We start from the raw sequence: 53,833 nt of genomic DNA, 5'->3' as shown, positions 1-53,833 counted from the left end.
GCTGGTGTTTACACTGAAGAGGCTCCTGACGTAGTCTTCAGTGCGTTGGACTGGATCCTCTGAAGCTACCCGTCTGTACGGTAGCTCCCCGCCGTCCTGTTGTGCGGCTGCTTCTAGGACTTCCGCTTGGGCTATGGCGGCGGCGGCTTCCTTCTCTTGATTAAGTGCCTCTAGATCCGCGTCCAATTCGGCCTTTCTGCGCGCAGCGGCGGCATTGGCAGCGGCGGCGGTAGCGGCGGCATTTGCAGCGGCGGCGGTAGCAGCGGCGGCGGCATTTGCAGCGGCGGCGGTAGCAGCGGCAGCAGCATTGGCAGCAGCGGCATTCTGCTCCTCCTCTTCTATGCGCGCTTTTTCTGCCCTTACGGCTGCCTCTCTGCGACTATATTCGGCCCTGGCACGTGCGGCCTCTGCGGTGGCTCGCGCCTTTGTGGCGTTTGTGCTCGCGCTAGACGTGTTGGATTGTGCTGATCGTGCTGATCTTGCTGACCTTGATGAGTGCCTTGATGTGCTGGAGCGCTGCGACGCGGTCTCCAGGAGGAGCTCTTTTCTCACGCTTTGCGCGTCTGTGATAGCGGTCCGCACGCGGCTGTCACGTGTAAGGTCAATGTCATTTTGTAAGTCTCTTTCTTGCAGGCTTTCGCTGGTGTTGGCCCTGGTCAGGTAAGTAATGTATGCTTCTGACAGTTCTTGATAACGCGAGTAATCGGTCCTTAATTGCGTTATTGCCTGCTCGAGCTGTTGCGCATAGTTGCCAACGCTACTAACGTTGCGTATTCCCAGTGTGGTTGTGCTCCAGGCCAACTCTAATTTAGCGCGGTGCGCTTCAATGTCAGTCTCATATTTTTCGCGCCCCTTTTGTGTCAGTGTGACTGTCCGTTTGGGCCTTGCGCCTGCCTGCGCCTGTTGCAGCTGCGCGGCGGTCTCTGTGTCTGAGAGATCGCTTTCCTGCGTGATGTCTGGTGAGGCTCTGAGTTCTGCCATGCTGTAGGTGTGTGTAGGCCTTTGCCAGTGCGTGTGGCGTGCGGTCTTTTACCTTGTCAGCGATGGGCGTCTGTCTCAGATGATGCCGAGCGGTGTCCTGCAGCGTGCAGCGTTGGGGTAGCTGTACTTACAGGTGTCCGTTGGCTCCTCACTGTGGGGCTGAGCAGCGGGTGGACTCAGACAGAGAAAAAGGCAATTAGGTTTGTGTGTACAGTCTGTTTGCAAAGCTGCTGCCTTGTGTGCAGGGTTGCTCGTGCAGTGTAAGCTGCTTGCTTCTCTGTAAGGTTGCAGGCTGTGTGCAGTTTGCTGTATAAAGCTTGCTGCCCTGTCTGGCAGAGTGAAGCTGTTGCTTGTCCTGGGGTGCAGAGACTATTCTGTTTAGCATAAAGTCTTTGAGTAGTAGCTCCTGTGTGATTCCCTAACACAGGTCTTTGTTTTACTGTTCTGTTTAAGCTGCTGCTTGTTTTTGCAGAAAGCTGTAGCAGTTTGCTGTATAGCTGTGTAGAGCTGCACTTTTGTAGCATGAAGGCTGTGAGTGATAGCTTCTGCGTAGACCTCTAATACACGGTCTCTCTCTTACTTTCCTGGAACCAGGGTCACGAATGATGTATGATTAGTTCCAGTAAGCTCAACTCATGTCTTCCCTCTTCCAAAGCATGACAAGTCCTTAATGTCTTTCTTAATTTTATTGCTGGATTAGAAAACACAGGAACTTGTGGGTGTAGTGTAGGCAGAGAGTGCTTCTCTATGTGGGATGCTTCTATGAGGTTGGACTATGGTAAGAGAGAAAGGCCTTACCAGGGGTGGATGCAGACAGGTCTGTACTCGCTGTAATCTAGGGTGGAAAAGAAAGTGAGGGGCAGGGGTCACACTAAAGGTTGAGTGGGACTGCACTAACTGTCAGCAAAAGACAGGGGAGAACATGGGAAAGTCCATTAACTGGGAGGACTGGAGAAGCTGCAGTAGCAGTTCACTGATTATGTGCTCAGAGGCAAAAAATGCAACATTGTTGCATGTTACACAGGCACAGTGTGTGTATGTGGAGCCAATGCCTGCAGCTGAACTTAAGGAGCTGACAAGCAGAAGGGGGGTCGGGCAGGAATGTGATTCTTGTTCCATGACAACGCTCACACACATTTTTAACTCCTCCCTCTGCTCTGGAACCTTTCCATCCTCCTTCAAACATGCAACAGTCATACCATTACTCAAAAACAGCAAGCTTGACCCTACCTGTCTTTCTAACTATCGACCTGTCTCCCTCCTGCCTTTTGCCTCTAAACTCCTTGAACGTCTTGTATTCTCTCGCTTGCTCCATTTTCTCAACACCTATTCTCTCCTAGACCCTCTACAATCTGGCTTCCGCACTGCTCACTCCACGGAAACAGCCCTCACTAAAATAACTGACGACCTCCATGCTGCCAAAGACAGAGGTCATTACACTCTGCTCATATTACTCGACCTCTCTGCAGCATTTGATACTGTGGATCACCCTCTTCTCCTTCACATTCTCCATACTCTTGGTATTCGGAACAAAGCTCTATCCTGGATCTCATCCTACCTCTCCCATCGTACTTTCAGTGTCTCTTCTGCTAACACCTCCTCCTCCTCTATTGATCTCTCTGTGGGGGTACCCTAGGGCCTACTACCTCCTTCCACATTACTGTTGGAACTACGATCATTCACCCAGTAGCCCAAGCACGCTGCCTAGGGGTCACACTCGACTCCTCTCTCACATTCGCCCCTCACATTCAAAACATTTCTAAATCTTGTCGCTTTTTCCTCCGCAATATTACAAAGATACGCCCTTTCCTCTGTTGCTCGACTGCTAAAACTCTGACTCAGGCCCTCATTCTCTCCCGTCTTGATTACTGTAACCTCCTGCTGTCCGGCCTTCCTGCCTCTCACATGTCTCCCCTACAATCTAACCTAAATGCTGCTGCCAGAATCACTCTACTCTTTCCTAGATCTGTCTCAGCATCTCCCCTGCTGAAATCCCTTTCCTGGCTTCCGATCAAATCCCGCATCTCACACTCCATTCTTCTCCTCACTTTTAAAGCTTTACACTCTTCTGCCCCTCCTTAAATCTCAGCCCTAATTTCTCGCTATGCACCATCCCGACTCTTGCGTTCTGCTCAAGGATGTCTTCTTTCTACCCCCTTTGTATCTAAAGCCCTCTCCCGCCTTAAACCTTTCTCACTTTCTGCCCCACACCTCTGGAATGCCCTTCCCCTCAGTACCTGACTAGCACCCTCTCTATCCACCTTTAAGACCCACCTTAAGACACACTTGCTTAAAGAAGCATATGAATAGCACTGTGGATATTCTGAACACATGATACATAAAGCTTGGCCCCCTGCAGACGCACTTACCAGAACTCCCTCCTACTGTCTCTGTACGTTCTCCCTACCTACCAATTAGATTGTAAGCTCCTCGGGACAGGGATTCCTCTTCCTTAATGTTACTTTTATGTCTAAATCACTTATTCCCATGATCTGTTATTTATATTATCTGTTATTTATTCGATTACCACGTGTATTACTACTGTGAAGCGCTATGTACATTAATGGCGCTATATAAATAAAGACATACATACAATACAAAACCCTGCCTTCTACACAGCAGAAAGACTGCAGCACAGCAGCTTTACACAGCTACACAGATAGGTACTGTGTCCTGGAACTAGATTCCATATTCCTCTGTCTCCCTTTACAGTTTATGGGATTCATTTCTCCCTAGTTCAGTTGCCTGTTATTTCCCCTGTTCCAGCAGCTTGCTGCATGTGAAAGAGCAACATTTTGCTACACTTGTTGTTTACTTAGACATATTCAGTGAGTTGCTACAGCAACCTCAGCCTTTCTATCAGAATGGGCTAGTCTGCTCTCTCCCCCTCTGCCTTGATCACAGATGGTCTGTCCCCAGACTATCTTGTTACCCAGAACACACTGGCACTTCCTTTCACCTTCAACAACTGGCTGAGTGAGTACCTTCTGTAATTTTCTCTACTGGCAAGGCCTCATCCTTTTCACCTGCCCTTACTACAAAGCACCCACAGAGAAACATGATTCCATCACAAACATCTCATCCACAAGTACCTGTCTTTATTGCTGCTTTTCTTAATAAAGTGAAGAAAATATACACGACTTGTTGTGGTTTGGAAAGAGGGCTGAGTTGAACCTATCTGGGCTATTCATACCAAACATGACTCTGGCCTCAGAATATACTGCCATCAGACCTACCCCTGCGTTACATCCCCACAGCTAGGGCTACTAAGGGCCACTCTCCGGACATCCACCAGGACACGGGTAACAGCCACAGACATCTGTAACTACCGCTACGCTGACTGCTGCAGGACACCGACCGGCACTATCAGAGGCAGTCGTCCATCGCTGGAGCAGGTAACAGACCGCATGCCACACACACTGGCTAAGGCAGCACCTGCAGCATGGCAGAACTCAAATCCTCACCAGACACCACGCATGAGTGACAACTCAGACATTAGACCGCTACACAACCTCAACAGAGGCAGGAGGGTGTAAGGCCTAAGCGGACACTCACACTTACACAGAAGGCCCGCGAAAAGTATGAGGCTGACATTGACGCACACCACGACAAGTTAGGGAAGGCCTGGGAAGAGACTGGAATTGATATGCGTAATATTACAAACACTAGCGATCAAGAAAAACAGATTAAGCAAGCTATAACTCATCTGAAGTCAAGCCACAGGCGCTATCTAATGCTGTCTCAGACATATCTCACCTACCTGACAAGGACCAACACAGAAGAAAGCCTGCGAGAACGTGGACTGCAAAGGGCAGCCGATCTGGAACGTGACGGCTTCATGCAGACCGCTATCCCAGAGGCCGAAGGCCAGAGAAAGGACTTCTTGCTCGAAACTGCTTCACAACGCCCCAGCGCACCCAGGCATTCTACAAGGTCAGCAAGTTCAGTGCAATCCAATGTATCTAACGCAAGTGCTACCAAGACGCAAGCTTCCGCAGCGGTAACTCGTGCAAGGGCCGCATACAGCCGGAAAGAGGCAGCCATGAGGTTAGAGAGGGCCCGAATTGAAAAGGAGGAGCAGAGGGGCGCTGCTGTCGCTTCCGCCAACCCTGCTACCGCAACCGCTGCACGTAAGATGACCGAGGTGGACGTGAACTTAGAAACCTTATGTGAGGAAAAGGAAGCCGCCACCGCTGTCCAAGCCGAGATCATAGGCTGAGCTTAATGTCAGCATGATTGTGTTAGCACGGGCGACGAGCACAAATTGCATAATGCCTATGAGGCCGCCCATAGTGCGCGTGCAACCGTATTTTGAAGAGACAACATTTTTTGTATTTTCCAGTGCGGCCTCGTGACGTCCGTGTCACGTGAGTGGTTCAGCCAATAAGGGCGTACCAGCTTCGTGATGTGTCCGCCACACTTCCGCCACGCCTCCCCAAATCGCCTGCAGCTCAGTTCACACGTCGGTGCGGCTGCAGGCGGTGCGCGAGTATATACGGCCATCGCGCGCAGGTAGTATAATCTTAGCCTTAGAAGCAGCCGCAAGACAGGACAGCGGGGAGCCATAGTACAGTCGGATAGCTTCAGAGGATCCAGCCCAGCGCACTAGAAAATACGTGATGAGCAACGACAGTGTGAACGCTAGTTCACCATTTCTACCTGATTTACCCGGTTTACAAGGGAAGAATCAATTTCAATAATAGTGCCGCTGGAGGAAGCCACAACCTCTATATTAACAAACAATTGGTTAACTGTGGAAGAAGTTCGTAGGTGGCTTGATAAAATTAAAGTAAATAAGGCACCTGGCCCCGATGGCATACATCCAAGAGTTCTTAAGGAGTTAGGTTCAGTAATAGCCAAATCATTATATTTAATATTCAAGGACTCCATCTTCACAGGCCCAGTACCACAAGATTGGTGTAAAGCAGATGTGGTGCCTATATTTAAAAAGGGAGCTAGATCACAACCGGGGAATTACAGACCTGTAAACCCGACTTCAATAATGGGGAAGTTACTTGAAGGTTTAATACGGGATAATATTCAGGAATACCTAATGAAAAACAAAATTATTAGTAATAGTCAGCATGGATTTATGAAGGATAGATTATGCCAAACTAACCTTATTTGTTTCTTTGAGGAGGTAAGTAGGAATTTAGACCAGGGTAATGCAGTTGATGTGGTCTACATAGATTTTGCAAAGGCTTTTTTTATACGTTCCACACAAGAGGTTGGTGTACAAAATAAAGCAAATTGGACTCAGTAATAATATATGCACCTGGATTGAAAACTCGCTGAAGGATAGACAACAGAGGGTTGTCATAAATATAACTTTTTCAGGTTGGGCTAAGGTCGTGAGTGGAGTACCTCATGGATCGGTACTGGGACCCCTGCTTTTTAACTTGTTTATTAATTACCTTGAGGTTGGCTTCAAGAGCAAAGTCTCTGATGATACTAAATTGTGTAAGGTAATAGAATCAGAGCAGGGTGTAATTTCTCTTCAGAAGGACCTGGAGAGACTGGAAACTTGGGCAGGTAAATGGCAAATGAGGTTTAATACAAATAAATGTAAGGTTATGCATTAGGGAAGCAAGAATAAACAGGTGACTTTCAAATTATTAAATGGGGATAAATTGGGGGAATCCTTGATGGAGAAGGATTTAGGAGTGCTTGTAGAAAGCAAGCTTAGCAATAGTGCCCAATGTCCCGCAATAGCTGCAAACGCATTAAACGGCAATGGATGGAAGGGAAGTAAAAATATGAGAGAATTGAGAAAAATGGACATTAAAAGCGGGTCTGACGCAAACAGCACTGAGGTCTAAGCAGCCATGTTGTTTGACTATTATTAGGGTGACCAGCTGTCCCGGTTTAGCCAGGACAGTCCCGGTTTTTTAATGGCTGGCCGGGCTGCCCCGCATTCTTTAAAATGTCCCGGGTTTTTGTCGCTGTTTCGGTTTTGGCCATCAGAGCAGGGGGGGGCAGCAGAGAGCACAGAATGCAGGCAGAGAGGAGAGCGGAGGCCGGTCTTACTGCAGAGGGTGGGGCGGGGTTAGCTGCAGAGGGTGGGGGCGGGGTTAGCTGCAGAGGGTGGGGGCGGGGTTAGTGACAGCGGAGCCTCAGCAGTGAGAGCCGGAAGTGAGGTGCCTGCTGCCAGTCAAGATGGCTTCCCTCACCAGCCACCCCCCCACCCCCATGCTCCACAATGAAAGGTAGGACACAGAGTGAGTCTGTCTGTCTCTGGTTCTGTGTGTGTGTGTCTGTGTCTATGCGGCTCTGGCTCTGTGTGCGTGTCACTGGTTTTGTGTGTGTGTGTCACTGGTTCTGTGTGTGTGTGTCACTGGTTCTGTGTGTGTATCACTGGTTCTGTGTGTGTGTGTGTGTGTGTGTGTGTCACTGGTTCTGTGTGTGTGTGTGTGTGTGTGTGTCACTGGTTCTGTGTGTGTGTGTCACTGGTTCTGTGTGTGTGTGTATGTGTCACTGGTTCTGTGTGTGTGTGTCACTGGTTCTGTGTGTGTGTGTCACTGGTTCTGTGTGTGTGATTCACTGGTTCTGTGTGTGTGTGCGTGTCACTGGTTCTGTGTGTGTGTGTGTATGTGTGTGTGCGTGTCACTGGTTCTGTGTGTGTGGTTCTGTGTGTGTGTGTGTGTGTGTGTGTCACTGGCTCTCTGTGTGTGTTTGTGTCACTGGCTCTGTGTGTGTGTGTGTCACTGGCTCTCTGTGTGTGTGTGTGTGTCACTGTCTCTCTCTCTCTTTCTCTCTGTGTGTGTGTGTCACTTGCTCTCTGTGTGTGTGTGTGTGTGTGTGTGTGTGTGTGTGTCACTTGTTCTCTCTGTGTGTGTCACTGTTTCTGTGTGTGTGTGTCACTGGTTCTGTGTGTGTGTGTGGGGTGCCCGCGACGCGGCGCTCCGCGCGCCTGGTGACGCAGCCTGGGCGCGCGCACCCTCAGCTTACAGAGGGCGCGCGCACACGCTCCTCTTCTAAGCCCGGTCACTCTCCTGACTCCTCCTCCCATTCCCTGCAGGCCATCTCGCTCTCTGATCCTTCTGTCTCCTCCCCTTCTCTCTCTGACCTATCCTTGTTGTCTCCCACTTCTCTCTCTGCTCCTCCCCTCTCTCCTATTGGTGTGTCTCCCTTTATAATCCCTGTCTGCCCTCTCTATCATCGCTCTGCATAGTTCCTGTTTCCCTGTGTGTGCTGACCTATGCTGTGCTCCCTCTGTGTCCCTGCTTGTATCCTGCTCCTGTGTTACTTTGGATTTCCCTGGCTTTGACTCCTGCTTGTCTTGGACTACCCTGCTCTCTGTACCCCTTGAACCTTGCTACGAACTCTACTTTGCTGACCTCTGGAATCCTTGGACCTGGCTTTGAATTTCGACTACCCTGCTCTCTGGACCTCTGGACATTGGCCCACGGACACGACCATTCTTACGTTTAACCCTACAAGACGTTGCAAGTATCTTAACCACTTTTCCAACAGGCCCAGCAACGCTATACCACACTCCGGGCTTGCTCCCACTGCTGTGGGTGTGTGGTGTAATACCTTTCCCACCTCAGTATTGGGGTCTTGCCAGGTCTGCGGGCATACAGGCGTGACAATATGAAATTCGAGGGGGGGGGGGGTGCTCGGTCAGTATTGGCCCCTGGTGGTGAGGGGGTCAGACCTCATAAGTGGACATTTGGAGAAGGTGGTACCATTCCTGACTCGGGGGCCAGAATTGTGGTGACCTTCCATATGGTGTGTTTGGTGCCATGTAGCCTTGAGCAGTGAGTGGTGATGTGGGCGCGAGCTGAGGGTATCCCTCGAGCTTTTAGTTAATGATAATGGAGCAAGCTGGTGGGGTCTCTAGTTGAGGTACACTCTTATATTTACCATGTTATATTAAAGAGGCAATCCAAGGGGCGGATATTTTTTGCGAATGTAATTTCTTTTATAGGGTTGAAGCAGGGGGTCTCCAAAGCTGACCCTGTTAATTTCAGCTTCATCGACCCCCTGCTTCTGGAGATACTTACCTTCAAACTAGGTGCCGGTAGCTGCTCTCCTCAGCTACCAGGGTTCACAATATGTCTGCAGATATTTCCCGGGCTGGCGGATCAATAGGAAGCCGGGATGTCATTAGTGCGACTTCCCAGGGCCACCAACAGGGGGGGACAAAGGGCACTGGCATCCCGGGCCCCGTGAGTCAGGGGGGCCCGGCCATGCCCGTTAAAATAAAATAAAAAATTTAAAAAAAGTATTTTTTTTTTTTTTTTTAAATAAATGGCGGTGATTCTTCTGCGCAGGGCATGCGCCCTGCTGCCTGTGGGCCCGCCCGCTCATCCCCCCCCTGCTCCCACCCTTCGGCCCCCAACGTGGGACGGAGGAGATATGCCATGGGATTCCCCTGCGCGCGCGCCAACCTAAGGCCGAGTCCCCAGTTTTCACTGTGGCACGCGCGCCCGGCGGGGGGGGGGTACACCGCGATAGGCGGTCTGAGGGAAGGTTTGCGACGGGAAGGGGCGTGGCTGTGGGTTTGCGGGGGCGTGGCCATGACGTCCCACGGCTGGTTCGCCCTTAGGCCTCATTCAGGGTGCCGGAGGCAGGAGTTGGAGGGCGGGCGGCAATCTGCTGGGCGATGTGTGTTCATCCTCCCCAGCAGACTTTTTCAGGAGTTTAGGAGGCGGGGCTACTGTAGAAGTGACTGGGGCCGCCCCCTAACTTCCCCCGCACCGCGCTAACCTAACTGGGCAGTTGCCCGGGGGCCCCACAGCATAGGGGTGCCCCACGCGTGCCCACCATAGGGTTGCCAGGTGTCCGGCGAGCGTTAAGTGCTGAGAGGGCGGAGGCAGTGAAAGAGCGGGCCGGGACGGTGGCTGGGCAGAGCAAGGAGGACTGGTGTTGTGTCCCTGATTGGAGGAGAGGACAGCCAACCAGAGGACAGCAGGGGCGGAGCCCACACCCCAGTGGGCCAGATACATGTTCCGGTGCTGACTGTGTCCTGCAGGAGATAGGGTAAGGACAATGTGGGGGGAGGTGGGGGTATATTTTTTATATATGGGGGAAGTGGGGGTATATTTTATATATATATATATATATATATATATATATATATATATATATATATATATATATATATATATATATATATATATATATATATATATATATATATGGGAGGTGGGGGTATATTTTAATATGTATTGGGGTGGTAGGATTATATTTAATATATATATATATGGGGGTGGTAGGAGTATATTTAATATATATGGGGGTGGTAGGGGTATATTTAATATATATGGGGGTGGTGGGGGTATATTTAATATGTATGGGGGAGGTGGGGCTATATTTTATATGTACTGCTGCGGCCAAGTTTATTCGAGCATTTGCCCGTTCTTGGCCGCAGCAGTATCCTGGCGCGCGCCGGAGGGTGACGGGCGCGTGCCGAAGCAGCGGAAGAGCGCCCTCCGATCGGGGCGCTCTCCCTACCGCTGCCGGGTCCGCCGGGTCCCCCGGAACCCCCTGCCGCCGTCCCGCGATCGCGGGACACCAGGGCTCCCTCGGGGAGCCCTGGACGTGCGTGCAGGGGGCGCAGGCTCCCGATGACGCGTGACCGCGCGTCGGTGACGCGCGGCACGCCGAGGGGCAGCCACTAGCAAGCCGGGAAATCTCCCGGCTTGCGGTACCGGCCACACTTTAATAAAGTGTGTCGGTAGTGTATGGGGGTGGTAGGAGTATATTTAATATATATGGGGGTGGTAGGAGTATATTTAATATGTATGGGGTGGTGGGGGTATATTTTATATGTATTGGGGTGGTAGGAGTATTTTATATGTATTGGGGTGGTGGGGGTATATTTGATATATATATTGGGGTGGTGGGGGTATATTTTATATGAATTGGGGTGGTGGGGGTATATTTGATATATATATATATTGGGGTGGTGGGGGTATATTTTATATGTATTGGGGTGGTGGGGGTATATTTGATATATATATATATATATTGGGGTGGTGGGGGTATATTTTATATGTATTGGGGTGGTGGGGGTATATTTGATATATATATATTGGGGTGGTGGGGGTATATTTTTATATGTATGGGGGTGGTGGGGGGTATATTTTATATGTATTGTGGAGGTGGGGATATATATAATATATATGGGGGTGGTAGGGGTATATTTAATATGGGGGTGGTAGGGGTATATTTTCTATGAATTGGGCAGGTGGTGGGATATTTAATATATATGGGGATGGTGGGGGATAAGTCACCCACCGTCACCCACAGTCACTGTCTGTCACCCACAGTCACTGTCTTTCACCCACAGTCACTGTCTGTCACCCACAGTCACTGACTGTCACCCACAGTCACCGTCTGTCACCCGCAGTCACTGTCACCCGCAGTCACTGTCTGTCACCCACAGTCACTGTCACGCAGTCACAGTCACTCACTGTCACCCAGTCACTGTCATCCACCCACTGTAACCCATCCACCCATCGTCATTCGCCCACCCATCCACCCACCCACTGTTATTCGCCCACCCACCCACTGTCATTCGCCCACCCACCCAACCAACCACCCACTGTCATTCGCCCACCCACCCAACCAACCACCCACTGTCATTCTCCCACCCACCCACTGTCATTCTCCCACCCACTGTCATTCTCCCACCCACTGTCATTCACCCACCCACCCACTGTCATTCACCCACCGTCAAATATTCCACTCACACTTTCCTCCTTTTCATTAAAGCAGTACAGAGATACTCCTCTCTCTGAATGAGCAATGGATCAGGAACTCCACATGTGTAAACCCCTTTGTTAATCTTTTCTTTCCATCCGTGGTTGGTATACCCAGGATATAATGAAAAAATACTAATTGCGTAGTATATCTCAAATTGTATTAAAATGACAATAAAAGCATATAGATGTGCACTCACATTCAGTACATATTGGCAGTTCGTGGTACAAAATCCCGACTGTTGTTCAACCTACTGTATTCCTGAAGAAGTCGTACCGATGAAACGCGTTGAATCAGTGTTCATCCATTGCAAATTCGTGACGCGGAGTCCTGGCAGCCGGAGATCTTTCTACACAGCCTTTCCGCCCTCAACCTCACTCAGCCGGAAGTGACGTAGATGAGAGCTGAGACGCGGAAGTGAGCATTATAGTGTGTGTACTGGTGAATAGGTTGAACAACAGTCGGGATTTCGTACCACGAACTGCCAATATGTACTGAATGTGAGTGCACATCTATATGCTTTTATTGTCATTTTAATACAATTTGAGATATACTACGCAATTAGTATTTTTTCATTATTTCCTGTGTATACCAACCATGGATGGAAGAAAAGATTAACAAAGGGGTTTACACATGTGGAGTTCCTGATCCATTGCTCCATTCAGAGAGAGGAGTATCTCTGTACTGCTTTAATGAAAAGGAGGAAAGTGCGAGTGGAATATTTTTCACTTGTACAGTATCCATTCGGGTTGAAATTGTACTACACCATGCTGTTTCTGTTGTTTTCTTTCATGACGGTGACGTGAACGCTGGCGCTCCCCTGAACGTTTGAAGAATTTTGGAATCCAACAGACTAAGAGAACAGTCTTTGAAAAGGGGTTTGAGCAGCTTTTCAATTAGCACCTCACACTGGGTGGTGGATTTAATTAATTATAATATATTCACTAATTGATCACAGTTCACAATATTATATTCTTATGTCACTTTATTATATTATATTTTACATTTATTACTATTACTACATTTATTACTATTATAGGACACTATTCACTAAGTAAGCGCCGTTACAATTAATTGTTTTGAATTAGCTGGAGCTTCAAAACCTGAAAGCCTTGCTTGCTCCAGAGCACCTGCCGGTACCTACTTCAGAGGTTAGTATCTCCAGATGTAGGGGATCCCCGGAGCGGAAATTAACGATGATCTGTCCCAGAGACCCCCTGCTTCAATTCTATATATTAACAATTTGAGATAACCCATCCACCCATCGTCATTCGCCCACCCATCCACCCACCCACTGTTATTCGCCCACCCACCCACTGTCATTCGCCCACCCACCCAACCAACCACCCACTGTCATTCGCCCACCCACCCAACCAACCACCCACTGTCATTCTCCCACCCACCCACTGTCATTCTCCCACCCACTGTCATTCTCCCACCCACTGTCATTCACCCACCCACCCACTGTCATTCACCCACCGTCAAATATTCCACTCACACTTTCCTCCTTTTCATTAAAGCAGTACAGAGATACTCCTCTCTCTGAATGAGCAATGGATCAGGAACTCCACATGTGTAAACCCCTTTGTTAATCTTTTCTTTCCATCCGTGGTTGGTATACCCAGGATATAATGAAAAAATACTAATTGCGTAGTATATCTCAAATTGTATTAAAATGACAATAAAAGCATATAGATGTGCACTCACATTCAGTACATATTGGCAGTTCGTGGTACAAAATCCCGACTGTTGTTCAACCTATTCCTGAAGAAGTCGTACCGACGAAACGCGTTGAATCAGTGTTCATCCATTGCAAATTCGTGACGCGGAGTCCTGGCAGCCGGAGATCTTTCTACACAGCCTTTCCGCCCTCAACCTCACTCAGCCGGAAGTGACGTAGATGAGAGCTGAGACGCGGAAGTGAGCATTATAGTGTGTGTACTGGTGAATAGGTTGAACAACAGTCGGGATTTCGTACCACGAACTGCCAATATGTACTGAATGTGAGTGCACATCTATATGCTTTTATTGTCATTTTAATACAATTTGAGATATACTACGCAATTAGTATTTTTTCATTATTTCCTGTGTATACCAACCACGGATGGAAGAAAAGATTAACAAAGGGGTTTACACATGTGGAGTTCCTGATCCATTGCTCCATTCAGAGAGAGGAGTATCTCTGTACTGCTTTAATGAAAAGGAGGAAAGTGCGAGTGGAATATTTTTCACTTGTACAGTATCCATTCGGGTTGAAATTGTACTACACCATGCTGTTTCTGTTGTTTTCTTTCATGACGGTGACGTGAACGCTGGCGCTCCCCTGAACGTTTGAAGAATTTTGGAATCCAACAGACTAAGAGAACAGTCTTTGAAAAGGGGTTTGAGCAGCTTTTCAATTAGCACCTCACACTGGGTGGTAGATTTAATTAATTATAATATATTCACTAATTGATCACAGTTCACAATATTATATTCTTATGTCACTTTATTATATTATATTTTACATTTATTACTATTACTACATTTATTACTATTACTATTATAGGACACTATTCACTAAGTAAGCGCCGTTACAATTAATTGTTTTGAATTAGCTGGAGCTTGAAAACCTGAAAGACTTGCTTGCTCAGCCAGAGCGCCTGCCGGCACCTACTTCAGAGGTTAGTATCTCCAGATGTAGGGGATCCCCGGAGCGGAAATTAACGATGATCTGTCCCAGAGACCCCCTGCTTCAATTCTATATATTAAAAAAAATTGCATCTAGGATTGCTTCTTTAAAAGATGGTTATAGAAATAAAGCTGTACACGGTTTTCTCCTCCCAAGAAGTTGTGTGGTGTGGTTATTGGGAATACAGGGGTCCTGCCCTTGGCCGGGGGGTAAGTCATGTAACACCAGGCACAGTGGCTCTGCATATAGACAGCCCAGGAACCCATCTAGCATCTGAGCCTGGGTTTGCTGATCTTATTTCCCAGCTGGTTTTTTTCCGCCGGGAGGAGGAGAACGATGACGATAACAGCGCCATTATTCTTGGTAATTCACTTATTTGCTGTGGATGCTGATCGCTCGAGGCTGCAACGACGGACCTCGGAGACGCAGACACTTCTCTAACCGGTTCTCCATTCAGTAGTTGGTGGTTATACATTAGCTGCGATGGACAATCTGAGCCGGCTGTTCTTCTGCGCAGTTTTCTTCGCTTTATATATGGGTGAGTCGTTTTTCTGTGGCACATGTAGGTGTGTTTCTGTTATAGTAACAGCTGCATTGCGCCGTACAAGCAAAATAGGACAGAATTGTGTGCATCATTATGTATGTTAGTGTGACTGTGGTAGGACGGTGTGTATCAGTATGTGCGTATCCGTGTGGTAATGTGTGTGTATGTGGTAGGACTGTGTGTCTCTATGTTTGTGTATCTGTGTGTGTGTATGTGGTAGGACTATGTGTATCAGTATGTATGTTTATCAGTGGTAATGTGTGTATGTGCATCAATGTGTGTGTATGTGGTAGGACTGTGTGTCTCAGTGTTTGTGTATCAGTGTGTGTGTGTATGTGGTAGGATTATGTGTATCAGTATGTATGTTTATCAGTGGTAATGTGTGTGTCTGTATGTGCATCAGTGTGTATGTATGTGGTAGGACTGTGTGTCTCAGTGTTTGTGTACTGTATCAATGTGTGTGTGTGTGTGTATCTGTGTGTTTATGGTAGGATTGTGTATATCAGTGTGTGTGTGTGTATCGGTGTGGTAATGTATCTGTACGTGTATCCGCGTATGGTGGGACTGTGCACATCAGTGTGGTAATGTGTCTGAATGTGTGTCTGTGTGGTAGGAGAGTGTGTCAGTGTGTGGATTTATCAGTATGTGTGTATCAGTGTGGTAATGTGTTTGTGTGTTTATGTGGTAGGACTATGTGTATCAGTATGTATGTTTATCAGTGTGGTAATGTGTGTCTGTATGTGTATCAGTGTGTGTACTGTATGTGGTAGGTTTGTGTGCCTGTGTTTGTGTAGCAGTGTGTGTGTGGCAGTGTGTAAATGTGTGTATGTAGTAAAACTGTGTGTTAATGGGTGTATGTGATAGGACTGTGTGTATCAGTGTGTTAATGTGTATACAGTGTATATGTGGTAGGACTGTGTGTGTATCAGTGTGGTAGTGTGTGTATGTGGTAGGACTGTGTGTATCAGTGTGGTAATGTGTGCGTTTGTGGTGGGCTGTGTGTATCTGTGTACAGATTTGTAATAATGAGAACATCATTAAGAACATATTATCCCAATCTCATTTTCTGTTCTCTAAACATGTAATTGGATAACATTTATTTAACATTTTTATGATCTTTCAACATCATGTTAAATAAAGACACTCTTTCTTTTGAAAAAACAAATACAATCTTTCCCCCCTATAACATACCCAGTAAATGACTATATTATTGACGATTTAAAATGTTGCTTTGTTCAGGTTGAATTTTCATGGTGCTAAATTTTGATTTACATTAACCCCATTCGTTTACATAGGGCTCTGCAAGGCATTGCAAAGCAATACAGTAGCACGCAGAGATATAATAGCACGCAGAGCAATAATAACATACAGTACAGCAATAGCACACAAAGAGATATAACACGCAGAGAGATACAGTATACTGTAATAACACGCAGAGAGATATATTAACACGCAGAGATATATTAACACGCACAGAGGTATATTAACACGCAGAGAGGTATAATAACATGCTGAGAGATATAATAACACGCAGAGAAATATAACATGCAGAGAAATATAACACGCAGAGAGATATAATAGCACGCAGAGAGATATAACGCGCAGAGAGATATAAAAACACGCAGAGAGATACAATAACACGCAGGTAGATATAATAGCACGCAGGTAGATATAATAACACGCAGGTAGATAATAACACGCAGAGAGATATAATAACACACAGAGAGATATAATACCACGCAGAGCGATATAATAGCACGCAGAGAGATATAATAGCACGCAGAGAGATATAATAGCACGCAGAGAGATATAATAGCACGCAGAGAGATATAATAGCACGCAGAGAGATATAACGCGCAGCGAGATATAAAAACACGCAGAGAGATATAAAAACACGCAGAGAGATACAATAACACGCAGGTAGATATAATAGCACGCAGGTAGATATAATAACACGCAGGTAGATAATAACACGCAGAGAGATATAATAGCACGCAGAGAGATATAATAACACGCAGAGAGATATAATACCACGCAGAGCGATATAATAGCACGCAGAGAGATATAATAGCACGCAGAGAGATATAATAACACGCAGAGAGATATAATAACACGCAGAGAGATACAATTACACGCAGAGAGATATAATAACACGCAGAGAGATATAATAACACGCAGAGAGATATAATAACACGCAGAGATATAATAACACGCAGAGATATAATAACACACAGTGAGATATAATAACACACAGTGAGATATAATAACACCCAGAGCGATATAATAACACGCAGAGAGAGATAATAACACGCAGAGCAATATAATAACACCCAGAGCAATATAATAACACGCAGAGAGATATAATAACACGCAGAGCAATATAATAACACGCAGAGAGATATAATAACACCCAGAGCAATATAATAACACGCAGAGAGATATAATAACACCCAGAGCAATATAATAACACGCAGAGCAATGTAATAACACGCAGAGCAATATAATAACACCCAGAGCAATATAATAACACGCAGAGAGATATAATAACACCCAGAGCAATATAATAACACGCAGAGCAATATAATAACACGCAGACCAATATAATAACACCCAGAGCAATATAATAACACGCAGAGAGATATAATAACACGCAGAGAGATATAATAACACCCAGAGCAATATAATAACACGCAGAGAGATATAATAACACGCAGAGCAATATAATAACACGCAGAGCAATATAATAACACGCAGAGCAATATAATAACACGCAGAGCAATATAATAACACGCAGAGCGATATAATAACACCCAGAGCGATATAATAACAAGCAGAGAGATGTAATAACACCCAGAGCAATATAATAACACGCAGAGCAATGTAATAACACACAGAGCAATATAATAACACCCAGAGCAATATAATAACACGCAGAGAGATATAATAACACCCAGAGCAATATAATAACACGCAGAGCAATATAATAACACGCAGAGCAATATAATAACACCCAGAGCAATATAATAACACGCAGAGAGATATAATAACACGCAGAGAGATATAATAACACCCAGAGCAATATAATAACACGCAGAGAGATATAATAACACGCAGAGCAATATAATAACACGCAGAGCAATATAATAACACGCAGAGCAATATAATAACACGCAGAGCAATATAATAACACGCAGAGCAATATAATAACACCCAGAGCAATATAATAACACGCAGAGAGATATAATAACACACAGAGCGATATAATAACACACAGAGCGATATAATAACACACAGAGCGATATAATAACACACAGTGAGATATAATAACAAGGAGAGAGATGTAATAACACGCAGAGCAATATAATAACACGCAGAGCAATATAATAACATGCAGAGAGATATAATAACACGCAGAGATATAATAACACGCAGAGAGATATAATAACAAGCAGAGAGATGTAATAACATGCAGAGATATAATAACACGCAGAGCGATATAATAACAAGCAGAGAGATGTAATAACATGCAGAGATATAATAACACGCAGAGCGATATAATAACACGCAGAGAGATATAATAACACTCAGAGAGATATAATAACACGCAGAGAGATATAATAACACGCAGAGATATAATAACACGCAGAGCGATATAATAACACGCAGAGCGATATAATAACACGCAGAGAGATATAATAACACGCAGAGAGATATAATAACACGCAGAGATATAATAACACGCAGAGATATAATAACACACAGAGATATATTAACACGCAGAGCGATATAATAACGCGCAGAGAGATATAATAACACGCAGAGAGATATAATAACACGCAGAGCGGAATAATAACACGCAGAGAGATATAATAACACGCAGAGCGATATAATAACACGCAGAGAGATATAATAACACTCAGAGATATAATAACACTCAGAGATATAATAACACACAGAGAGATATAATAACACACAGAGATATAATAACACGCAGAGAGATATAATAACACGCAGAGATATATAATAACACGCAGAGATATATAATAACACGCAGAGAGCTATAATAACACAGATAGAGATATAATAACACACGGAGATATAATAACACGCAGAGATATAATAACACGCAGAGAGATATAATAACACGCAGAGCGATATAATAACACGCAGAGATATAATAACACGCAGAGAGATATAATAACACGCAGAGCGATATAATAACGCGCAGAGATATAATAACACGCAGAGCGATATAATAACACGCAGAGATATAATAACACGCAGAGAGATATAATAACGGGCAGAGATATAATAACACGCAGAGCGGTATAATAACACGCAGAGAGATATAATAACACGCAGAGAGATATAATAACACTCAGAGATATAATAACGCACAGAGATATAATAACACAGATAGAGATATAATAACATGCAGAGATATAATAACACGCAGAGCGATATAATAACACGCAGAGATATAATAACACGCAGAGAGATATAATAACACGCAGAGAGATACAATTACACGCAGAGAGATATAATAACACGCAGAGAGATATAATAACACGCAGAGAGATATAATAACACGCAGAGATATAATAACACGCAGAGATATAATAACACACAGTGAGATATAATAACACACAGTGAGATATAATAACACCCAGAGCGATATAATAACACGCAGAGAGAGATAATAACACGCAGAGCAATATAATAACACCCAGAGCAATATAATAACACGCAGAGAGATATAATAACACGCAGAGCAATATAATAACACGCAGAGAGATATAATAACACCCAGAGCAATATAATAACACGCAGAGAGATATAATAACACCCAGAGCAATATAATAACACGCAGAGCAATGTAATAACACGCAGAGCAATATAATAACACCCAGAGCAATATAATAACACGCAGAGAGATATAATAACACCCAGAGCAATATAATAACACGCAGAGCAATATAATAACACGCAGACCAATATAATAACACCCAGAGCAATATAATAACACGCAGAGAGATATAATAACACGCAGAGAGATATAATAACACCCAGAGCAATATAATAACACGCAGAGAGATATAATAACACGCAGAGCAATATAATAACACGCAGAGCAATATAATAACACGCAGAGCAATATAATAACACGCAGAGCAATATAATAACACGCAGAGCGATATAATAACACCCAGAGCGATATAATAACAAGCAGAGAGATGTAATAACACCCAGAGCAATATAATAACACGCAGAGCAATGTAATAACACACAGAGCAATATAATAACACCCAGAGCAATATAATAACACGCAGAGAGATATAATAACACCCAGAGCAATATAATAACACGCAGAGCAATATAATAACACGCAGAGCAATATAATAACACCCAGAGCAATATAATAACACGCAGAGAGATATAATAACACGCAGAGAGATATAATAACACCCAGAGCAATATAATAACACGCAGAGAGATATAATAACACGCAGAGCAATATAATAACACGCAGAGCAATATAATAACACGCAGAGCAATATAATAACACGCAGAGCAATATAATAACACGCAGAGCAATATAATAACACCCAGAGCAATATAATAACACGCAGAGAGATATAATAACACACAGAGCGATATAATAACACACAGAGCGATATAATAACACACAGAGCGATATAATAACACACAGTGAGATATAATAACAAGGAGAGAGATGTAATAACACGCAGAGCAATATAATAACACGCAGAGCAATATAATAACACGCAGAGAGATATAATAACACGCAGAGATATAATAACACGCAGAGAGATATAATAACAAGCAGAGAGATGTAATAACATGCAGAGATATAATAACACGCAGAGCGATATAATAACAAGCAGAGAGATGTAATAACATGCAGAGATATAATAACACGCAGAGCGATATAATAACACGCAGAGAGATATAATAACACTCAGAGAGATATAATAACACGCAGAGAGATATAATAACACGCAGAGATATAATAACACGCAGAGCGATATAATAACACGCAGAGCGATATAATAACACGCAGAGAGATATAATAACACGCAGAGAGATATAATAACACGCAGAGATATAATAACACGCAGAGATATAATAACACACAGAGATATATTAACACGCAGAGCGATATAATAACGCGCAGAGAGATATAATAACACGCAGAGAGATATAATAACACGCAGAGCGGAATAATAACACGCAGAGAGATATAATAACACGCAGAGCGATATAATAACACGCAGAGAGATATAATAACACTCAGAGATATAATAACACTCAGAGATATAATAACACACAGAGAGATATAATAACACACAGAGATATAATAACACGCAGAGAGATATAATAACACGCAGAGATATATAATAACACGCAGAGATATATAATAACACGCAGAGAGCTATAATAACACAGATAGAGATATAATAACACACGGAGATATAATAACACGCAGAGATATAATAACACGCAGAGAGATATAATAACACGCAGAGCGATATAATAACACGCAGAGATATAATAACACGCAGAGAGATATAATAACACGCAGAGCGATATAATAACGCGCAGAGATATAATAACACGCAGAGCGATATAATAACACGCAGAGATATAATAACACGCAGAGAGATATAATAACGGGCAGAGATATAATAACACGCAGAGCGGTATAATAACACGCAGAGAGATATAATAACACGCAGAGAGATATAATAACACTCAGAGATATAATAACGCACAGAGATATAATAACACAGATAGAGATATAATAACATGCAGAGATATAATAACACGCAGAGCGATATAATAACACGCTGAGATATAATAACACGCAGAGAGATATAATAACACGCAGAGAGATATAATAACATTCAGAGATATAAAAACATGCAGAGAGATATAAGAACACTCAGAGATATAATAACACACAGAGAGATATAATAGCACGCAGAGAGATATAATAACACGCAGAGCGATATAATAACAAGCAGAGAAATATAATAACACGCAGAGCGATATAATAACACTCAGAGATATAATAACACACAGAGAGATATAATAACACAGATAGAGATATAATAACATGCAGAGAGATATAATAACACAGATAGAGATATAATAACATGCAGAGAGATATAATAACGCACAGACAGATATAATAACATGCAGAGAGATATAATAACACGCAGAGAGATATAATAACACGCAGAGAGATATAATAACACAGATAGAGATATAATAACACGCAGAGAGATATAATAACATTCAGAGATATAAAAACATGCAGAGAGATATAAAAACATGCAGAGAGATATAATAACATTCAGAGATATAATAACACACAGAGAGATATAATAACACAGATAGAGATATAATAACGCGCAGAGAGATATAATAACGCGCACGCAGAGCGGTATAATAACACGCAGAGAGATATAATAACATGCAGAGAGATATAATAACACTCAGAGATATAATAACGCACAGAGAGATATAATAACACAGATAGAGATATAATAACATGCAGAGATATAATAACACGCAGAGAGATATAATAACACGCAGAGAGATATAATAACACGCAGAGATATAATAACACGCAGAGAGATATAATAACACGCAGAGAGATATAATAACACTCAGAGATATAATAACACTCAGAGATATAATAACACACAGAGAGATATAATAACACAGATAGAGATATAATAACATGCAGAGAGATATAATAACACAGATAGAGATATAATAACACGCAGAGAGATATAATAACACGCAGAGAGATATAATAACACAGATAGAGATATAATAACATGCAGAGAGATATAATAACACTCAGAGATATAATAACACACAGAGAGATATAATAACAAGCAGAGAAATATAATAACACGCAGAGCGATATAATAACACTCAGAGATATAATAACACACAGAGAGATATAATAACACAGATAGAGATATAATAACATTCAGAGATATAAAAACATGCAGAGAGATATAATAACATTCAGAGATATAAAAACACAGATAGAGATATAATAACACACAGAGAGATATAATAACACAGATAGAGATATAATAACACGCAGAGAGATATAATAACACTCAGAGATATAAAAACATGCAGACAGATATAATAACATTCAGAGATATAAAAACATGCAGAGAGATATAATAACATTCAGAGATGTAATAACACAGATAGAGATATAATAACACACAGAGCGATATAATAACACAGATAGAGATATAATAACACTCAGAGATATAATAACACACAGAGAGATATAATAACACAGATAGAGATATAATAAAACACAGAGAGATATAATAATACAGAGTGAAGTGTTGCTGGGGTTACAAAAAGAAATACCTTTTTTCCCAGACAGTCTTATTTCTCCTTATTGTAGAAATGATCTAATTTATGTGCAAACAATTTTGCTTCGTTTTATACATGTTGTGAGTGCTGAATTTCTGAATGTTATTATATCAGTGTTTCTCTGTATATGGTTCGCTCATATACAGAAAAGACACAGACCCCGTGAGTGTATGCGACTTCCACAGGTCTCCTGCTACAGTATATTCACTTCACTATCACATGGTGGTTAGATGGCCATTTCCCCACTCACGTTTGTGTTCTATTTCTCCCCCATACTGTGTAATGCGGTGTCTGTTTTCACCACTCCAGTTTTCTTCCCCTGCTCACTGATTTTTTTTAACTATGTCATTTATTCTTGACAAACCCCAAATTAAAATGGCAGCTATGCTTCTCCCGCTGTGAGGCCTCACTGGACATCACAGATTCTTATCAGAGGAGCTGAGGATGAGACAGTTTGTCTGATAAGTACTGTACATTTGAAGTCTGCATGGACAATAGCTCTGCGCCACCTGCTGGGGGGGGGGGGGGATGGGTGCAAGTATAGATCAACAGGGAAGGCTGTCATGTGAACACTCTACTGCAGGCTTTCGGCCTGCTTAAAGAAAAATGTACTCAAAATTATTTATGTAAAAAATAAGGTTGATTAATCTGCTTTAAATGAGAGGACCTTGAGCTTATTTGCAAGTTTGGTTATTTGTGGGAAAAACTGCATTTTACAGCTTCAGACACGGATTCATGGTAGTGACACGCAATGCAAATGGTACATTTTGGCGTCTTGTCCATTTTAAACATGGTCATCTCCTTATAGTCTACATTACACACCTTGTAGAGCTCAGCCTGGGACAAGGATGTGCAAAGTCACTTTCCCTATCTATCAAAACAATAAAAGTGACCCCACATACTTAAACACAAAGTTGCACACTTATTAGACATAAGACTACATACATACATATTAAGACCCCCCTCCTGTTTCTCTGGGAGTCCTCCTGATGTTGTAGAGGCACTCCATGGGTCCTTCTAGGGGTCTAAGGCCCAAACCCCTATACCTCCATCTTTATACCACCTAGTGACCTCAAAGGTCACCATAGTTACCTGGGATTGGGGGTTGGGATCCTCATCATCTCACCCCACCCTTGTTACTGGGCAAAACAGGGGTTGGCTCTTTCCAGAATAGGGGCGGGGCTTACATGGCAATTGGCTGAATTGCAACAATACCTTAAAGGTCATTGCCTTGCTCAACTCACCAGACATTAACCCCTGGCATACATTTAGTAACCCAGATGGGGTGGGGGAGGAGGGGGAGTTTACACTGGTTACAATCCAGATACTTATTTAGCGTTCCAGTTCCACTTGGCTGTAATTAAATGAAAGCTCTCAGGTATGTCATGTAATGCCTTGTCTGTAATGTCCACGTTAGTCTAACTTCTTTACATACCTACATTCATGTTAGATACAATACACACTACTTTCATTAATGGTGATTTTTTTCCCCAACCGCCCTTTACCAATAAACATCTGAGAAATGTCGAGATGTCAAACTCTATGGACCTGCATATGTGAGATTTAGGGATTCTGGTCAAAATGTTGTATTTAAATGGAAAAGGCCAGGATTTGTTGTGAGGCTCCATTGTAGTCAACCCCCAATTTGGCACTATCCCAGTTAAATGAATAAATCTCTATGAGATCATGCTGAGAAAAACTGAGATCTCCTTCAAGGTCATTTAGAGAACTTCACTTTTCTCTCCAAATTAACCTGCTTTGTTTTACATTTCAGGCTTGGTTTGCTCAGATGTAGAACACAAACTTTATAAAGACTTGTTTACCAGGTACAATCAGTATATCCGACCAGTGGAGAATGTGTCACACCCAGTAATTGTACAGTTTGAAGTGTCAATGTCCCAGCTCATTAAAGTGGTGAGTACTTCAGTGTTAAAGTTATCCCTTCAATTGGTGTATGTGGTCCACATGGGTTTTTCCTTTCTACATGGGTTACGTCTGTCCGCCAGAGGGTCTTCCTGAACCAGAGGGCCATCCTGTCCACAGGGGGTCTTTCTGCCAGAGGGCCTTCTTGTCCACATGGGTTCAGCCTGTCCAGCAGAAGGTCTTCCTAACCACCAGAAGAGGGAGGATCTGGTAACCGCGGTCACAGCACTCCACACAACCAACGCTTGGAAAATTCAAAAAACTTTATTAAGCTCCACAGTGAGCATACATAGCACCACTCTGACGCGTTTCGTCTATAGAAAGACTTTTTCAAAGAGTGAGGATCCCCACACAGTACCGGACCTTATATAGGAAATGACGTGTACACTAGGCACCTCCCTAATTGGCAAGTGCCTCCCACATCTGAACACAAGGTCAGAGTTGGACGTCATCCTATTAAAGGGACCAGATACATATTACCCACATGTATAATACATAATAGACATACATAAACACCCATTACCAGTACAAAGCTTGGGATTAAAAACAAAGACATTGTAATGCTCACATAGTACATAATCACATAATATATAATTAATAGAACAACACGAATTGCATAATCTATCACATTAGAATCGGACGATGTGGATCAACCGTCTCCTGATGGATTTATAAACAAATAGCATATATCCTATACATAAAGCATGCCATATTCAGATCAGATAACAATATAAATTAAATTGCGATGTGGCAGACATAGTATATACACAAAAAGCCAAACAAGACTTCCTAGACAGGACTTGTTCACACATAGCAATATTCCATAGTTATAAGTATACTGGAGTAATACCCCCACACACTCCCCCATCACTCAGGCAGCCAGGAAGTGTTTAAGTTCCCACTCCTGGTTAATGCCAAGTGGGTGGAGAGTGCGCAAGGTGTATATCCAGTACATTTCACGCCGATTAAGCGTACCCTCCCTGTCTCCTCCCCTCGTATGTGGAGGAACATGTTCAAGGGCCATGAATGAAAAATTCTCAATACCACCCCCACTGCACTTAGAGAAATGTCGGGGCACTGGATGTGTAACATCATTCTTTTTTATTAGGCGAACATGTTCCGCGATGCGTGTTTTTAAAGTTCTTTTTGTGCGGCCAACATACCGCATGGAGCACCCGCACTGTAACAAGTAGATAGTGAAGGTGGTATTGCAATTTAAAAATGTTTTTATAACATGGCTCTTTTTGTTATCATCATACTTTACGGTCTTGGTTTTACATGCATACCTACACATTGAACAGTTTCCACATTGGAAAAGGTTTTTTCCAATGTGGAAACTGTTCAATGTGTAGGTATGCATGTAAAACCAAGACCGTAAAGTATGATGATAACAAAAAGAGCCATGTTATAAAAACATTTTTAAATTGCAATACCACCTTCACTATCTACTTGTTACAGTGCGGGTGCTCCATGCGGTATGTTGGCCGCACAAAAAGAACTTTAAAAACACGCATCGCGGAACATGTTCGCCTAATAAAAAAGAATGATGTTACACATCCAGTGCCCCGACATTTCTCTAAGTGCAGTGGGAGTGGTATTGAGAATTTTTCATTCATGGCCCTTGAACATGTTCCTCCACATACGAGGGGAGGAGACAGGGAGGGTACGCTTAATCAGCGTGAAATGTACTGGATATACACCTTGCGCACTCTCCACCCACTTGGCATTAACCAGGAGTGGGAACTTAAACACTTCCTGGCTGCCTGAGTGATGGGGGAGTGTGTGGGGGTATTACTCCAGTATACTTATAACTATGGAATATTGCTATGTGTGAACAAGTCCTGTCTAGGAAGTCTTGTTTGGCTTTTTGTGTATATACTATGTCTGCCACATCGCAATTTAATTTATATTGTTATCTGATCTGAATATGGCATGCTTTATGTATAGGATATATGCTATTTGTTTATAAATCCATCAGGAGACGGTTGATCCACATCGTCCGATTCTAATGTGATAGATTATGCAATTCGTGTTGTTCTATTAATTATATATTATGTGATTATGTACTATGTGAGCATTACAATGTCTTTGTTTTTAATCCCAAGCTTTTTACTGGTAATGGGTGTTTATGTATGTCTATTATGTATTATACATGTGGGTAATATGTATCTGGTCCCTTTAATAGGATGACGTCCAACTCTGACCTTGTGTTGAGATGTGGGAGGCACTTGCCAATTAGGGAGGTGCCTAGTGTACACGTCATTTCCTATATAAGGTCCGGTACTGTGTGGGGATCCTCACTCTTTGAAAAAGTCTTTCTATAGACGAAACGCGTCAGAGTGGTGCTATGTATGCTCACTGTGGAGCTTAATAAAGTTTTTTGAATTTTCCAAGCGTTGGTTGTGTGGAGTGCTGTGACCGCGGTTACCAGATCCTCCCTCTTACACGTCATATCCGGATAGGAGCACGCCGACACCACGAGGAACAGAGATGGCCACCGGAGCGTTCTTGTAGCTACAGTGCAGAACGGGTGTCGTGAGTACACAAGTATTTATGCAATCATGTTTTAGGCAGTTGTGAGGCTACTTGGCACCGCACTGTGATTTACTGTGGGGTCTTTTCTTTGAAGAGGCTCCGCTGTATCTCTATGGATTGACCAGCCCACTGCCTGCATTATCACTGCTTTCCTCACTTATGATTGTACAACTTACTTATCAGTGGTGTCAGCTCCAAGATTTATGGGACTAATGCAGACTCAATAGTGCTGCGGTTCAGGAGACTCGGTACTCAACGGGTTAATACCCAAGTGTCTTTTTTTCTAACCACCAGAAGGTCTGCCTGTGCACAGGGGGTCTTCCTGTCCACATGGGGTCTTCCTGTCTAAAGGAGGGTCTGTCTGCCAGAGGGCCTTCTTGTCCACATGGGTTCTGCCTGTCCAGCAGAAGGTCTTCCTGACCACCAGAATGTCTTCCTAACCACCAGAAGGTCTGCCTGTGCACAGGGGGTCTTCCTGTCCACATGGGGTCTTCCTGTCTAAAGGATGGTCTGTCTGCCTACCAGGCAGAACTGCTAACTCCAAAGACTGAAATCAGGGAGATTTTGTACCCCCAAAAATTCATTTTAATACAAAAGTGCTGATTTTTATCAGTGAGTCTACATTGAAGTCTAAAACGAGGATGCTGAAAATCTGAGACTGACCTCAAATCAGTGCGAGGTGACATGTGTATGAGAGGTGGTATGTGTGGGAGAACGCCTTCCTTATGACGTTTACTAAACCTCCTATGGTCTCTCCAAATATTCAAAAGAAGCCTTATAGCATGTCCCATGGCTGTCGCCTGGCAGCTTCCTGCCTGTGAACCAATAAGTTCGGCCAATGAAATGTAAAAAAATAAAACATTCCAATAATGCGTCCTTGTTTCTGAGTTCAGGATGGTTCATTAGACCAAAATATGAAAAGAAAATAAGAATAGACAGTATACAATTGTGTAAAATGTATATACCAGTAGTAAGTTTAATAACGCCAGTCACTATCTGGGTCCCAGGCCGATTGTTGAGTGGGGATGGGGCCAAGGGGTTCCAGTACGTACAGCATTGACCCTAAATGTAGTTGTGGTCAGCCAAAGCCAGGCCTCCTCCACGCCACGGCTGAGCCCAGGACTCCCTCCCCGATAATCAGGGCTATTTGTTCTGGCCTCAGGTTAGGGATCAAGATGAAACTCCACGTACCGATTGTGAAATGATTAGGACCGCGGCTGGGTACAGACTGGCGGGGACATGCTACTGATGCTACTGGCGGGGACATGCTACTGATGCTACTGGAGGGGACATGCTACTGATGCTACTGGCGGGGACATGCTACTGATGCTACTGGCGTGGACATCCTACTGATGCTACTGGCGGGGACATGCTACTGATGCTACTGGCGGGGACATGCTACTGATATCCCATTTATTTTATCTAAGATTATGAATTGTACTTTAGATACAAATGATTGATTATTTTTTCTTACAGTTCTGGCACCTACAAAAACACCACTGTATAATAATGTTTTTCAAACAGTCATACATATTTATTCTCCTTAGGATAAAGTTAATTATCTATAACCCCCCCCCCCCCCCCGACCCCTCTAGAGTAAGGATAAAAATGTGGATAATATCTATAATAATCTATCATTTTTTACACCCATATATATTTTGATTCCGTAGGATGAAGTTAATCAGATTATGGAAACCAACCTTTGGCTGAAGCATGTAAGTAACTGAAAATGAATGTCTAAATGAGCGGTTTATTTTTTATCTAAACACATAGGGGCCTATGCACTAAGTGTTCATAAGCCACTTATCGAGGACTACTCGCCCAAAATGCCTACTCCGATTCTGTAAGCGTCGATAAGTAGGCGATAAAAGGCAGAATCGCCATCCCAAAAATTCCTTCAAGCAGGTTCTGAAACGCGTGCAATTCTAGTAGCTGGGATTAGGTTATCGAGGCCTATCTAGAATGGCGAGTTTCTCACAAAATCCTCACGCCTGGTGTGAAGGGGGTGAGAACCTGCCGAGAAACGGCGAGATAGGACTTAGAAAAAAAATGCATTTTTCCTGCATCGGAGCCGATACCCATTAATATCAGCACCGGAGACCCACGACATGAATCCCAAGCAATGAAAATGCATTTACAGTCAACTTCATTACCTTAGCGACTAACTGCTAAGTCAATGAAGGGGTTAACCCCTCCCGCTACCCACCAAGGGCCAAATACCCCCTTCACCCACCTCCGCTACCCACAATAAACACTAATACCCACCTCCTCTACCCCACATGATAGATACCAGAGGCCGCAGGGGTCTGGGGCTCCTCAGGTGGTCCCCGTGGGTGTCTGTGGGCCCTCGAGTGGTCCCTGCGGGTTCCAGGGGTCCTCAGGTGGTCCCCACAGTTGTCTGTGGGCCTCCAGGTGGTGTCCGTGGTCCCCGGGTTGTCCGTGGACCTCCAGGTGGTGTTCGAGGGAGTCCAGGGTCCCCGGGTTGTCCCTGTGGGTGTCTGTGGGCTCTCCCTTGGTTCCCACGGATGCCTGGGGGCCCTCAGATGATTCTGATGGGTGTCTGGGGGCCCCTGGGTGGTTCCCACGGGTGTCGGGGCCCTCGGGTGGTACCCACGGTGTCTGGGGGCCCTCAGGTGGTCCCCGCGGGTATTCCCTGTGCGTGTCCTCAGGTCCTCAGGTTGTCACCGTGGGTGGCGTTGGATTGACTTTGATGATGTCGCAGTACGAGAGCTTCCTGATAGGTCGTGATTCGGAGGATCAATGCTTCTAAAGGTAAGAAAAATATTGAATGTATGTAAATGTATTTTTTTCATTTTTTTTTATTGTATATTTTTATTTTTATGTTTTTCATTGCCCATGGAATGATAATGTATTAATCTGTTCCCCTTTAGGGTTCAGATCAATATAATGATAGCCAATGCATTTTTTGGCAAATGCTTTTTTTCTATTGATTGTTGTTTTGTATTGTTCGGTTTATTGTTTGGCTTAAATATTTAGTAAATTTGATGGCTTATTTTAATGTGATATTCCAATTGTTTAGCATTTTATTTAATGATTTATTTGGTTGGGTACTGGTTTAAATTGATGTGTTGCCTAGTGGTTTCATTAATTAATTGATTGGTTGGCTAGTGGTTTTATTTATTAAATTGGTTGGCTAGTGCTTTTATGTCTTGAATTGTGGTGTTTAGGTGTTTTATTATTGTGTATTTTTGACCTTGAGGCTTCTTTATTACGGTGACCATTGAGTGCTATAGTGGCTTATGTGACGATGGGGAGGATTTGGCCCGGGATTAAAGGGGTTACACCCCAATTGGCCACCCTCTACCCTCACATGGGAAGCAAGGGGTTAACTGGACTGAGGTCCAGTAATGTGTTTTTACCTCTCTTCAATATCCAAATGCTTATTCCCCTGTGTAAATGTATTGTGTTATCCTAGTGTTTGCACCCACACATACACTAGGGTTGCTGCGGGAGGGAAAGGGTTAATGTTAAAACAGTGATTATAGCCCTTTGTTTAAAATACCCGCAAAGATGCCTGCCTATTAAATGCAAATGGTCAGGAGAGCTACCAAATGGTTAGGAAACAGCCCTGATCAAAGGCCCAGCCACTCTACCTGTTTGCAGGAAGCTAGAGTGGGGGGTGAGCGTTATAACTCACACTTACAAACCATAGTATCCTGCCATGTGGTAGACTGGCCAAATGCCTCTGATTTAGGAGTGGGGCTACAGAATGAGTGACCTTATTAAATATAAGAATATTATGAGATGTCCTTGGCTGAACGTGCTAAGAGTTACATAGGTGTATTCGTGGGACTTACCCACAACTAACGAATACAGACACCTGAGGTTTAACGGATACTAAGAGGCAGATATTAATATCTCTCTTAATTTTAGTATTACACGGTAATATTTAGTCTCATTGGGAGCGTCATGTGTGACGGAATGTATTAATATTTCTCGCGTGCCAGTAAGTATTACTGAACTGAAGTTATGAAGTTATCTACAGTGTATATGGGATTTTGAATCTGTTGTGAAAACTGCAAACTCCCTCTGTTATGGTAATAGGCAAGCAGAACATCTTGCTAGAATTTACATAGCCTGGTGATCAAAGGCTAAATTGCCCAGGGACCAAAGGAACTGAATTTTTAAGTGTGATACTTCACACTAAACAATGGAAGTCCAAAAGCTGCTTCAAGAAGCTTCAAAGACTTTTGCTAGCCTTTTCGGCATCTAGGGTTAAGAGATGAGTTTGACATGGTATTTAAGTCAGAGTCACCCCTGACTCAGTGTCTTCATGTCTGCATGTCTTCATGCCTGTGTCTTCATGCATGAGTCTTCATTCATGGGCTGCATGTATTGCTGTGATGCCAACTGAATTATGGAAGAAATGGCCCATCCTGTATCCTGATGGCTTTCTTGTCCTAATCTTCAAGTAAGTGTCCATATTTTGCCTGTTATTTGTATATTTTGTGTGTTCACCTTTATCAAGGAATAAATTATATTTTATCATATCTAAGCCTCGTCCCAGTTCAACCCAGTTATATATATATATTATATATATTTTTTTTGTGTATTATTAATAGCCTGTCACAAAGCTCCCGTCACAGCTTATCATGCCCATATTATATGGGTATGATGTACCACTATGCCAATCAATGGATACAGGGTGGGTATAGTGGGTCCAGGGTGGGTGGTTTGGCCTACTGGTGGGTAGCAGGGGAGGTTGGGTTAATCCCTTAATTACTATAGCAGTTATTAACCGCTAAGGTTATTAAGGGGTTAGGGGCCATTAAATTGTATTTTGTCTTGTATTCTATCTGGCAACGGAGGACATGTCCCTGCAGTATGCTGATGAGGATACCCTTCATGATGGCAGGGGTAAGTAGAAAGGTTTATTTACATTATTGATGCTGGCTGGCAAATGTTTGATTTAATAATGGGCAAATGAGCTATTATCCATATCTCGATAAGTTATTTTGCCCATTACTGTACTGTATGTGTTGGGGGGGGGGGCAGAGAATGGGGGAGGGAGAGAGGGTATCATTTATTTAAATGTTAGACCACGATTGGTACCGCAGGCCAGCAGGGACCACCCGAGGGCCCACAGACATCTGCTGGGACCACCCGAGGACCCCAGACCCCCCTGCGTACCACCCGAGGGCCCACAGACACCTGCGGGGTCCACCTGAGGACCCCAGGACCCCCCAGGGGACCACCCGAGGGCCCAAGGACACCCGCGGGGACCACCTAAAGACCCCCGGACACCTGTGTGGGGACCACCTGAGGGCCCACAAACACCCGCGGGAACCACCTGTGGACCCACGGACACCCACGGGGACCATTCGAGGGCCCACAGAAACCCACATGGACCACCTGTGGACCCATGGACACAATTTTTGGGGGCGATTCAGTCTTATCGCCCACTTATTGACGCTTACAGAATTGTAGTTGGCATTTTGGCCGATAAGTGCTCGATAAGTGGCTTATGAACGCTTATAGCATAGGCCCCTTAGTGTTTCGACAGTAACCACATGCTTTGGAGGGTTTGTCCAATCTTTTACCTTGTCTAGTTTCTGATAAGACTGTAAACTGTTCCATATTCAGGAAAATTGTTAATTCACACTTTTTTCCTACGTTGTTTTGTGTGAACTAAATATGCTGCTGTGATTAAGCGAAACAGATAAATTAGAAGAGCAATGAAAACCCCACGTTAGGAACATATTCACATCACAGACAGGTCCCTAACCCTGCCTTTCCCCAGTATGTCAGCATACAATGCTTCCACTGCAGCCAGGGATTCTGGGTAACGACATGCAAATGAGCACAGTGGGTCACTTTTTGCTTCTTGTCCATTTTAACATAGACCCCCTATAAGCGTATGCTTGCCGTATTACACAGCGTTTCCAACACAGCCTCGGTGAAAGAAGTGTTGAGTCAGTAACCTACTCTTTTGACCTTTGGAATCTCATTAGTGCAAGGCTGGTTACAGGCTGTGTAATGAGTCTGGTATGTGGCTATAATCAGACACACAATAAGTTAGGGTGAGTAAACAAGTGACAAAACGAGTGACCATACAGTGTACAGCAAATTAAAATATTCCTTGTGAGCACATTCGCATATCTCAAACAGGTCGGCAGCCCTTCCCTTCCCCATTATCTCTTTGCGTACAATGCTTCCACTGCAGCCAGGGATTCTGGGAAATTACATGCAAATGAGCACTCACAGCGTGTCACTTTTTGTTTCTTGTCCACTTTCACATGGACCCCTATAAGCTTATGCCTGCTGTATTACACCGCTTTTAAGCATAGCCAGTAAACTTACCAACAGACAGCTGTTTCCACCTTTTGGGTTCTATCAGTGTGAGGATATTGGCCTTGCAATATTAAGCTGGGCTGGGTTTCAAGCACACATTAAATAAGTTATGGTGGGTAAAGAAAGTGACAGAAATCCCTGAAATATTAGAAGCAATTCCGTACTATCATTATCCAGTCCAGGGGCTCTCTCTGTATTGAACTGTATTGTCTTATTGTCTCACTGTTTCATTCCGTCATTGTCTCATTCCATCATTGTCTCATTCCATCATCGTCTCATTCCATCATTGTCTCCTTCCATCATTGTCTCCTTCCATCATTGTCTCCTTCCATCATTGTCTCTTTGTCCCATTGTCTCATTCCATCATTGTCTCATTCCATCATTGTCTCATTCCATCATTGTCTCATTCCATCACTGTCTCATTGTCTCATTCCATCATTGTCTCATTCCATCATGGTCTCATTGTCTCATTCCATCATTGTCTTATTCCATCATTGTCTCTTTGTCTCATTCCGTCATTGTCTCATACCATCATTGTCTCATTGTCTCATTCTCATTTCATCATTGTCTCATTCCATCATTCTCATTCCATCATTGTCTCTTTGTCTCATTGTCTCATTGTCTCATTCCATCATTGTCTCATTCCACCATTGTCTCATTCCACCATTGTCTCATTCCATCATTGTCTCATTCCATCACTGTCTCATTGTCTCATTCCATCATTGTCTCATTCCATCATGGTCTCATTGTCTCATTCCATCATTGTCTTATTCCATCATTGTCTTTTTGTCTCATTCCGTCATTGTCTCATACCATCATTGTCTCATTGTCTCATTCTCATTTCATCATTGTCTCATTTCATCATTGTCTCATTCCATCATTGTCTCTTTGTCTCATTGTCTCATTGTCTCATTCCATCATTGTCTCATTCCACCATTGTCTCATTCCACCATTGTCTCATTCCATCATTGTCTCATTCCATCATTGTCTCATTCCATCATTGTCTCCTTCCATCATTGTCTCCTTCCATCATTGTCTCCTTCCATCATTGTCTCCTTCCATCATTGTCTCCTTCCATCATTGTCTCTTTGTCTCATTGTCTCATTCCATCATTGTCTCATTCCATCATCGTCTCATTCCATCATTGTCTCCTTCCATCATTGTCTCCTTCCATCATTGTCTCCTTCCATCATTGTCTCTTTGTCCCATTGTCTCATTCCATCATTGTCTCATTCCATCATTGTCTCATTCCATCATTGTCTCATTCCATCACTGTCTCATTGTCTCATTCCATCATTGTCTCATTCCATCATGGTCTCATTGTCTCATTCCATCATTGTCTTATTCCATCATTGTCTCTTTGTCTCATTCCGTCATTGTCTCATACCATCATTGTCTCATTGTCTCATTCTCATTTCATCATTGTCTCATTCCATCATTCTCATTCCATCATTGTCTCTTTGTCTCATTGTATCATTGTCTCATTCCATCATTGTCTCATTCCACCATTGTCTCATTCCACCATTGTCTCATTCCATCATTGTCTCATTCCATCACTGTCTCATTGTCTCATTCCATCATTGTCTCATTCCATCATAGTCTCATTGTCTCATTCCATCATTGTCTTATTCCATCATTGTCTTTTTGTCTCATTCCGTCATTGTCTCATACCATCATTGTCTCATTGTCTCATTCTCATTTCATCATTGTCTCATTCCATCATTGTCTCATTCCATCATTGTCTCTTTGTCTCATTGTCTCATTCCATCATTGTCTCATTCCACCATTGTCTCATTCCACCATTGTCTCATTCCATCATTGTCTCATTCCATCATTGTCTCATTCCATCATTGTCTCCTTCCATCATTGTCTCCTTCCATCATTGTCTCCTTCCATCATTGTCTCCTTCCATCATTGTCTCCTTCCATCATTGTCTCTTTGTCTCATTGTCTCATTCCATCATTGTCTCATTCCATCATTTTCTCATTTCATCATTGTCTCATTCCATCACTGTCTCCTTCCATCATTGTCTCTTTGTCTCATTGTCTCATTTCATCATTGTCTCATTCCATCATTGTCTCCTTCCATCATTGTCTCCTTCCATCATTGTCTCCTTCCATCATTGTCTCCTTCCATCATTGTCTCATTGTCTCATTCCATCATTGTCTCATTCCATCATTTTCTCATTCCATCATTTTCTCATTTCATCATTGTCTCATTCCATCACTGTCTCCTTCCATCATTGTCTCTTTGTCTCATTGTCTCATTTCATCATTGTCTCATTCCATCATTGTCTCATTCCATCATTGTCTCATTCTATCATTGTCTCATTGAAACATTGCATAGCCTCATTGCATCGTTGTCTCATTGTCTCATTCCGTCATTCTCATTGAACTGTATCATTGCCTTGTCTCATTGCGTCATTGTGTTACTGCCTCATTGTCTCATTGCATCGTTGTCTGTGCCTTATTGTGACATTATCTCATTGTCTCATTGCATCACTGACTCAGTCTCATTGCGTCTTTGCCTCATAATGCCACAGTCTCATTGCGTCATTGCCTCATAGTACCACAGCCTCATTGCGTCGTCGTGTCACTGCCTCATTGCGTCGTTGTGTCACTGCCTCATTGCATGGTTGTGTCACTGCCTCATTGCGTCATCGTGTCACTACCTCATTGCGTCCTTGTGTCACTGTCTCATTGCATGGTTGTGTCACTGTCTCATTGCATGGTTGTGTCACTGCCTCAATGCATGGTTGTGTCACTGTCTCATTGCGTTGTTGCCTTATTGCCTCGTTGCTGTTGTTTTGTATTCTAGATATGGAATGATTATAAGTTAAAATGGAATCAAAGTCAATATGGAGGCATCAAGTTTATTCGAGTTCCTGCTGATCAGATATGGAAGCCGGATATTGTCTTATATAACAAGTAAGAATATATACCCTATATAGGTATATGTATGCAGATATATATATTTTTAATACTGCGTCTATAAATATATCTGTACACATATACATAGTATATATGTTTTGGAGGCATATGCTTAATGCGTTTCAAGGACATGACCATATACTGTAAAAGTGTGTGTGTGTGTGTGTGTGTGTATGTGTGTATGTGTGTACACACACACTCACATACACACACATATATACATATATACATATATATATATATATAAATATAAATGTAAATACAACTGTATGCTCATCTGCATGTCTTAGGCAGGTCTGCAACCCCACCTTTCACCATTATCACCCAGCACACAGCATTTTCACTGCAGCAAGGGATTCTGGGAAATGACATGCAAATGAGCACACAGTGCCACCTTTTGCTTCAAAAAACATTTTTAACATGGTTCCCTATAGGCTTAAGCTTGCTGCATGGTCACAGCTTTGAGCACAGCCAGGGTTAAGGTGCATATATATATATATATATATATATACATATTTATATATATATTCCATCATCTTCGCCCCTTGTTGATCCACTGGTGGATGAAGCCTCTCCAATGATCTTCCAGGTACTGCGGTTACAGCCTCTCTTCTCCATTGCTCGAATACATTGGTGGGTAGCGTGTTAGAAAAAAAATGACGTAATACAAGTTGTGATGGTTATTGTTAGTCCTATAGCCATTGTGGCGTTATCTTGTTTTCAACTTGGGAATGGTTCGTATCTATGACTCTCCTGTATTTTAATATTGTGCGATAGCTTCGTTAATCATTTGTCATGTTTTTGATACCATGAATGTTGACATTATCTTGGGCGTTTGCTATTGCCACTGGAGACCAGGACTATTTCATGGGATTAAGCACCAGACAGGACATCGGAGTCAAATAAAATAATTGTTATTCTGGCGAGAGCCAGCAGACCTAACACAAATCATAATAGAGCTTTACTCACAGTCCCTGGCCCATACAAGGGGAATCCTAAACAGTATAGGTGCCCAGCACCACCAAAATGCCTTTCCCAGTGCAGCTTCCACTCTTGAATCAGTTTAAAGTCCGTAAGTATAGCTGGCTATTTCTGAGGTAGCAAGTTTAAATTCCCCACTGTTGTGGAGCACACGCCCTGTGACGCACCTTGCTCTGAGAAGATCATGTGCAGGCGCCGTCCATTGGTTCTCAGGCGCAGGATCCAAACACGTTAGCACTGACAGCAGAACAGCTGATTAATCTAGGACACCTGCCCCGTGATGATCAAGTAGTATGATAGTGATTATCGTATTCAGCTGTGCTCCTTATCTTGGATTGGCTCTACAATCAAGAGTCAATCATCTGCTACTGTTGTGTACCTCTCATCCGATTGGTTCACTGACCTTTATATGCTCAGCGATCCCTGCTCCAAATCAGCTGAGCATAGTAGTCTCTACCTGTGAGGAAGTGCTGTCCACAAGCTTCTGCTTGCCGTACACTGCCTTGCTTGTCTTGCCTTGCGCTATCTTATCTTGCATTCCAGTTACCTTGACCACAGACCCCTACCCTACTTCCCGGACCTCTGCAACCCTCGACCTCGGCTTGGATATCTTCCACTCTACATTCTACTATCCTCGATCTCAATGACCTCAACTACCCTCCAGTCTCCTACCCTCGATCAGGGCGAGTATATCTACTACCTTACTTCTCCAAACCCTGAACCCAGCTATGCGACAACAAACCTGCACACGTGGCCTCTCGGCTTCAGGTCGGTGTTTACAAATCCCCACCTCGGCCTCGCTGTCCCGTCCTGTTTGTGTCGAGCAATCGTTACACCAGTCTAGCATACATAGGGAACACAGAACACACAGTTCTACACCAACGCCAATAGTTCAGTAACAATAAACGGTACAATCATTTTTCACGTACATGCTTTGGCCAGATAAGCCACAATAGGATGAATATACAGAGCTACCCTGTATATACAGCTAGACGATGGGGCAATGGCTGGGACTTACCTCTATTAGAAGAGCCACATTGCACCTATCGTCACAGCCATGTATCATGATTTCCTTTTCTTAATTCCTGTAGCTGTGAGGATTCTCCATTCTGGCGGCTAGAGACCTTCTCTTCACCTGAGAACTCTTGCAACAACAGACGCCCAGGATGCACGATCTCATGGTCCTGTTACGCATGCGCACGGACTGCGCGCACTCAGTCTGTCCTCCCGCGGGCTCCGTCTCCAAGCCCCGCCTCCGCAAAAGCATGCGGCATGCTCGTTCACCCAGCCTCCCCTCTAACCTCCTTCCCAGTCTCCACCCCCGCTTCTGTGACAGGCAGGCCCGGGAGTGACGCGCGCACCGGACTCCGCCCCCCTGACCATAGTGACGCGCACGGAACAGCACTCGCTCGGTTCCGCCTCCAAGACTCGGGCACCCTCTGCAGAAGGGCATGCGTGGTGCGCAAGTGACGCGCGACCAGGTCAACAGTCCTCCACGTCAGCAACGCTCGCGACATGTAGCTCCGCCTCCGCTTCTAATTTGGCTGTGTGATAGGGCACACCTGTGTGACCCAGCAGCCTATAGGATTCCCCTCTTCTGCTCCGCCCTAGCTTTTCATTGGTTGATGGCTCCTTAAATATCTGCCTTGCTCATTCACTCATTGCTGAGCATAACTTCGTGTGACGCTGTGCCTTGCTGCATTCCTGCCTTGTACGTTGCTGCATCCTGCCATGTGCCTTGCTACATTCCTGCCTTGTTCCTGCTGCTGCCTGACCCCTGCTTCATATCTGGACTCCGCACCTCTCCTCTCCTGACCTCCCATTTGACGGCGCGTCACACCAGCCACCTGAATCAATGTAAGGGAAGTTGCAGAGGCCTCACACAATCCCCCAGCATTTAATTTAAATGCCTTGGGGCAGAGCGCGGGGCCTCTGCAACCGCCTCTCGCACCTCCTAGTTTGCGCTACCCTGCCTTATAAGTGTAAGGAATCTGGGAACACGTCCCCTGCGGCATGTCCCCTCCTTACCTGCTGCTCCACACACCTCCGAGCCGCTTACAGAACGCGCGCGCACACGAGGACTTTCTACTCCACCACGGAGCTTGGCTCCGCCCTCCGTACACAACACGCGCCCGTCACATGCGGAGCGCACACGTGACGTCGTGCACCGCTCCCCAGCTGCGAGGCAAGTATGCTAATCTCTCTCACCTGTCTCCTGCACCTTACTGCCAATCTCCGCCTCCGCTCCACCCCTCTCTCCCATTCGTGCTTCACTGCTACATAATCTCAGCTGTCTCACTCATTCCTTGCTGAGCATAGTTCATGGTAACCTTGTGTTTCCACGTCCCTGCCCTGCCTTGTGCTTTAACTTTGTTGCTGCTTATTTCTCCTGTGTACCGACCCGGCTTGACATTAGAACCTCTCTCTGGGATTACCGACCCCGGCTTGCCTCAGACCATCCGCACTTCTCTATCCCCGGCCACGGCAATCAGACTAACTACCTTCCTACTGGCTCCAACCCCTGACCTCGGCACTCCGGACACTGACTACTCTCCTGGCACCAACCTAGGACCTCGGCAAGTATCCAGACTAACCCACTCTCTCCAATCCAGACCCGGCGATCTTGACTATCCACCCTCCAGGCGTGCCTCCGCTGCTGTGGGTGCACAGTTTAATACTTTCCCACCTCAGAACCGGGGTCCCGCCTTGTTCGTGGTGAGCACAAGCGTTACAATAAGATGATGAATTGTATTGTGCCATTGATGAATTTTGTAATATTCTTGTAGATTCTCTGTATTTTGTCAGAATGTTTATCATGTGTAATAATACATTGTGCGTTAGTACTCACTAGATGAAACATGTGATATACTCATTACATACTGTATGAATCGTGCTGTTTTAATTGCATTTGCAATTATTAGTGATGTTTTCAGTCCTATACTATGTACATTTTTTTTATATTCAGCACTGTCACTTTAAATGAATCGGAGAACTAGGGTATATACTGTATGAATAGTGTGACGCAGCCACTCTCAGCACCCCTGAGGAAGTCACAGAGAAACCCGTAGGGTGCTTACTGTGCATGAGCTAAGTTTTCAGCTGACTGGACACCAGGGGCGTTCGATCGCGAGACGGATAAGCTACCATGTGACGCCGAAGTGCAGTGCACCAGAAACCTAGGAGAGGACGCTTACGTGGTGCCGCGGTGGTGAGGACACGCCTCGTATCGCCTAAATATTGAGTCAGTTGTACATCTTAAAAAACAAAAAAAGGGCGCAAGAGGAAAGAACAAAAACTAAATCAATTTAAGTACAATAAAATGTATATATAAAAAGCAAATAACACTTACAATATAAAAGGGATCATAAAGATCCAGTCACCCACTCACCAAATAACGGATCCTGAAAATACAGGACCCCACAATGGTCTTATTAGGAAAAAGGCAGTCCAGCCTTGGGGTCCTCGTGGAGGTGAAGAGATGGCAGCTTCCAGATATCCGTCATCAAGGTATCCCGTACTCGCATGATGACCTCACCACAACGTGTTTCCCGTCTGAATGACGCGAAACGCGTTGTGGTGAAGTCATCAGGTGGCTACGTGATACCGTGATGACGGATACCCGGAAGCTGCCATCCCTTCACCTCCACAAGGACGCCAACTCTAAGCTGTTTCCTCCATTTTTAACACTCTACGGGCTGACCTCCTTCCTAATAAGACCTGGACTGTGAGATTGTGGGGTCCTGTATTTCAGGATCCAATCCTTCGTGGAAGTGGCGTTCTTTGGTGAGTGGATGACTGGATCTTTATGATCCCTTTTATATTGTAAGTGTTATTTACTTTTTATATCTAAATTTTATTGTGCTCAAATTGATTTTGTTTTTGTTCTTTCCTCTTGCGCCCTTTTTTTGTTTTGTATGCCTGGATTGACCCCGCTGACCACGGGAGAATAGGAGCAGCAAAGGGAGGAATAGTTTTTTAGTTGTACATCCTAGACTTTTATTAAAACTCGATTACACGATGTTGGCGCCCCCTCTATCCCTTACACTTTGTAACGCTCGCGCTGCCCACAAACAAGACAAGACCCCGGTACTGAGGTGGGAAGGTATACCACCACACACCCGCAGCAGCGGAGGGCGGATAGTTTATCATTGCCAGGTCTGGGTTGGAGAGTTTAGGAAATGTGGTATACTTGCCGAGTCCTTGGATTGGATAAGACAGGATAGTTGGGGTCCATAAGCCATGGTCTGGGATTGTAGAGAGGACAGTAGTCCGAATCCATATGCGGTGTTCAAGGGTAGGAGAGATCGCCGTAGTTGAGGGTATGCTAAAATCCAAAATCCAGAAGGGTCCACAAACACGCCGAGTCGGAACACAAGAGGTTAACTGCAAAGGAGACAGAGCACTGCACCACTGAAGTGAGCTTCACGAGGCTACATAGGGTTATGCTGAGCAAAGCATGGGAGGAATCAGGAAGTATTTACAGGCAGGGCAGACCAATGGGAACAGGAGCCGGAGTGGAGGCGCGGCTCCAGCGGGGCTGGGATAGGCTGCAGGCAACAAGGCAGGGAGGAGAGACTTGCCACGCAGCTGGGGATCGTCGCACGTCATCGCGTGTGCGGTCGTGCGGGAGAGATGCGGGAGGCAGAACCAGGTTCCGTGCGGCAGCTAGGAGAGCTGTGGGTGCGTGTGCGCTCTGTAATGAGAGCGAGGGAGCTCATGGGCAGGAACAGTGGCCGCGGCGGCAGCAGGAGCAGCAGGTAAGGAGGGAACACGCCGCAAAGGACGTGTTCACCGATTCCCTACACATGTCCTGATGCTCAGTTCGAGTGTCTACAACCTTATAAAGAGAAAGAGGATCGATCCCTTCTGGATACGTTTTTTTTCTTCAATTTACGCAACACCGATTGTTGTGTAATTTGAGAACAATTTGGTGAAAGACATTTTGCTTCATAACACTTTATTGGCGCTTTCTATTTGCGCTAAAGGTATTTTTCTCTGACTAGCTTTCTGTCTCTGGGGTGAGAGACAATACCTTGGCAGCAGGGAAAGTTTATATATATATATACTACTCAATGTATTGTATTGTGCACTGATTTAGATTAGGTTGGGCTTGTCTTTTTTTTCTTTAAATCTGAACATGTGTTAGAGCGTCGTTGAGAAGAGAGACTTGTAACCGCAGTGCCTGGAAGAACATTGGAGGGAGACTTCATCCATCAGTGGGACGCCAAGGGCTGAAGATGATTGTGATAGTGGGTGTGTACACAGGGCACTATGTTACACAATATGCTAAAGCAGCGTACCTGTTTATGCTGCTGCACGCCGCTCCCTTAGGGGGGTTTCTGGTTGCACATTAGGCCCAGAGAAAACCGTGACATTTGGAGGCACCAGACAAAAAAAAGGGATTGTCCCGGCTAAACAGGAACATCAGGTCACCCTAAAAGGAAGCAGAGGGTATCCGGTGCTAAACCATGTTAATTTGAGCTCTTGGGACCCATTGCTTCCTGAAATACTTACCAGGGAAGGTGAAACTTGTACTTTCCCTGCCGGGGAAACCAAATGGTGTCTAAATCTTCTGTGCTACGTGGGCCAATAGGAAACAATTATATCATGTTGTAGTTTCCTATTGGCCCGTGTGACACCGGAGATCTAAACCTCCAGTAAGTAACAGGTGGGACCTTGAAGCAGGTCTCTCCGGAGCGGAAAATAACACGGTCCAGTTTGAGACACCCCGCTTCCTATTCATGTTAAAGTGGGTGTCTGGGTGGAACGGATCCTTTAAGCAGAACATTGCACTGCACTTTTTTTGTAAAAGGAATAAAGAAAGATGGCAGCTGACTGTTGTAGGGATGAAGGAGGAAGCAGGAAGAGGATACAGTAATTGTCAGAGGGCTATTCCCGTGAGATTCCTGAGCTCCTCCTCCCCTCCACTGTCCCCCTGCACACAGTCACATGGGGGCCATGAACACAGATACACCTGGGGCTCTGCACACAGTCACACGGGGTCCTGAACACAGACACATGGGGTCCATGAACGCAGACACACAGGGGCCCCTGCACACAGACACTCAGGGGGCCCTGCACACAGATACATGGGGCCCCTGCACACAGACACACAAGGGGGCCCCTGAACACAGAAACATGGGGCCCATGCACACAGACACACGGGTCCCCTGCACACAGACACACCTTTGTGCTCTGGCCCTTTCTGTACTATCTGCAGTGTGACAGTTATTAAGATTAGTACTCACATATCTATTTATGATGTCTACCCTTGGATATCCTGGCTGTGGCCCCGTAGAGATTCCTTCTTTACTTTCTGAGCTTGATCGCTTCAGACGCCTCCTTCACCTTTTCCCAGCGCCGTAGGAGCATTCCAGGTGGATGACAAAGCCAAGGCCCTGTTGAAACACACAGGTGACGTCACCTGGATCCCCCCGACTATTTTTAAGAGCTCCTGCAAGATCGACGTCACCTTCTTCCCATTCGACTACCAGAACTGCACCTTGAAGTTCGGCTCTTGGACGTACGACAAAGCAAAGATCGATCTGGTGATGATCGGCTCTGCCATCAACCTGAAAGAGTACTGGGAGAGTGGCGAGTGGGTTATCATCAAAGCTCCCGGATACAAGCACGAAATGAAATACAACTGCTGCGCGGAAATTTACCAGGACATCACCTACTCCTTATATATCCGCCGCCTGCCTTTATTCTACACAATCAACATGATAATCCCCTGCCTCCTCATTTCTTGCTTAACCATCTTGGTTTTCTACTTGCCGTCGGACTGCGGAGAAAAGGTTACCCTGTGCATGTCTGTCCTCTTATCCCTCACGGTGTTTCTCCTGGTTATTACCGAAATTATTCCCTCCACGTCTCTAGTGATCCCGCTCATCGGCGAATATTTGCTTTTCACTATGATTTTTGTGACGCTGTCGATTGTGATCACTGTATTTGTGCTGAATGTACACTATCGAAGTCCCAAAACGCACACGATGCCCGAGTGGGTGAAGACGATTTTCTTGCACATGCTTCCAAGAATAATATTCATGACGAGACCGACAAAGGAAGAGATGTACACTGCACAACCCCCTCTGAATGCGGAGATCTTTCACATAAGTAGCATCAGCAGTTCTGAAAGTAGAAGCATTAATGGCCATTTCCAGTACCAGGACAGCACTTGTGCCTGTGGACAGGTGAGAAGATTGTATGGCTCAGATGTTGCATGTAACCTTATAAGAGGTTCCAGCTTGGAATCGGTAGACGATCATCTTTCCAATTCGAGGTTATCCCCAGAATTGAGAGAAGCCATAGAGAGTGTGCATTTTATTGCCGAGCATATGAGGACGCAGAATGAAGCCAATGAGGTGAGAGAGAGAATTTCTCCGTCTAAATGTGTACTGGGTTTCAGGGGGTTGTGGGAGAAGCGGATATAAAGGACATATTGGGTAAATACAAAACAAGTTTATAACAAGTCATGTGAATATACGCAGACTCAGACAAGTATTCACTTGTGCATGTACACATGCACGCAAACATACAGTACATACAGTCACAGAGACAGACATTCGTACATACATGCACTCACCCCGCCTCCTCCTAGCGTATAATGATAGTTTTAGAGAAAACTGATACACACACAAACACACACAGAGCAGACTGACTCAGATACACACACACACACACACACACACACACACACACACACACACACACACACACACACACACACACACACACACATACATAGAGCAAACTGACTCAGATACAAACTGATACACATATTACTGTATATACAAGTCAGATAGCACTTCTAAATTAGAAATTGTGTGCGTGGTTCACTGGTGGACGGGAAAAAAGACCACTTCTAGTGGACAAATACAGTTTGTATATAACATACATACACTGATGCACACAGAGCAGACTGACTTGCATACACACACACACACACACATACACTGATACACACAAAACAGACTTACATAAACACACTCATTGATACACAAAGAGCAGACTGACTCACATACACACATACACTGATACACACAGAGCAGACTCACTCACACACACTGATACACACAGAGCAGACTCCCTCACATACACACACTAATGCACACGGAGCACTGACTCACATACACACACACACACAGAGCAGACTGACTCACATACACACCCACCGACAGAGCAGACTGACTCACATACACCCACACCCACAGAGCGGACTGACTCACACACACCCACCCACAGAGCAGACTGACTCACATACTCACACACCCACAGAGCAGACTGACTCACACACACCCACCCACAGAGCAGACTGACTCACATACACCCATCCACAGAGCAGACTGACTCACATACACACACACACACAGAGCAGACTGACTCACATACACCCACCCACAGAGCAGACTGACTCACATACACCCACCCACAGAGCAGACTGACTCACATACACACACACCCACAGAGCAGACTGACTCACATACACACACACACACACACACCCACACACACCCACAGAGCAGACTGACACACACACACACACACACACACACACACACACACAGCAGACTGACACACACACACACACACACACACAGAGCAGACTGACTCACATACACACACACACACACACACACACAAAGAGCAGACTGATATACACACACAAACACAGAAGACTGACTCTGATACATACACATACACTGAAACGCACAGAACAAACTGATACACACACACACAGAAGACTGGCTCAGAAACACCCACCCACTGATACACACACACACACACTGATACACACACACACACACACACACACAAAGAGCAGACTGATATACACACACACACAAACACAGAAGACTGACTCCGATACATACACATACACTGAAACGCACAGAACAAACTGATACACACACACACAGAAGACCGGCTCAGAAACACACACCTACTGATACACACACACACACACACTGATACACACACACACACAAAGCAGACTTAGGGCGATATTTACTAAGCAGAGCTATTCCATAAAACAAAGGAGAAGTAGTGGCACTCGTAGTGTTCATACGATGCTCAGACCATTCTAACACTATTCAAGAGACAAATAGTGGCACAGCGTACACAGTGATCCCATCCCACGAAACGCTGTGCCACTATTTGTGTCTTTTGAATACTGTTAGAATGGTCTGAGCATCGTTTGAACCCTACGAGTGCGACTACTCCTTGTCCTCTATTTTTGAAATGTATGACGGTTGTGGGATCCCACCACGGAGACGCCACTCACCACGAAGACGCCACGCACCACGAAGACGCCACACACCACGGAGACGCCACGCACCACGGATAATCCAAGCATAGCTCTTTGAATAGACAGGAGTGGCGGCCAAGTACCCATTTCTGTCTATTCCATACAGTAAGACATCTCCTCATGTCAGGAGACACGTTAATTAACAGTAAGATGTCTTAGGGCAGGGGTTATCAAATCCAGTCCTCAAGCCCTCCCAACGGGTCAGGTTTTTCAGGACATCCCAGCTTCAGCGCAGGTGGCTCAATCAGAGGCTCAGTCAAAGACTGAGCCTCTGAACCACCTGTACTGAAGCTGTGACTGATTGAGCCACCTGTGCTGAAGCAGAGACTGATTGAGCCACCTGTGCTGAAGTAGGGACTGATTGAGCCACCTGTGCTTAAGCTGGGATATCCTGAAAACCTGACCTGTTGGAGGGGGCTTGAGGACTGGGGTTGAGCCCCCCGGTCTTAGGGTATTGCAATACTTAGTACATACGCCCCAATACACTCCCTAAATTAATAGCAATATACAGAGCAATGTTCTGGGGCTGATTTTCCGTGAGTTCTCCCACAAAACTAACCCTGAATATGTACAGAAACCAACATAAAATTCTATGTAAACCCAACAATACGATGAATAATAAAATGCTGACGCGATAATAACAATGTTTGCGACACAGAGAAATCCTTATTTTGACATACACGCTCGTAAAACAGAACAAATCCTACAGAGGAAACCCAATCACTGGGCCATGTGGTTCTCAGTAGGTACAGGACATGCGCTCTAGAACACTTGGTCCCGGTCGTGTTGCCGCGACTAGATCTCCACCGGCGTTTAACCGTGACTCACCTCGCCGCAGGGACCTCTCTCCGCCGGCCGTTTCTCCTCCAAGGTAAGTCCCTAACCATATCCCTTACCCTAAAACCCCCCTAACCCGTAACCCCTATTACTAATGCCACCCGTACCCTAAAACCTGAACCTCTTACCCTATAAACCCTTACCCTCTTCCCCTACCCTAAAAACCTAGCTCCTTATCCTATTCCTCTACTCTAAAAACCTAACCCTTTACCCTATTCCCCTACTCTAAAAACCTAACCCCTTTACCCTAATCCCCTACTCTAAAAATTTAACCACTTAACCTAATCCCCTACTCTAAAAACCTAGCTCCTTATCCTATTCCCCTACTCTAAAAACCTAACTCCTTACCCTAAAACCCCTATTCTTAACCCCATACCCTAACACTTAAAATTAACTTACCTTGGCAAAGTGGCCGGTGGCTGAGCTACCAGCGGCGGAGGGTCACTCTGTGGCCGAACTCCGGCAGAGACTTGGTCGATCACGGCAAGACGGCCGCTGATCAAATAAATGTCCCATTCCGCAGGACACGGATACAGTGACGGCCAAATCTGCTATATGTATGTATGCGGTTATCATGGAACGACCATGTCTATCCGCACATCCACGATTCCCATAACTAATTGCTAAGGTCGACATTCGCCAACGATCTCCCTCTCTCCTGCAGATTGAGGACGACTGGAAATACGTTGCAATGGTGATCGATCGCATCTTCCTGTGGCTTTTTGTGCTGGTCTGCATCTTGGGCACCGCTGGGCTCTTCTTACAACCTCTGATGTTTGGAGATTAAACCCGGGAAGTTTGCCATTGGCTGCCCTTGTAGAGATGTGAGAAGACCTGTCTTGTTCACTGCCAGATATTTACCATACTCACCGCTGTTCCTTACATTAGCCAGCATCACTCATCTCTAGATTCCTGTATATTAATGACCTCCTAATTGGTGCATCCTACGATCGCTAAATAAACTCAACAACAATGACAGAATCTGTGATTTTATTTAAACTAGATGTGTGAACTTGCCATACATGGACAGATACCGCACACAGAGCGAGCACAGTAACACTACATATTCATTTACTAAACCACACGTTCACTTTGTGAAAGAAAATGAAACTAGATTTTCTTTAAGAAAACAAACACCCTTTGTGAAGAGAGGGGGTAACCAGGCTATACAATAAAGGTTAAGCCCTCTGGTTACCCCTGAAACCGTGGGGTCCCTGGCAGCTAAATAGCACCATAAGATTATACATGTGAAAAATAAAGTGATCCCTGCTTTTCTCTGTTTTCATGTTCCCTTGGCCCTAGAAATGTGAAACTTTGTATGTGTAAGTTTTAGGTGGGGTATTTGGGTAGAAATACAATTATTTTATTTGCAGGAGTTCGGGGGTCGAAGTTACCGGTAGTCCTTTCATATTCCCCGGCGAGCAGCCATGATTTGCTGTTATGCGGGGTGAATTACACCGGGGCAACCCAGTGTCCCCCGGACTCCTGAGTTTCAAGCCCAAATATCCCCAATCCATTTCCCTTATAAGTATAATGCTTCCCAAGGTTAAAGTGTACTTTATAATGTTTTATACATTTGTTATAAGACTCTATACAGTCAGCTACGGCATCAGCATAGACGCCGGCATGTCTGTATAGAGTCCGTAGTTCAAAGAGGAGAGGATGTCCAGAGGTGAGAAGAACGTTTGGTGGACGAGGAAGGGCGAATTGCCAAGTTCGGACGCCTCCTCCCCTGACGTCAGCCAAGAGACAAGCGCCTGTTACTATAGGGTTCCCACGCTCTGATTGGTCGCTCCTCCTTCCTCCAGGATGGATATGGCCAAGTCCGAGAACCAGGCCATCCAGTGACTTGAGTCGATGAAGCTAGGGTGGGCTTTTCAAAGTTGCTCTGTTCGAAATAGCAGACCAACTGGCTTCGTTTTGAAGCTACAGTAGGAAAGTTTGCCTCGCAGAGACCAGTCCTGTCTTTTACGGCCAAGTTGTACAAATCAAACGTAGCGGTCACGGCCATGACTTCTCGACGAAATCAGTTCCAGGACAATCAGGACGAGGTCCCGGTCAGGATTTTCTACTGAATCTCGGTCCAGGACGTCCGGGACAAGGTCCCGATCAGGGTAAGCCCTTGCAAGCGGGCGCCCTGCACCTAGGAAAGATCTACTTACCCCAGACCCCAGTAAGTTTGTATATTTCTGTCTTTTGTATTTCTGTTGTGTTTCCGAGGTTGTATCCAAATAAACCCCATTTTATTTCACTGCCTTGTTTTGCCTATTGAATGATCCCGGTATAAATTTGTAAAAGGTCCTGGTCTCCTGTGACACCCTTCTTGTTTAGATGGTAGAAAAACAATGAATAGTATATCCTGACTTTAAAGGGGCAGTCCCCCTGTATGAATCACCTGGGTGTATTTAAAAGAATTTACATAAAATCAGTCATTAATCATCATGATAGTTTATTTTTGAAGAAAATACAGGCTTTCACTTAAGGGGCACACAAAAGCAAACAAGGAGATCAAAATGTCTCCCAACGATCCCTATTAATTTCACAACAAGGCTGCTATAATGTGTAGGGGTATAATACTCCCTGACAAATTGTCTAATGAGCTGTATGGGGTACACAAAGTAACCGCTCCCAACACTGTGGGAGGACAGTTGCCACTAAAAGCCTATTGCAGGCCAAAATAATAAAGTTTTATTGGTTCAAAAAACCACCTCCCACCTTGAGAAAGCGCCAGCCCCAAGCGCGAAACGTACGTCGGGAATGACGTAATCGCGGTGACGTCGCAGAGGTCACGGGTGAGATCGCTCTGGTGCATTGGGAGATGGGTATTTTATGGTGGGCGGCGGGCATCCTAGCTTGGATGCAGTATGTGCGGCCACAATTGTGAGTAGACTCGAAGTTATAACAGCTGATGTGACTACGTTTATCTGCACCACAGTGAGAATCTGGTACTTATGGTGTTACCTACTGAGATTTTGCTGTTAGAGGAATGCTCCTGTGTGATAATTCTATTTCATGATTGTACTGAGTTATCAAGTCTATACATTGTTATTTATCACAGATAGCTACCCGTGTTGTATACATAGAGAGGAGACTATACCTACCCTATACACTGTCAGGGTATACATTGTACTGGTATCCCAGAGCCAATTTAGGTATCTGGGTGTTACCCTATTGCCATTCAACTGGTATCTGTTGAATAGTGTACATTTGACCGTCTAGGCATAATATAGATACCTCTCTATTCACCCCCCACCCTCCCCCCCACATTACGATCTAGTTACCACCATGGACAAGAAGAGGAAGGCGTTTAGATTCTTTAAGTCAGAAGGGACAGAGACATCGTATCAGAATTATAAGGAATGTAACAAAAATTGCAAAAGGGCAATCAAATTAGCAAAAATGGATAATGAAAAAAGGATTGCAATAGAAAGTAAGGTCAACCCAAAAAAGTTCTTTAAGTACCTTAATAACTAAAAAACGAGAAAAGAAAATATAGGACCCTTTCAGTGTGAGATGGGTAGGCAGATTATTGGAGATAAGGAAAAAGCTGAGGTATTAAACAAATTCTTTGCCTCTGTGTTTACCAGGGAAGAATCAAGTTCAATAGTAGTGACATACAAGAAAAAACAAAAAATAAAAAAGCGCCAAATGGGATGTTACTACGAATATGTGCATCAAACAAAAGTTATAAAAAAATAAAATAAAAACAAAAAGCATGTGACATGAACCAGTCCGGTGCGTATAGGGTATTGCTAACCAAAATATGAGTAAGATAGCCACAACCCAATGTATGGCGCAGCTTCTTAAAACAGGGAACCCCCAGTCCCTGATATAACCGTGACAACAAAGAAGAAAAAAGTTAGAAGCGCAGTCAATATGGGGTTGTGGTCAAACTCTATATCTTTATTAAAAAATCTTGTCCCAGGGATAACCCTCTAGGACAACAACAACATAAAAATCAAATAATAAATGGTAATATTAAGAACTGTGCAGGTGAAGCTATTGTGCAATTGCACTTGATGGGTCTCCAAGGGGTTAAAAACGGGAATTACCCAGTAGAGAGTCTCAGTCCTGCAAGCTGTGCACTGCCCGGGCAGGTTTAGGTAAAGAGGGGTACCCCAGGGTTGAGACAATGCTCAATATGCTCACCCTTGATTCACTGTTGATCCGTGGGGGTCCAGTAGTTTCCTTTAATCCCAAAATCCGCTCCGGTACACACTGCTCAGATGCGCTATGGCACACAATACCATACAGCCCTCCGGGTGTCCGGGTCTGATGTCACTTCCGGCTGTGACGCACAGACCCTTCCCGGTAGTCTCTGGGCTTCGTCTGTCAGCTCTCCTCCTCCTGATGGTTGCCGATGACCAGGCAAACAAGTTTGATCAGCTGGAGCTCAGCGTATGATGTTACCAGCTCTGCTCCACTGCACTGAATGAAAGCAAACACCCTATGCTCCACCTCCTACGCGTTTCACCAAAAGGCTTCGTCAGGGTGACTTGTTTCCTGTTTTTAACCCCTTGGAGACCCATCAAGTGCAATTGCACAATAGCTTCCCCTGCACAGTTCTTAATATTACCATTTATGTATTGATTTTTATGTTGTTGTTGTCCTAGAGGGTTATCCCTGGGACAAGATTTTTTAATAAAGATATAGAGTTTGACCACAACCCCATATTGACTGCGCTTCTAACTTTTTTCTTCTTTGTTGTCAATAGTAGTGCCGCAAGAGGAAGCCACAACCTCCATATTAATGAACAATTGGTTAACTGAGGAAGAAGTTCATAAGCGACTTGAAAAAATGAAAGTAAATAAGGCACCTGACCCTGATGGCATACATCCAAGAGTTCTCAAGGAGTTAAGCTCAGTCATAGCAAAACCATTATATTTAATATTCAAGGACTCCATTTCCACAGGCTCAGTACCACAAGATTGGCGTAAAGCAGATGTGGTGCCTATATTTAAAATGGGAGCTAGATCACAACCGGGAAATTACAGACCTGTAAGCCTGACTTCAATAGTAGGGAAACTACTTGAAGGTTTAATACGGGATAATATTCAGGAATACCTAATGGAAAACAAAATTATTAGTAATAGTCAGCATGGATTTATGAAGGATAGATCTTGCCAAACTAACCTTATTTGTTTCTTTGAGGAGGTAAGTAGGAATTTAGACCAGGGTAGTGCAGTTGATGTGGTCTACTTAGATTTTGCAAAGGCTTTTGATATGGTTTCACACAAGAGGTTGGTGTATAAAATAAAGAAAATTGGACTCAGTAATAATATATGCACCTGGATTGAAAACTGGTTAAAGGACAAACAACAGAGGGTTGTCATAAATGGAGCTTTTTCAGGTTGGGCTAAAATCGTGAGTGGATTACCTCAGGGATCGGTACTGGGACCCCTGCTTTTTAACTTGTTTATTAATCACCTTGAGGTCGGGATTGAGAGCAAAGTCTCCATCTTTGCTGATGATACTAAATTGTGTAAGGTAATAGAATCAGAGCAGGATGTAATTTCTCTTCAGAAGGACTTGGAGGGACTGGAAACGTGGGCAGGTAGATGGCAGATGAGGTTTAATACAGATAAATGTAAGGTTATGCATTTGGGATGCAAGAATAAAAAGGCGACATACAAATTAAATGGAGATATATTGTGGGAATCCTTGAT

General features: G+C 44.3%; 1 protein-coding gene across 2 annotated transcripts; it reads left to right on the top strand.

Moving 5' to 3' along the window:
• Positions 1-13,586: 13,586 nt before the first annotated feature.
• LOC142469119 (neuronal acetylcholine receptor subunit alpha-3-like) lies at positions 13,587-50,399 on the top strand. 2 transcript variants are annotated; one of them, XM_075576044.1, is made up of 6 exons: positions 13,587-13,694; positions 25,117-25,256; positions 29,471-29,515; positions 36,930-37,039; positions 44,382-45,387; positions 48,832-50,399. In XM_075576044.1, the coding sequence occupies exons 2-6, from the start codon at positions 25,236-25,238 to the stop codon at positions 48,952-48,954; spliced, it is 1,305 nt and encodes a 434-aa protein (XP_075432159.1). In that variant the 5' UTR covers positions 13,587-13,694; positions 25,117-25,235; the 3' UTR covers positions 48,955-50,399. The 2 variants fall into 2 exon arrangements, with proteins under 2 accessions (XP_075432159.1, XP_075432158.1); XM_075576043.1 differs by lacking the exon at positions 13,587-13,694 and adding an exon at positions 14,681-14,900.
• The last annotated feature ends 3,434 nt before the right edge of the window (positions 50,400-53,833 follow it).

Source organism: Ascaphus truei, chromosome 18 (genome assembly GCF_040206685.1).
Source record: "Ascaphus truei isolate aAscTru1 chromosome 18, aAscTru1.hap1, whole genome shotgun sequence".
Lineage (NCBI taxonomy): Eukaryota > Metazoa > Chordata > Amphibia > Anura > Ascaphidae > Ascaphus > Ascaphus truei.
Note: the sequence above shows the minus strand (reverse complement) of the source record. Positions and strands in the feature narration are given on the sequence as shown.

Excerpts from the sequence above, each read along its gene's own strand:
- LOC142469119 (XM_075576043.1), top strand. The coding sequence starts at position 14,846 with ATGGACAATCTGAGCCGGCTGTTCTTCTGCGCAGTTTTCTTCGCTTTA. Across the intron at positions 14,901-25,116 it reads TTTCTTCGCTTTATATATGG|GCTTGGTTTGCTCAGATGTA; the intron begins GTGAGTCGTTTT and ends TTTACATTTCAG. Across the intron at positions 37,040-44,381 it reads GATATTGTCTTATATAACAA|CGCCGTAGGAGCATTCCAGG; the intron begins GTAAGAATATAT and ends ACCTTTTCCCAG.